Genomic DNA, 72,089 nt, shown 5'->3' on the forward strand with positions numbered 1-72,089 from the left:
AACGTTAAGTTTGGGTTCCATTCGAAGGTGTTTCAAGGTGGAGGTTAGTCGAGCACCAAGGGAGAATGTAAAACTGAGTGAGAAGAAGTTCGACCCCACTTATGCAAAGGTACAACGCAAGGAGTGGAGAGTGTGTCAACAACATGGAAGTAAATGAGCTGAGAGTGATGGTTTCTAGGTAGCGATGGTCAATCAAATCCAAAGGTAAAAGACTTGACGCAGAGGCCTCAAAGGAATCACTCGAGAAGAAGGCGTCGATTGAAGAATCGAAAGTGTCATTCCTCTAACAGTGAAGGCATTGCTAGATCGAGTGGGGGAGAATGTCATGCCTCGCAAGGACTTATCAAACCTGAAACCAACCAAACATGAGCGAATCGAACCACGAGGTTCTCGGAGTACGCTAATAGACTCTAAAAGTCTGAAGAAATGACTAAACCTATGTAGAACCGTACAAAATGTTTCAAAAGTTCTAGAGTACTCCACCATTTTATAGCACTTAATGATTTAGGTGGGAAGGTTCTAGAATTAGATCTTGATCATCCATTAGGATTAATTGTAACTACTAGATTGAAAGAAGCTTGGTTTTTAAATTAGAGGCTCCACTCCCTCTTTTGTATCCAAGCTAACTTATTTGAGTAATAGAGATACTTTCACATTCTCTCAACTTTGGCATTATTCTTTTGTTCTAATCTAAGTATCCAAGCTAGCTTATTTGAGTAATAAAGACACTTCCACATTCTCCTAACTCTTACATTCTTCTCTTGTGCTAATCTAAGTTCCCTTTTCCGTTGCTTGTCTAGGCTAAGTGTGTCAAAGCCTCTCTTGAATGAGGATCGAAGGTTGACTTAGGCTCGTTGGCAAAAAATCGAGTCCAAGGCCACACATCTGCTTGGTTAAAGTTCTAAGCATGTGACATAACTATCTGGTTATTCCGTTTTCCACATTCACTTTTAACATTAGAAATTGACGAAATTTTTCATAGAAAGGACCAATTTGCTCTTTGATCTAGCACAGAGGGGTAAATTTGCCCATTTTTTGAATAAACGAGGCAAAATGCAATTTAACTCATAGTACAGGGGCCTCCATTATACTTTTACCTGATTAACATTGGATTTGGATGAAAAATTAATATTTAATGTTATATATTTATATACTAACAATGAATTATTTGATAGTACCTCTTACAGATAAATATTAAAACCATACATAGATTTTGATTCAATGTACTATTTTACACATGAAACCCTGATGGTGATTCAAATGTATACAATTATACATAAAGTTTTATTTTGATTCAATTGTATATATTTCAATAAATAAATACATCAATCTATTTTTATATTTGGTAAGTATAATTATTTATGTATGCAATATGTAAACATAAAAATGTTGCTATATCATTAATGGTATTGATGGTTTGTGAAAATTGAATCAAATTAAAATTTCATGTGTGAAATTGCACAAAATAAAACGTTGTGTATAATATTGTACATTGAGTGAAAGTTCATGTGCATTTTTTAGATTTATCCCTATCTATTAAAAAATATTAATTTTCTATACTAATTTTTAAGAGTTTTTAATGTAATAACAAGATGTAATTTTTTATCCGTACATAAATTCATTCACTACCTATGCATTGAATACAAACTCTTTAAAAAAAATTATTATACCCCTACTTCGGCAAGGACACATGGCAGAACATGAGGTTACCTGCAAATAATCCTCTATTGGGAATAATAGTTCACGAGCAACCCTCCAATAATGACCCTCTACCCAAAAAGGTTCGTGGATGATCCTCCGTGAATTCTACCTGAACTGTCTTAAAAACAACTTGCTACAAATCTTCTGTAAGGACCATTAAAGCCTAACATCCTCATTCAATTTCAGCAATGAAAATGTTAAAGTTGGATCACATAGTACACTATACGACAGCATACCTATAACAGCCTTGTCACCTGACAGACCATATTGTCACGCCTACTTCTTGTATTGTTAATTAAGCGCTATTACAAGACAAAGAGATAACCCTTATATATACCCAAAACACAAGAGACAAAGAGAATCCATAGTTATATTGCTTCATCGTATATTTTATGATGAGTTGCAGTTATAAATATACCATTGACATGGTGAAACGCTTTGCTTTAATCAACTCATTCAACTTTATATATATAGTTGTGTGTGTGCAGCTCTTAAACTATATGTATAGATATAGCTGTAAGCCAGGATCATCCAGAGCCCTCCATTGCGCACCATGAGAATCGTGTCTTCCATTTTTAGTATATTATTTATCTTTACAGCCATCATATTCATATTGATTCAAACAAAAGCCCCAAGACAAAGCTTAAATTCTTGTTATAAAAATATATATACACACATACATATATGGGGACCAGATCATTCCAAAGTAGTTAAAAAATTGAATGGCCCTTTGGTTTTTGTGTTTGCCAAAGCTTGGCCACCAAACAAGCTCTCTCTCCTCGTTGCATGCATGGCGGCGGACAAGCACGCCATCATTACCTTTTCTTTTTACCCTAACATGATATCTACTTTGTAGCAAAACTAGAAAGAGAGAAAATAATTATAATAATTAGTACCCATTTTTCAACTTTAAGTTTCCCCCAAAGTAAAATATTAGTACTTGGATTTTATCAAAGGGAAAAAAAGTGAGCTTTGGAGATAGAACCCTAGCTTTGACCTGGATATTCAAAACTTTTATAAACACCTTCTTCCCCTTTCAAAGAATTGAATGTTGAATATTGGCAATATCCCACATTAGGAAAAGATAGAAAGGGAGGGGGTTTGGTTTGTTATATATAGAACCCCTCCCCCTTTGGTTGTATCATCCCAAAATCTTCTCCTTTGTAATATTTCTAGAGGAAATATTAATTTGGTAGTGTCCGAGGACGTAAGCTAAATTGGCCGAACCTCGTTAAAACTCTGGTATTTTATTTCTTATTTGTTTGCTTTTATTTAATAGCTTTATGTTGGTTATATTTATTTAGTTATTATTGCTATAAATATCTAAGTGAGTTCTGTCTAGTTGTTGGGTTTTAAGCGGGACCATTGTGACCCCTCCAATTTAACTGGGAATTTTCTTAGTATAATTGTTGGCATAATAATTATCTAAATATTTCTGATAATATTGTTATTAATATTATCGTCGCTTCCGCAACAATTGGTATCAGAGCCAAGGTTTTGTAGTATGCTCTGTGTTTGCAGCTTAGTCTGATCTTACACATCAGAAACATTTCCTAAAGCTTGTGGGTATTCTGCATTTGGTGGCTATTAAGTAGAAGCTATGGCAAAAATGACAGAAGAAAAACCATCCATATCAACAACTTCCACTTCGTACATTTTGCCGAGGATTGGAACTGCAAATACGAGATTTGTAGTGGAAATTTTTGATGGAACAGGTCATTTCGGCATGTGGCAAAGTGAGCTTCTAGATGCCCTCTTTCAACAGGGTCTAGATATTGCCATTGAGGAAGAAAAACCAGAAGGGGTTGATGATAAAGAATGGAAGACCATCAACCGATTGGCATGTGGTACAATTCGATCATGTCTTTCCAGAGAGCAGAAGTATACATTCAGTAAAGAGACTTCTGCAAGTAAATTGTGGAAAGCATTGGAGGAGAAATTTCTGAAGAAGAACAGTCAAAATAAGTTACATATGAAGAAAAGACTGTTTCGTTTCAGTTATGTTCCTGGTACCACGATGAACGAGCACATTACCAATTTTAATCAGCTGGTGGCTGATTTGTTGAATTTGGATGTGACTTTTGAAGACGAAGACTTGGCGTTAATGTTGTTGGGATCGCTTCCTGAGGAGTTTGAGTACCTTGAAACTACTCTACTTCATGGAAAATCGGAAGTAACTTTCAATGAAGTAACTGCTGCATTGTATAGCTATGAACTACGCCGAAAGGATAAGTTGAAAGGTTCAGGTGAAGCAGCAGTGGAAGCATTGGTAACAAGAGGTCGTCAGCAAAGTCAGTCTAAGGGGAAGAGAAGAAAGTCCAAAGGTCGAGCTGTTGCCAAAGATGAATGTTCTTTTTGCAAAGAAAAAGGACATTGGAAGAAAGATTGTCCAAAATTGAAGAAAAAAGGGAAGACTCCGCAAGATGCAAATGTTGCAGAATGCAATAGTGAAGCAGAGTCAGACTTTTCTCTTAGTATGACATCTTCAACATTATATGCAGATGAGTGGATCATGGATTCTGGTTGTTCCTATCATATGTGTCCCATTCGGGAATGGTTCTTTGAATTTCAAAAACTAGATGAAGGGGTTGTTTACATGGGTAATGATAACACATGTAAAATAGCCGGGATAGGTTCAATTAAACTGAGGAGTCATGATGGATCTACTAGAATTTTGCGGGATGTACGATATGTCCCAAAGTTGAAGAAGAATCTCATCTCTTTGGGGTCGTTAGAATCTAAAGGCCTAGTTGTGACAATACGAGATGGAGTTCTTAAAGCAACTTCAGGAGCATTGGTGATGTTGAAAGGCATAAGAAAGAACAATCTGTATTACTACCAAGGTAGTACAGTGGTCGGGACAACAGCAGCAGCAATTACGAGTACCAAGAAGGACGCTGAGGCAACACAGCTGTGGCATATGCGTTTGGGCCATGCTGGTGAAAAATCCTTGCAAACTCTAGCCAAGCAAGGATTATTGAAAGGTACAAAGACTTGCAAACTTGAATTTTGCGAGCATTGTGTTCTGGGAAAACAACGAAGGGTGAAATTTGGCACTGGGATTCACAATACTAAAGGTATTCTGGATTATGTGCATTCTGATGTATGGGGACCGTCCAAGACTCCATCACTTGGAGGAAGACGTTATTTTGTCACCTTTATTGATGATTTTTCCAGACGAGTTTGGGTGTTTCCTATGAAGAACAAAGATGAGGTGCTTGAAGTTTTCCTTAAGTGGAAAACTAAAGTTGAAAATCAGACAGGAAGGAAGATTAAGGTTCTCCGATCAGACAACGGTGGAGAATATAAAAGCGATCCTTTCCTGAAGATATGCCAAGATTGTGGCATAGTAAGGCACTTCACCGTAGGTGGAACACCGCAACAGAATGGGGTGGCAGAGCGTATGAATCGAACGCTTGTGGAGAAAGTTCGATGTATGTTATCTAATGCTGGATTAGATAGAAAGTTTTGGGCTGAGGCTGTGATGTACGCTCAACATCTCATCAATCATTTGCCATCATCTGCTATAAATGGCAAGACTCCTTTGGAGAAATGGTATGGAAAACCTGCTACTGATTATGACACCTTGCGCATTTTTGGTTCTATTGCATATTATCATGTGAAAGAATCAAAGTTAGATCCAAGAGCAAAGAAGGCTCTATTCATGGGCTTCAATGCTGGTGTTAAGGGATATCGTTTGTGGTGTCTAGAGGCAAAGAAGACGATAATCAGTAGGGATGTTACCTTTCATGAATCTGCCATGTTGAATAAGGTAAATCCAGAAGGAGTGAGTAGTACTTCGCAGCAGGTGGAGTGTACTCCGCAGCAGGTGGAGTTTGAGCAGAGTGTGGTAATTCCAGCAGAAGGTACCACTAGTGATTCTTCATTGGCAGATGCAGAGTCAGATGAGGAAGAGGTTTCTACCCAAGAACCTCAACAGCAATCAGAGCCAATTGCAGTCAGAAGGCAGAGACGAGAAATTCAGAAACCAGCTCGTTTCACTGACATGGTAGCTTATGCACTTCCAGTTGTTGATAATATTCCATCCACTTACACCGAAGCCATTCAGAGTTTAGAGAATAATAGATGGTTAGGTGCAATGGAAGAGGAAATGCAATCTCTAGAGAAAAACAAGACGTGGAAGCTGGCACAACTACCAAAAGGGAAGAAGGCGATTGGTTGCAAATTTGAAGACACTATTGAAGTTAGTGTTATGAGAAGATGTTCGAAGATGTGGAATATCGCCAAGGTGGAGATTTGTTGAATATTGGCAATATCCCACATTAGGAAAAGATAGAAAGGGAGGGGGTTTGGTTTGTTATATATAGAACCCCTCCCCTTTGGTTGTATCATCCCAAAATCTTCTCCTTTGTAATATTTCTAGAGGAAATATTAATTTGGTAGTGTCCGAGGACGTAAGCTAAATTGGCCGAACCTCGTTAAAACTCTGGTATTTTATTTCTTATTTGTTTGCTTTTATTTAATAGCTTTATGTTGGTTATATTTATTTAGTTATTATTGCTATAAATATCTAAGTGAGTTCTGTCTAGTTGTTGGGTTTTAAGCGGGACCATTGTGACCCCTCCAATTTAACTGGGAATTTTCTTAGTATAATTGTTGGCATAATAATTATCTAAATATTTCTGATAATATTGTTATTAATATTATCGTCGCTTCCGCAACATTGAAAGCAAAGAAGTAATGGTGTCCGTAAGGGATTTTAGCTTTGCACTTGTGTTCGTTTTGGTTCTTATAGGAAACTCAATTGCACATCCCCATGGTATATACATTCATATTCTTTATTGATCTCTCAAGCTTTTCTTCTTTCTTTTTATTTTTTTGGTAATGTTAGAATATTCATGTTAACTTCTTTTGAATAAGCTATAAGCTTAGTTAATGTTAATTTGTTCAACTTTTTTTTCTCAGACATGGAAACAACAGTGGCGGCAGATCATGGAAGTGGTGTTGAATCGGCAACAGAAAACCTGGCCAACTCAGGCAAGGTAAAGTTAATGAAGTTAAAGAAAGTGAGAGTGGAAGAAGGTGCAAATATTTCAGGTTCAAATCATCACTTTAATAACCATACATCATCAGAGGAAGCAATTTTGAACGTAAATCGTAAATCGAGAAATACAAATCATCATCATCATAATCGTCGTCGTCGTCGTCGCCATGGGAAGACCAAAATGACTGGTTTTACAGCTTTGAATGCTGATTATCATGCCCCAAAATCCCATCCCCCTAAGAATAACTGAGAGTAAACTGAAACTGTTCATTATTTATTTTTGGGGTTAAGCCATCCAATTTTGCTTCTGCTGGGTTTTTATTTTTGTTGTTTATGATAGGGAATTCTAGAAAATACAAACATACTATTTGTATATGTATGCAATAGAAATTGAATATGTTTAAAAGAATTTCATTAGAACCTACTTTGCAATGCAATTGCAACAAAAAAGTTGATATGCATTATTCTTTCATATATATATATCCATTAAGGCTAACTTGAGAATACTGGGTTTGTGTTAGTTGAATTCAATATTTCAATGTTGGTAATGCATGCTTTATTAGTATTTTGTTGGTTGGATGACCAAAAGATTTCTGGTTTTGGATGAGATCGTTAGATAGGGCGGTAGATTATACCTTGGTGAACATTGCAATAATTTTTTTTTCATGTTTTAAATTTATTTAAACAAAAAATGTAAAAATTTTAGCAAATTCGATTAATTACTTGAATTAATCGAAATTATTTTGGTCGGTTAATAGTTTATTTAAAAAATTTCAATTCGGTTAAAAGTTTAAAATTTTGGTATGGTAACTCCTACAATTACATTACAATGGGTAAAAAGAAAATGGTTTTACAACTTTTTTACCAAACTAATCTAAAAAAATTAAATATTTATAAGAATGACCCAACTTAAAAAACAATGACAAGAATGACTTGAAATCTACAATGTTGGGCGGTGCCGGCATCTCGATGGTCGGCACTAAAGTTCATTATCGTGTAATCATTACTTTGTGATCAAGTCAAGGATAAAAAACTAATTTTTTTGGTGTCGGCACTGCCATAGCCGACACCCATATGTATTTTTTCAAGTACTTTTTAAAAAATACGAGTATTTCCTAGTTCAAAAAAAATATTTTTTAATAGGTTCCGGCATGTAGATGGTCGGCACTGGAAAAAAATTCAATTTTTTTTTACAATTTTTTTTGGTGCCAACACAAGTTCATATTTAAAAAAAAAAGTTTGCCAATGTTGGCGTCGGCGTTCTTGTTGCTAGCACTAGTATGATTTTTGAAAAAAAAACTTGTCGGCATGCTCTAATTGTCAAAATTGATGACCATTTTTAAAAAAAAGCCAAAAACACTAGAAAAATGAAGAAAAGAAAAGAGGAAGAGAAGAAAAAATAAGAGGAAACTAAAAGATAAATGTTTATAAAAGAGGAAGTCAAAAACACTTGAGAAAACGTTAGCATTTTATTTTTCAAAAATCACACCAGTGCAGACAACAAGAACGTTAACATCAACACTGACAAACTTTATTTTTAATATATGAACTGGTGCCAGCACCAAAAAACAAGCAAAAAAAATTGATTTTTTTTTGCCACCTACACACCGGCACCTATTAAAAAATATTTTTTTGAACTAGGAATACTTGTATTTTCTAAAAAGTACTTAAAAATACATACGGGTACTGGCCATGGCAGTAATAACACCAAAAAAATAATTTTTTATCCCCGAGTCAATCACAAAGTAATGATTACATGATGATGGACTTTGGTGCTGGCCATCGGGGTGTTGGCACCGCTTGACACTATAGATTTCATGTCATTCTTGTAAATATTTAATTTTTTTAGGTTAGTTTAGTAAAATAGCCGGATTTTACAAACACAAGAATTAAACCCTAGACCTTCTGCCAATTAACTTAAAACTCGCATATATTTGCCAGTGGTGTGATTGAGAAATCATGGGAATTGAACTTCATCGATTCCACCACTTAACTAAATTCAGAATATTTCGATCATCTCATAATCTCACATTCTCAAATAAATTTAAACTATAAGAATATAAAGTATAATCTCAACATCAACATCACATATTGTTATCTAAGATTTTACACCTTATATAAAAATTTAGACAAATTTATCATTTGTTTTTATCATTTTAATCAATTTCCTTTTTTTCCCCAAATTAAAATTCAAGTCTAATTAAAAGTAAAAATAAATCTTATTCTTAATGGTGAAACAATAGATATCTTTATTTAAATTTATAATGATTATATTTATCCAAATAATTTATTTATAAATTTATTCCAACATCATAATTTACTTATCAACACATAAATTAATAAAAAAAATGTCATAATTTAGCACAATTTCCAAATTTGAGACTAAAAAATATTTAAGGAATTAAATTTATTAAAAAAATTCTATAATAAAGACCATTTAATAAGTTGTACTTTTAAGGATCAATTAAGCATATCAAATTTTTACATTTCAACTAAGCAAATCAAACAATGTAATGTAATAATATACCCAATATTCCACCCCGTAATCTTATGTTAACATAATTTTGTTACTAAAATTAATATTACATTTCTTAAACCAATTTTGACTGAAGAGTTATGCCCAACTTTGTTTTTGCCTAAAATATCTATATTCATATTAAATATATATGTTTCTATAACATGTTTATGAATATAACGTGGAAGTCCACGAGTCAAGTGAGTTAAAGCACAATGTATGTATCAACATCATAACATAATTGCTTAAGTCTAATTCGATTTAATTCAAAATATGTACTTTAATTTTTTATTTAAATTCACATTTATTTGTAATTGACTAATTCGGTCCTGTTTAAATTCATTCATATTAATTTTTAATATTTTATATAAATATACTTTATCAAATAAATGTATATGCTATTTCTTTATATAATCCTTAAATTTTTTTTATTTTTATTAATTTTTATATACAAACAACTTAATTTTTTTAATATTTATATTATAATATTATATATTTAATTTTATTATAATATATAAACATCAAACTTAATTATTGGAATCTAAACTCAATTTATTTTTAAATTAATTTAATTTTATTATTCAAATTTAATTTTATTTTGAAAATTAAACAAATTCAAATTAAATAAATATCCGTTAGAAAAACACTAATGACGCAAAATATAAAGGAAAACTAATGGGCTTTGAACGAAAAAGAAAGGTGACCCATTAAGTTTTGGAGGCGAGTGAAAACCCATAGACTCAGTACAGGTAGGATTTCTTTCATTCATGGGTGAACTTGAGGAACCAATGGCTGAGTCAATAAAAAAAATGGCGGGTGACTCAACAACCGAGTTCCCATCTCCTTCCCCAAACAAACGTCTCAAAACCTTATCCAAATCAATCATCGAAGACGAACCCGGTAATCATCAACCAGAACAACAACGACAACAACAAGCAGCGGACGATGATGATTCAGATCCGGAGATATGCGGGATATGCTTATCGGACGGTGGACGAAGAGCAATCAGGGGCAAAATCAACAGCTGCGATCATTTCTTCTGTTTCGTTTGTATCATGGAATGGGCTAAGGTGGAGTCCCGTTGCCCTATGTGCAAACGCAGGTTCACCATCATTCATAGACCGCCCAAGGAAGGTGTCTTTGCTTCCCAACGCCTCGTTAACATCCCTCAACGAGATCAGGTCACGTTTCCTTTGCGTTATCATTATTAATTGCGTCATTTTTTTAGTTTAATTTTGCTTGCTCTGCTAATTTGACCTCCAAGATTAATGTTCTTAGAAATTTAATATTGTGTATGAATTTGGGATCTCAAAGTTTCATAGCCTTATCCTTGGGGTCATGGTGGAATCACCCTGGTACTGATTGGCTTAATTAATTTTGAGATGGTGTAATTACCTATATTACTCAGAACTGGAGTTTCGGTTTTATACGAATTTGTTCAAATTATTCTCAGTTTTTCCATGAATTTGGGGGTCCTCAGAGGTTATGGATACTTTGAACATATATAATTATATCTCTATTTCCACACTGTCTTTTAATCTGTTCTCAACACATCAGCTATATTTTTATTTTTATTTTTATTTTCTAATAACATATGCTGTATTATGTCTACATGTTAAGCAACTTGATACCTGGGAATTGGAATACATTGCTATGTTATTCGGACTTGGATACGAGTGTCCAGCATGAGTATGCTCAAATTTTTTTTTAAGATTTTCATAGAGGGTCCTTGGTGGGTCATATCCCTATATCTATGTCCAGATATACTTCGGACATAGGTGTTTGAAGGAAAATGAAGAGTCGAAGCAAAATAGAATTGTTAGGTGTATCCTCCGGTCAAGTTATGGTTTATTTGCCCTAGCATGAGGTGTGGTGCAAAAAGGTCAGCTCCCAAGCTTAGCCTATTCTTAGTTAGGCATTGGATTTGGGTTTGTTCACTATCTGTCAATTAAAAGAAGGGAATTCATTTAGTCCAAAAATTCTGATATTTGTAACATTTTCAGGTTTACCATCTCTCTGGAAATGCAACATCTGGGCCCTCTGATCCCTATTCAGAAGTTAAATGTAGCGTGTGCCATGGTATGACCGACGAAAGTCTTCTACTGCTTTGTGATCTCTGTGACTCTGCTGCTCATACATACTGTGTTGGCTTGGGTGCGACCGTACCTGATGGTGACTGGTTTTGTCATGATTGTGCTCTTTCTAGGTCTGAACATGGGAAAACTGATGTTGACACTGAAACTGACAATCATATGATCGCTGCTAACTATAATGTACAATTACCATCTGAGGAAGATGTTTCAATTTTCGATATAGTTCGAGATTCAAATATCACACCACTTGAAGGACATAATGCAAGTGTGTCTTCATGTTCTAATCATTCACCACCTAGTATCATCCCTGGATGGGAAAGCAGTGGGGCAGATGAAGTGAGTCGTCCTAGTAGGAATACTGTGGGTAAATTGACTGAATCAGGTGCAAGAACATTGCGTCGTTGTCGCAATGTACAAAGCCGTATACAGGTTCTTCGTGAAAATTGGTGTGCACTGCAAAGTAGATCATTAAGTTTCTCTTCTCGTATGGCTGAATCTGGTGGTGGAAGTCATGGGAAAGGTAAGGTTGCTGCAGTATGTAATCCTGGATCAAGTGAATCACAACCGTCAATTTCAACAAGTCAACATTCAACTTCTCAAGACAGTTCTATTCAGCCTAAGGAAGATTTGTATGATATTGATAAGGCATGGAAAATGATGAGTATTGCAAAGTCAATGCAAAAGAATTGTAAGACAACTAATAGTCTTAACCGGAACTCAACAAAACTCCCCTGCCTCGGAAGTGCTTCAAAAGAGGCAATCAGAAGTTCAAGTCTTCATATATTGAAAATTCAGCAAAATGAAACTAGGAATGAGGAAAGAATGGGAAAACAGAAGCAGTATGGGTATCATTGTCACAAGAGGGAAAAGGAAAAGTGCAAATCTCCTGAGATGGAAAAGCAAAAGAGGGTGGTTATAAATACACAACCCAGTGAGAGAGTTCCTGCTTCTCATTCACTTCATTTTTTTCCACCTTCATCATCTGCAAAGGTCCAAATTGAAAATGGTTGCTCTCGTGTAAATGATCTGGGCCCATTTGTGAAAATTGCACAAAGTAGACGTCGAGAATCATCATCAACGGCAAACACGGAGCGTGGATCTTGTTCAACTAGTTTGTTTGGTTCAGTGCTAAGAGGATCTATGGATTCTTTAGATTCCAACTTGGAGGCAGGTGTAACTAAGTTAGATTTACCGGAGGGGAGAACGAGGTTGGAGAAGAGTTGTTCCAAAAGCAAGGATAGAAAAGATGATAATATCGAAAGTGAGATTCAGGCGCTTGCTAAACTCAATCCAGGGCGTTCTTTGGATTCCAACTTGGAGGCAGGTGTAAATAAGTTAGATATACCGGAGGTGAGAACAAGGTTGGAGAAGAGTTGTTCCAAAAGTAAGGATAGAAAAGATGATAATGCCAAAAGTGAGATCCAGGCCCTTGTTAAACTCAATCTAAAGCTCCTAAGCCAAGACAAACGATTAGGTACTATATTATCTAAATGTTGTCTTCTAACAAACATCTTAAGAACACTTCTTAATTCTTCATCAGAGTCGTTGGTATTTATTGTATTCATGAAATAATATTTTTGATGAAAGCAATGCTGAACTCGGGTGATCCAGAAACATTTTATTATCCACCAAGTTTTCAGCTTTTTTTCTCTGTATTAAAATACCAAAGGGCTTGCACTATTAAGTTTGTATAAAATCCTTTGAGTAGACTAGCATGCCAACAAAACTTGGATGTTATGCGTTAAGGAAAATTATAGCATAATGTTATCACCTCAACAAGATCGAAGCATAAACAAAATGAAAAAGTGAAAGGAGTTTACATAAACAATTTGAAGACTTACCTAAAAAGCCATTTTTCGATTTTTGTTTGGGTTTATGTGTGTGTAGTTGCATTTCAGTTATGCCTTTAAACACTTTATGTGTGTCTTGGCTGTATTTCGATTTATGAAATGTATTTACACCATGTGTCTGCAGGAGTCAATATATTCAAGGAGATTGCTAGGCTTGCCACCCATACAATCTTGGCAGCATATGGTTTCCAGCACTCAAAATCCAGTATCCACTCTTTTCCAAGCCCGGTATGTAGCCATAGCAATGATATTAATCTGCAACAAAAATCTACTTTGATGCCAAATTCTTGTCGAGAATGTTTTTATGTATTTGTAAAGAATGTTGTTAGCTCCATTATGGTTGAGAAAGGTCTGGCTAGGTCATCATAAGGTTATCACTACCTAACCAAAATTTACTTATAAATCAGGAATATGTTGTTTATTCTCTCCCCACATCCAATCAAAAGCCGATTTTTCTCTTGCCAACCCATCAGTTGTTCTTATGTACGACAAATGTGAGTTGTTATTGGAATCTAATTTATGACTAAATTGTTTCAAAGAACACTGTATTTGAAAGTATGTATTCAAAGTACAATAAATTTGTGTTACCATTATGTTTCCCTAGTTTTTACTGTCACTTGACATTGACCATTGATCGCTGAATGTAGTTACTGGTGACATGAATGATTGGCAATGGTTTTGGCTTAACTCGATAAATTTTGGAGCATATTTTGGTTTGAGTCAAATCTTGGCATCGTTGGAGTAGAATGGTTGATGAATTACCATTTAGGCGTTTAGTATTGTCATTTGCTGAGTTCGTACTTTGTCTACATTGCAAGTCAAGTCAAGCAAAACAGAGCTTTTGTCCTATTAATGGTGTACTTATAAATGGGCGAAGTAGCATGTTTTACAACAATCAAACCAACTACTTCAGATTAGCACCTTTGACGTTACCTGAAGGAATGATTTCTTAAGGGTTCAAAAAATGGTTTCTTACTAGGTAATTTTGCACACTTTTTACAAGAGAAGCAACTTGAACTCGATATGAACATGAATTTTTAAATTTTGTTAAGCCTTGCCGAGATTTCTGAGCAGTCAAGATGAAACCCCTTGCATGGATCCCTCATGAAGGCCCTCCCTGGACAGTAACTCGCCTGATAGACAGATCCAATCATTAGTTGTCATAGCAAAGGAATGCAGTGTCAGGCAAGACCACTTAGGACACAGGCAGGACCACAAACACACATCAAAACGCCAACCAGCCTACCTACCTGGCCCTAAAGTGTTTGGCTATTGGCCTCTGACTTCTAACCCCAATATCAACTCATCACGTGACACCTCGGAACATGGGATGACCTGCATATATAAAGCCGGTAGCATGAGGAAAGAACCAAGCACTCTTAAGGATCCCAATTCCATCTGTTAAACCTTCTTCCCTTTTCTCCATTCTCCTCCAGTTTAATATCTCTTGACGGCTCTCCACCCTAAATGGGTAAACCGACCTTATTCCTACTCCATCATCTCCTCATTTTTTATATATACAATAATCTCGTTGTTGGTCCTTGGTATCAAAAAATTTAATTTCACTTACTTGAAGTGTTCCTTCCGGGTTCAAGTTGCTATACACTAGAAGTGTGAAAAATGAGTGCCACTTCTCTTTAACTACCAGTCACGCATGGTACCAATATGTTTCGAGTAGGTAAGGGAACAGCATTTCACAACACGAAAAACTATAACAAAGATATGCAGTCCCTTTCATCAATTGCTGTCATGTTGCTGGCATTGTCTCGGTTTGCTTGGAAATAACAAAGACTGGTCTCCATGAATGTTGAAACCTCACATCAAATGTGGGCAAATGTCAGCATCCCTTGGAACTAGAATTTGTAAGGACAAAGCATGCAAAATTCTAGGAAAATTCGGGCCAAAACAACAGCTATGCAAGTCATCGCATTTGCTACTTAAAGCACTAACCAAGCACATAATGTGTTTTACTCATTTTTCCAAGTCATGTCCAAAATTAACAGATCTTTTAGGATAGTATTATAACCAACTTCACATGTTTATGTAACAAATGCATATGATTTCATTAAGAAAATATGATTGAACAAGCTTTTCTCTTCTTTTTCTCCCAAATATACTACTTTTAGTACCTACTATTTCTTCTTCCATAACACTGTATAATGTGAAAGAAAACTATGTAACAGAAACCCAATTCCCAGCACCAAAAACATTTATTCTTCAGACCCTAAAATCTACACATCCACTTCAGGACATTTAACTAAACTCAAAACTGGCATGATGTCCCAAGTCTCTGTCTCTCTCCAATCGTTCGAGACCTTCGATTGGCGAAAGCAGGGCAAAGGAGCTTTTTGAACTTTACAATGAAGAGATCCATTCCTCTTCATTCATGTCAGCTAACTTCACAAAGCTCGTCGAGGTCAGAAGCTGTTCATTTGCACTTCTTCTCATCCTAGATGAGTAGTCCATTGTGTGAGTCCTTTCAGGTTTTTGACCATGGTAGTGGAAGCCTTTTGGACCCGAGTTGTTAATTCTTTTCAAGGAAAGAGACAACCTTGAAGCAGTATGAAACCAATCTTCTTCATGACTACCAACATTTCTGGCCCTAACCGGCCCTTCGTCCACTTGGATCTCGGAAGCTTCAATATCCTCATCTACTTCAGCTAGAAAGTTCCGGTCGTTCATGGTTTCGGACCAATGCCTAATGAGTGCTTTTGCAGGCAAATCTCTTGTAGTATTCGGGGTGAAATTAACCTCAGCTTCCTTGCAATCGATGTCAAACTGAAACTCGTCATCTCTTTCATCAGCTTCAAAGAATGGCATGTTGATCTCCATTACAAGTTCTTTTGCCTCAATGCATACAAGCTCGAGTTCACTTGGCTCCTCCTCTAGGGCATGGAACTCCCTACTCATCATCTCGCCAATTTCAGCAAGACACAGTCCAAAACCGGCTGCTTCCTTAAGGAATATTGAGCAGAGCACCAAAACACGGAGGCATGCCTCTCGAATCATAGGCAACTCTGCCCGCAGCATATCAGAATCACGTATTGGATTGATATTCTTTATATACTCAAGTTCATCCTCAGAGAAAGGAATAGATGCCTGAGGCCAATGGATCCACTCAAAATATGGGTCCTCCAAGCTCTCAGGCAAGCAAAGACCATGATCTATCGGAATGAGTTCAAATTGACTGAAGCCTCCGACGCCACCAAGCTTCCTGACCAAAAGGTTTCCGGCATGCCTGTCTGTGTTAAAGATCCTAATGTCCAATATTCCTATTCTATGTATAGCATCAACTGGAAAGCTTGAGGTTCCATGGTCACCAGCATCAAAGTCGTGAGGAATGAACTGCTGCAATGATGCAATTTTGCTGACCACCTTCTTGTCTTGAAGCTTGTTTCTATTTACACCATCATTGACATTGAAGATTGAGTGAGTAACTTTTACAAGGACAGTAGGAGGTACATTGGCAAAGTGATCATAATCTAAAAGGTATGCGGCTACTTCCCGGAATCCTGTTTCCCCAACTCTTACCGAACGTTTAAGACCAGGTTGGCCAAGAGCTTTTCCTACAAAGCCTTTCGGATTATTTGGTGCAAAAGGTTCCTCATCAGTCGGCTTCACTATTGCAACATTCTCACCTTTAATATTTCTGCAGAAATAAGCACCACCCAGCCCACTACTTATAGGGATCGGATCAACCCCATTCTTGATCGCATCCATAATGTCCTTCACCAACTCAGTTGTTCCAGAAGAATGAGTTGAGCACCCTAATATCTCAACCAGACCACTCCCATCTCTTGGCTGAAGATTCTTCCAAGCCGGTGAGAGACATGGAGTGGATGAACTCCTATGCATTGTGTTTCGAGTAAGAAGTAGCGGCGAATCATTCCGAATGGAACTGAGATCATTGTTTAAAGTAAGATCACCAAATGTTAGAGAGCTCTCATCTGTAGGTACGTTAAGGGCAATCTGCATTCTAATCCCAATACGCAGCCAGTTTCAGTCTGTACAAAGACACGCCATGTTCTAACAGGTTTCAATATTCCATTCTCATGGTACTGCCCATTGGATATACTGTTAAAAGCAGAAACTGCCATCTGTGTCTGTACTGGACTTTCCAACTTACTAGCCATAAAATGGTACAGAAAACTTGCAGTTTTCAAGGCTGGCAACGGAGATGTCACAAGTTAAAAGATCCTTGTCCCTCACCCAGTGATGCCCGACTTAACTATGGAATGCGGTAATCACATGTGAAACAAGAAACCGGTCGACTTAAACTGCCCCAAACAGATGCTCATATTGAGAACAAAAATCCACAGAGTTTGGCCATGGAATGAAACACAGGAAAACAGCTACATTTGCATAGAAGCCATTGATAAAGCTGCATCATTTATAAGACAAGATATAATTACTTAATATAATTCACAAGAAAATAATGCCCTTCAAGGTAAATTAAAGAGAGCATATAAACAAATCCCAAAAGCCGGACTAATTCTTCAAGAATTTGAGAAGATCAAGGAATAAAACTACCAAAGAATTATATACATATATAGAGTGAAAATAAAGATTTACAAATTTAAGAAAACCCATTATTAACAAGAAATAAGCATAGCCATATGATCATTACGAGGGGAAAACAATCAAAGCAAGATCTCAATAAACTAACAGTGAAGAAATAAATTGAAGAGAAGCCACCTGAATCTGCCACTACATTCAGATTTCCAAAAACTTAAAAAATAAAAGAAGATAGCACTGTTGCTTCTTCAGTATTCAGATAATGAAGAAACAAAACCTGTGGGTCTAAATTTTGATCATCTTTTGAAAGGAAAAAGAATAAGGCAAAAGCTTTGGGGTTTTTTTTCATAAGAAAAGAAAAATTATAAAAAAAAATGGAATGAAAAGGTAAAAGGTCTCATTTTGTTTCCTTTTTATGATATTTTTGAAGGAGGAACAAGAAACGCAGTGGGAATTAAGAAGAGAAAAATCATTGAAAGAAAATCTCACGGAGATTCAGTGAACGGCAATGAATGTCAGGGAGAAGAAATCACGGCCGTTCATGATCCAAAGATCGGAGTCAGAGAGAGTATGCAAGATCAATGGCTGAAATTTGTCCACGATTCCATCACCAGTAACCTCTGAACCTTCTCCGACTCTCTCACTCTTCTCTGTTTGTATTTTGTGACGAGGATCAGGAAATGGCAGTTAAACTTATACACCATTTTTTTTTTACATATTAATAATTCCAAAAAATATGTCACCTTTTTTGTGTTCAAATCTTTTTAATTTTAACATTTTAAATTTTTATTGAATAAAAATTCTAAAAACTATATTTTAAAATTTTGAATGTAGTAATTTTTTATAAATTTTAATATAATTAAAATATTAACTTTTTAAAATTAATTAAAATGTTGTTTTTTTAAATTTTAACTAAAAAATATCTAACACCTTGAAAATAATATTTTCTTACTTTAAAATTTTAAACATAATGATGATGATGATTTTGAAGGATGAAGTTGGTACAATTAGTCAAAATTCAATTAAAAGTTATCAAATAAGCAATTATTTTACAAAATAATAAATAAAATCACATGAATTGGGATTTGAAGATCTGTTCAAAAAATAAGAATTTGGATAAAAATACACTTAAAAAATGAATTTAGACAAAAAATAAAATTTATTTTTTAAATATATAAAGTCTCGAGTAATATTTTTTTGACAACATCTACAAATACAACAAGGTCCCAATCTTAGGGATCCAAACATCATCGCTGGAATGGAGAACATTCTAAAACAATGGAAATTGGACACTCCTCTCTCTTACTGATATGCAATAGCTGCATTTTGAACCTGTCTTACACCTCTCCATGGCCTCAGCTACATTTACATTCACACCATCAATATGCATCACTTCCCTTTTCACTTCTATAAATATTCCCACTACTTTGATGGAGAAATACACCTTACCTCCCATCACTACTAATATTACCTGCTAAAGTGCAGGGCTAATCATTCAGCTGAGGTTTTCGATAAAGTAGATAAAATCGTTTTTATTTTTGGTGATTTTCAATTTTAATATTAAATAAATTAGTTTTTTTTTTAAATTGTAATAATTTAATCTCTGTCAATTTTAAAAGTGAGCTATTAAAGATAATTAATCACGGTATTAATATCAATTGTACATAAATTTAATTAATATAATAACAAATTCAAGCATTTACATATTTACACAAATGGTGCAAGCTAAATTTGTTAAATTAGGATTAAATTAGCATAATGTGTAAACTTTGAGAGTTAAATTTGTTATAGTACTTAAAATTATATATAATAAACAAAAAAAAACATTAATGTTGTAATTAATTTTCTTTAGTTGCTCAATTAACAAGGATTAAATTTTTTTTTTCGGAGAAACGCCAGTTTACTCAAATCAATATTGAAAAAATGGAAAAAAATTTATGTAACATGGATCACTCCAGCCTCACTCAAGTTATTATTTACTTTTTTAATTTGAGATCCATGAAAAAATCAACTGTTTATTATTATTATTATTATTATTATTATTATTATTCAAGATTCAATTATCTAAAGTGGGATGTGCAGCTTATTAGTCAAGAAAATGACTAGCATTTTAGGTGGATTGCTAATTTGTGAAATTATGAGAGTTTATCTAATATTTAAAAGATAGGATTAGGTATAAGCTTTCAAATCTTTCTCATCAACCTCATTATTCTTTTCACACTTCAACTTTTTTATTCTTTTTCTTCTTTTGTGACAAAAGGGTTTTGTTTAGAGTTTATATTTTTTTTTATATATAGCAATAAATTAACAAGTGTTGAATGTATTTTTAAGACATTTTGTGTTCTTAAAAAAAATAATTTAAGTTCAAATTTTAAAGACGATATTATTGAAAAAGATATCTATAAATCTCAAAAAAATTAGTCATTATAAATCATAAAACAAATATAAACCATACGTTAATTATTCAAAAAGAATAATATTTATTGCTTGCTTTTGGATTTCTTTTGATACTTCTTGTTTTTTCTGTATGGATAAGGCAGAGACTCGTGATCATATTTTCTTTTAGTGCAAGTTTTCAAGGATTGTGTGGCAATCGATTTTGTAGCTTTGTTCCATTCATAGGGCTGTGGGAACCTAGAGGCAAGAATTAGTTTGGACGATATTAAAACTTAAAGGAAAGTCATTGCTTATTGTTATACTCAAGCTTGCTTGAAATGTATATTTGTATGTGATATGGAGACAAATGAACAATAGGTATTTTAGTGCATCTTTCTTGATTGAAGATGCTGTGTTGGTATAGATTAAAGAGGTTGAGCATACAAATTTAGGAGGAAGATCAATCCATAGAGTTGGCCCTGTTAATGCTTCACTTTGTGCTTCTTGGGTATCATTGGTTAATTTGTTATATAGCTTAAAGTATAGTTATTGTACAATGTTCTTTTGTAGCATTTTAACTCCTTTCTTAGATTAATGGATTTCATCATTCATCCAAAAAAAATTATTTAAAAAGAATGGTATTATTGTGATAAAGCATCTTATAGTCACGAACGATGTCAAGATTTTTATCTTAAAGGTTTAAAAAATTATAATTTTCTTTTAAAATAAAATTGTACTACTTTTCTTAAATATAAAGAAGCTAACACTTTTAAAAATTTGAAGGCAAATTGAAAGGAAAAAGGGATGGATCGATGCTTAAGCTACCTCTCCGTTGCCTTTGTACCTTTAAATAAAACCCCTACGTCTAATTAGAACCCTAGATTCTCAAATAAACCCCAAGGAGATAATAATTTATAAGACCCTCCAATCTCATTTTTCTTAGAAAGTTTTGTTAGAAAATGTCGTTAGAACCGTAAATCTCTTATACAAAATTTAATAAACCATAAACTAAGATTTGTCATGTCAGATTATAAAAAATAAATAAAAAACAAAACTAAATGTGGAAGCGTACCTTTATCCGTCGATATTTTGAAATCTTCAAGTCTTATGATTTTGATATTCCAAATTAACACACGAGAATTTTAAAGAAATGTGGCGCTCTCTCTCTCTGAAGATGGGATATCAGAAAACTAATAACATGTAATTTTCTTATTTTATATATATGTATATATATATGTGATGTCTATATTATCCAACAATCTCCCTCTTAGGCTATATATATATATACAAATTACCTTATAATTACATATTATAAAACCTTATGAGCTCAAAGTTTTACTATCATATCCAAAAGGTATTCCAAACAATCTTGTCCATAAATTATGTCAACATAGAACCAATGTGACTTTCGTTATATATATCATAACTAAATCCATCATTGATCACGAATATTAATAAAACCAAATGACATAGATTAAGTATGGATGTGTAGCATGGAAATTAAATACAATGTGACCTAAACATGTTTATTTCCAATTGGTCCTCCTTAAACCTTAGTGAGATCAAACTTTACCAAAATCAAAGTGTGAATAAATCATATAAACCTTATTTCTACAGAAAATAATCTTAATATTCGTAAAATGAAACTGTAACACCCTATACTCAACCCAATCATAGGGCTCAAGATACAAGGTGTCATACTCATTGCCTAAGCAATTACGGTCAAATTATATTCAATTAATACCAATTAACATAAAAATGCAAATAATATAAACACAAGATATGACATAATTATCCTCAGGTCTTAAATGAGCTTACGAAAGTTCTAATGCTAACCGAGGTCGAATTAGGACTAAATTGTAAAATTGACAAAACTTCAGCTTGACATTGCGACATGGGGAGTTCCGCATCTTCATCGCGATGTGACATACTGTTTTAACATTGTCATAACAACCAAGTTCGACATTGCACTGCGGCCTAGAGCCTTGATCTCGTCGCGACGACACTCAATTGACATTGCGATGTCACATTCTATTTCTGAAATTTCTAAAGATCCTTAACCTGCAGTTTCTTTCCATCCAATAAATATACACATTCATCTCAATGTCCAACTTACCTATGCCAACTACAACACACAAATCATGAATTACATTACCTTATTTAATAATATGCCAAAGCCTTAACACTTATAAGTTGGTTATCTAATATATTTCACCTATGTCCATTACAACCATACCAAATTCATCAAAATTATTTACATTTACAGCATTTAATACATTTCAAACTATTTTATTAACTCATTTACATATTGCATCCAAGTGACCAATTGGATATCTCAACTTTTACTCAAAATTTCACATTAGTATAGTATGGTGCCAAAAGTGACTCAACTAAGTACATGCTACACTTTAACAAAACAAAGACATACAAACTTCATTGAGTTGGGGATAGATTGTTGGATATTGGATCAACTGCTCGAACTATCGAGATCTACTTTACCTACGCACAGAGAAAAACAAATCGTACGCTGATCAAATACGCTCAGTGGTAAATCTATGATTCAAGACAATATAACAAGCTTATGCAAATGCACATATTTAATTTCTAACCCAAGCTCATACCTTTTTATGTCAAACTCTTTCAATTTCATAGAATCATGCTTATACTAAACTTACATCTACTAATGTCATAGGTACCATTACTACTTAGCTTGATTATGTTCATTACATGCTACAATCATCAAGTAAGTCCCAAAGCAATACTAATTGTGCTATTCAACATTAAAGGTACCATTTTATTTCCTTCTTTAACAACTCACCAATTATTAGAATAACAAAAATATTGCATATACATATTCAAAATCATACATGATTTTTGGCTATTTCTGACTTTGTTGGCCCTCTCAATCGCATTCAATTCATTTTGTACAATGCATTTCAATTTACAAACCACTTCACATATCATTTAAGCAATTTCATTTGTTTATAACCTTATTAGCCAACATGGACTTAGAACAGATAGGCAGATTCGTCACCCCAGTTTGCCCAGCAAAAATGTTTTACTCAACTATAAAATCTGTCACCCCGAATCGCCTAAAAACGATGACTCTAAGAATGATCTACCATCCCGGATTGCCTGGCAGCAATGGTCTTCAATCATTAATCTGACCCCATGGCATGCCAACTATATTTGACTCAGCTCGAACAACTAATCAGGTAACCAAATTTTTAATTCATTATAAACAATTCGAATCATAATTTATCATATCTAAATAATCATAAATTTCATCAATTAATCACATATTCAACATGTTATAACTTAATTTCATACAATTCATCAATTTCGAATTGAATCAAGAAATTTCTATTTTATTCAATTTAGTCCTTGTCTCGATAATCAATCTCAAATATAACAATTCAAATCAAATAACCATAAATGACTTACCTCAACTCCATATAATGCATAAATGACATGAAAAAATAGAAAAATAATGGTTCTTGAATCATATAAATACAAACCAAAAATTTGAGCTATTCGTTGTCGATTTTCAATTTTCCTTTTCCCTCTCAATGGTTTCGTGTCAACATTAGCTAAATAAAATCATAAAAAAATATAATATTATTAAATCCCATTTAAATCATAACTAATCACAAAATCAAGCAGATGTTACAATTTATTCAATTTAGTCCCTAAACCCATGACAAACATAACTTTCAATCCAAAGCTTCATATGAAATCCAATTTCACAATTACTCATTAGGAACCCCCTATTCCATATTCCTATTGGAATTTCATGTCAATTTTATATTTTATTTAGTTTAGTCCCTAATGTACAAAACTATTAATTAACCTTTACAATTTAGTCTTTTTCTTAAACTAAAATTAATTTCTATCAATTTAACATCTAAAATTTCAATCCTCAACAATGACATCTCATCAAAACTTCACTAATTAATCCTTATGTTGGCTTAATCAAGCTTCCAAGATAAAAAAAAAATCTATAAAAATTAAAGAAAAATAACTAGAAATTTACTTGCAATTGGAGTTAAAAGCTTGAAAATTCCTAAAATGGCGTCAACCCTTCTTCTTATATACTTAGATAGTTGGAGAAGATTATATCTCATCTCTCCTTCCACTTACTTTTCTTTTTATAGTTGGATTAATTTGATAATTAACTTAATTTAATCATGGTTTACCTTAATTAATCTTAATTTGTTTAATTAATCAATTAACAACACTGTCATCTACTACTTCATACTTAAGCTCGGTCTAATTATTGTTTCGAGGCTTCAATTAATTGCAATTTTAGTCTTCAATTCATTTTCTAATTAAAAATCTATAACGATTGGACTTTACAAGTTAGTCTATGGGTCTTAATTAACCACAATTTCAGCTGAATTGAGTATCAAATTTTCAATTCATCTATAATATAACTCTGTAAATATATTTATTTAATATTTATGTACTCGGTTTACAGAATTGGGGTCATGAAACCATAATTTTTGCTACCACTGAAATTCAGGTTGTTACAAAAATGACTGAAAATGTGTTTACAACAGGAAAGCATTTAAAATTACGAACTCCCACTAAAACCAAATAGCTTGAAATGACATTACAACCATATAAACAATGTGCTCTTAAAAACCTTGGGTGGTAGTCCCTTAGTAAGCAGATCGCAATCATGGAATTTGTTCTAATATGTTTTATAGACACCTAAACACTCTAAACTCTAACTTTAATAACCAAGAATTTAAAGTCTATGTATTTTGACTTTAATGTACTCTTGTTGTTATTGGAATAAATGATTGCAATTTGTTGTCACAATTTGCACCTTAGTGACAATTTTGCATCCATATTCCATTAAAATTGAAGTCTGTATACTCGACAATCTCTAACTTATTAAACCTTTGATATATGAGCATCTAATGTTTTGTTTTTCTGAAGATAATGTATGAATCATTAAGTTACTTTCCAATTATCCGTACTTGACATCATCATTTTCATCTAATGGCCACCATTCTTTCTCAAATTTCAATCTCATCCAGGGCTCAAATTTCACTGTCAATTTATGAGATGTTTCTCATAAATATTTTTATGAAAATGACCATTTTGCCATTGAATTTTCTCTACAATTTCATTTTTGATTCACTACACACTTTTCGTATAATTACACTTCTAATCCTTCCTCTTTCTCCCTTCAATTCAGTTATTTATACTTTCAATTTTCACACTTTTTCCCAACACTTTTCACTCACGATTTAGTCTATATCCCAGATTTATTTTTCTCAATACATGAGTCTTTTCAATTCCCTCTAGTGTACATCTACCTTCTTTACTAACATTATTAAATTTTATTTTATTTACTTCCAAAATTGATCATATATATTCTTGAAATAACACTAGTCTCGATTCAAGTGGTTTTAAGGACGTTACAGTATCCTTCAAATATAACATGATGATTTTGATAAAATATACCTTAACTTAGAATCTTTGTTAAATATCTCATCACATGATTAATTGCGTCCTATTGCTCTAAGTGTGGATTACTTGTAAATCTAGCTAGCACCTTTATATCATAAGCAGTGTCAGATTGGAAGCAATCAATTGCATACCTCAAGCTCCCAATAATATTCTCATACTCTTTTTGTTTACATACAACTTGATCATTCTACGTGAAAAATAAATGTAAATTTGGATCAATAAGAGAGCACAAGAATTTACAATAAAAAATTTATATTTTTTCAAAAAAAAGAACAAAATATTTAGTAAATGATTATTATATTAACACATAATTAGAAAGAATGCAATTACATGTTGATAATATTTTGGTAAATAATGAATAACATAGTAGTTAGCAATTCATAACAAAGTAATACATTATGATAGATAAGACCATAATTATAAGTTTCCATCATTAAAATGTTAAAATATATATAAACTATTAATAAGTTTTTAAAAAATTTACTAATTTCATCATTTTTATGTTTAAAATTATATCAATTTTTGCAAGTCAACTCACAAATATTAAATCATTATATTGCATGTTGTTAAAATAGAAAATATTTTATAATGAAATCATTAGTTCAATTCTTTGTAACCAAATTCTTTTCAAGTTAATATCAAATTTAATAATCAAGTTCAAACTTCTCAAATAATTAATTCTATAAAGTTTATTAATAACATATGATACTCTTTATACTTAAAAATATAATTATAAAATAGTAATATAAGATAAATGATATAATAATAAATTATTTATGAATAGTAGTAAATTAGTAACAACAACAAACAAAATTTTGGTAAAGCTGCTATAACAGTACTTGATTGATAACATAGGAATGAATTATTGATTAAGTACCATAATTTTTATAATACCAAAATAGATTTATACTTTACAATATAATATTTACTAGGTTAATTGATTAAGTTACATTTTTTAAATAAAAAATTTATTCATATGTTAAGTCATAGATAAAAGCAACAATGAATAATTTATAAAATAAAAAAATCTTAACCTAATGGTAAAAGTATTAAATTGTGAGGTATGAGAGCTTAAATTTAATCCCAAACAACCCTATATCTCACCCCATTTATAATATAAAATTAAATAATTAATATCTAAATTTATAATTACTATTGAAAATTTCTATATAATTTGTTAAGTCAAAAATATTATATTTTTATAAATATCATCTTTATAATACCTAACTAGAAATATATATTTATATTAAAAATTATATTTTGAAAATTCAATTTACAATTAAATAATCAATTATATGCTTTTAAAAATATTACAAATTTTTTTTATGAAATATTATAATATTCATGACTTCAACAATTGTAGATTCACAAACAATCTCAAACTTCAATTTTTTTTTCATTTTAACGAAAATATCTTTTTTTATATAAATAATTTTTGTCACATAATTTTTTAACAAAATCGGCCTCATATTACCATCAAAACTAAGACTGCAAAAACAGAACAAAAACCAAAGAGTTTTAAGGTAAGAAAGGCAGTCGCAATTTGCTGTCATATGACAACAATATCCTATATCAATGGTTACACTTAAAAACAATTAACACAACATGCTTAACACACAACTCTCATACTCGTTTTTCCCATTTTAACACAATAATTTCTGCCATGTTCTCCATTAATCAAATAAAACACGATACAAATACACAAACTGCAGAACTTATACGGAATGGACCACTGATCATTGACACAAATGGAACATAGTAAATCAAAAGAACCAAAACTCCCCCAATAATGCAAAAGGGACATGTTCAACTATCTTTTGATTGGTTAGACTTTCACTTTCTAACATGACATTTAACTAAGGAACACCCACACAAACAAACAAACAAACAAACAAACAAACAAAGTCCAGCAACCTCAATAATGTGGAAAAGCTAAATTGACAAATAGCCTCATTGATGAGAAAGAGGTCCATACTTTTTCCCAAATGAAAGGCAAAACCAGGTTACTTGACCCAAAACTTCAAGTGCCAATCATTTTAATTTACATGATAAAAGTGTATTCAAGTTGATATTCGATGCTTTCAACCATTCCCTCCTGCATTGATGTGGCCATACTAGAAAAGAAATACAACGGTGTCCATGTAGGGTGTGACATGACGAATTCTAGAATGTATATGTGCTAGAATACTAACTAGATTGTAAAGCAATCTAAAATGGGTAAGGGATTAACCTTCCAATCGAGTCTCGAAATTTATACTTGCATCCCTCGTGTACAACACATTTTGATCTGATATTGCCCTATAATGACAGGGCAGCTCTCCTATACATGCTTCTTGTTATTTGCATATATTAAAAATTGTGTCCTCTAGCCACTTCACCAGATCCTCTCAGGCTTTCTTCAAGTTCTACCCTAATCATCTCTGGATTTGTATCTTTGGAAGAAAAACCTTCATTGTAGTCATACTTGTGCAGGGAAACTACCTTAAGGTTTTAGGTATGATGCCTAGCACGCTAGAAAAAGGAAAAACACCAATAATCGTGACAATCCCCAGATAGAAAGATCACGTGCTACTCACTTGACCATATGATGATGGTTTCAAGCATTCTTCTGGGTTGGCATAGAAGTAATCCTCTTCTTTAGGCCTGTCGGGAAGCACCGATCTTTGTGTTGGTTGCCCCTTCCGATATTTGTGAGATTCTTTCACGGCATTTGAGAACTCATTCCAACTTAGGGATCCACTATTGTACTGGTCTATCAGATCAACCAAAAGCCTTCGGTCCAATAATATTGTCTGCTTGTACCCCAGAAATCTGAATGACCATTCAAAACTACAGCGGTTACATTTATGAAGAATAGTTATAACCATACAAAAAAGAAAAAAAAAAGAAAAAAGAAAAGCACTTGGAAAGAAACATTATGAGAAGCACTTTCGGAAACGGGTAGTTGTAAAATTCCTAGGTTCATGGTGCAACCATTGAAATACAAATAATATCTGATCTCTAAATCTATAGAAAAATGGGTGGAGAAAGAAGGAAGTCTTCTGAACATATTAAGAGACAATCTACCAGTATAACAGTACCTGCGATGGCCTTCAACAACCTTAGCCATGTTTCCGTCATATGTAGGAATAAAAATATCACTCTCCAACGAAACAAGATAATCTAGTGCTGCCATCTGGGATGAATGATTTTGAAAAAACCCGAGGTCTGATGGCTCCAATAAAGTCTCCTTTCTAACCTTTTTTAATAAACAAAAGGCCAATCATTGATACGGGATAAACAATTGTAAACATTACTATTACATCTAGTTTGCAGAACTTCTACCTACTTACCAATTTTGGATAAGCTGAGGCAAGACTTGCCATTCTCCGATTTCCACTATATATTTCACCGGCTGCAATATAGATTTGATAACTATTATCGATGTCCAGCGCCCTCAATATAAGCGCAGTTTCCTCAGGCGTCAAAGGGCACAAACCATCTTTCCTTTTCAAGTCTGAATTTATTATTTTTTCTTTCCACCAGGGATAAGCATATCTGCCAAATTGATTGTGTGATGAGACAGAGATTAAAATTTCAAAATTCAGCTCATGGATCATTTATTTGTTAAAGAATTAAATAAAGCTCACCTCATTCTTGTCAACTCCTCCACCTCCTCATTGTTGCAACCTTGGGTACAGCCCGAAAATGCTAACATGTCCATTTCATATCTAAGATGAAGGACGATAAAAGGGCCATTTTGCCTCAGAAGCTTAATAACTCGTTTACCTAAGTCCTCTATCTGAGAAGTGAATCTCAAAGCACTAAAATTTACACGACATCGCAACTTCTGAATATCTAAAGGCTGCCCATTGTTGGCAAGTCGAGTATCAGTTCTATTCAAATGTACAACTTTATATTTCCATATCAGAGGAAGAATCTGCATGAAATAGAGAACAAAACATGCTAATTTAAAAGGAGTCCCTCGAAGAAAGGAGAACTGAGAAAGCAAAGAAACTAAGTTAAATTCTTAGTAGTCTATAAAAGCTCTAGGTGCATAAAGGACCTGGTAATGACAAAGAATTAACCTGGTTACGGTAGTACGATATATCGGACCAGCTAATTGGAGGCATGGAATACACCGTTCCCGTTTCAACTCTCCTCTTAAGCCTAGGAGGCAACTCCTTCAATATACGAACCTCATCTCTCAGTGATGTAATGAAATGATCCACATCAAATATATCTTGAAATTCACTGAAATATTGATTAAAACTATATTTAGAGATATGTAGGAAAAATAATCCCAGTTCAAAAAAAAACCAGAACTTATTTTAGACTACCCTTTCCATATCTATAGATGTGAGCAAAGCTTAGTTAATGCACCTGGGATCTGCCCAGAAGGACGTTTTATCCAGTTCTGGAACTATAAGTGTGACATTCAAATATCTTGCAATGGTAACCATATCACAAATCTGTCAAGCAAACCCAAAAATGAATTAACATAGCATCATTTTCCATATGGATTATACAACAAATAACTCATGAACTTCCATAATCTAGTAAGAGCTTAAAAAAAATTGCTAAAGCACTCACTGCTGCTCGCATTTGATTGAGACCTCCATTACATGAAACCATCAAGTAACCATTGTTCTTATATACCCCTATCGTCAACAAAGAAAAGATCATGTCAATTTCGTATCCAAATTCTATAACGAAAAGATAATTGGGGAGCATCAATTTCATATATAGAGAGAGAGAGAAAAAGAAATGCACTTCAATCTGACATTTATAATTGCTCTTTTTCTCCTCAAATAAGAATTTAGACAAAAATTAACAGGTTTTGCCAAGTTTCCCAAGAAAATAGAATATTACGAGAGGTAAAGCTTTACTTTTGGGAGGAAGAACACGAGCGGGAACGGAGAGGACTTTGTCTTCAATGACGGAGAAGGAAGAATCCTGGTGAGTGAAACAGGAAGGCCAGCCTTTAAGGACGCGTGGTCCCCACGTCTGACCTACCGCCGTTAATTGTACAACGCAAGTCCAAAGCAACACCGATGTGGTGGCGCGTATCATCCACAGCTTCATTCTGGAGTACTTCAACTTTTCAACTCTTTCCCCTCCTCCACCTTTCATTACCCCCATTCTTATCCCTCCTTTTCTCCCTTTCCCTTCAACACTGCATATTTCCAGCTTCAATCTCCACCCTCCCACATCCCCCACCCCCCACAGAAATACGGCACCGTTTTCTTCCTTTCAAGTACGATCAATGTAGCTCGATTTTCAGAAAAATTTACAACCAATTAACCACCTCCAAAAAAATATTTAAAAAAAAAACAAAATTCTCTTTCTTTTCTTCTTATTTTCCGAAAATAAAACACAGCAGAATCTTCGAGATCCGATTAACTTCCGGAGATACAAAAAAAGAATCCAAAAAAAATACAATCGAAAAGATCCGATTTCCTCCTCTATCAACTCAACGAATTAACAAATTCCAATCTAAAAATAAACAAATTTTTCAAATAGATTTTTTTTTAAATTAAAAAGGAAAAAAAATCCTTTAGCCGATTCAATGACTTTTCCAGCGAGGAATTGTCGTGGAGTGGCCGTTCAAACCCGTGCCTGCCTTCAAACGTAAGCCAATCAAAGAGAATATGAGAGAGAATAATTTAAAAAAAAAAAAGAAAAAAAAAAGAAAGGAAATATACATTCACAAACAGATTTAGAACCGAGAATATAACGCCAAGTAGTTGGCTAAACGGTTCGGGGTATTAATTCTTTTAATTTTAGAAAAATAATTTAAAAAATATTCATTTTTATATTACAAACTCTTTTTTTTTTACTTTATATTACAACAACTTATAATATGTATATTATAATAAAATTGGAGATCTAATTCTTATATTTTAAAAATTAAAAATTCAATCCTCTTATTTTTTTTAATTTTAAAATCTTAAACTAATAATTATTATTGTTATTAATAGATCATTTTAAAATTTGTTAAATTAACATATTTATTTTTTATTAATCAAATCTGAGGAGAATAACTAATTACCATGTCTAGTTAACCAATTTTAATAAAAAAAATACTAATGATTTCACTGAAAGCTTTTAAATATAACTCTTTTTAAAGGTATTTAAAAAAACTGTGAAAAGCGTTACTCCACCAACAATTTTGCTTTTTGTTGAAGATTAAAAAAAAGTACTGGGCATGATTGTTACAAGTTTATTATGTTGTATATTATAAATTTATCAAATTTAATAAAAATTTATGTTATAAAATTATTGTAAATAATATAAGTATTTATTAAGTTTTTTACTGAGCTGGTATCACCTATTAACTGAGTCCTAATTCAGTTAGAGAATTATTAACAAATTATTGTATTTACAAAATAAGTTATATGATTGTGTGAGTGTTTTCGTCTTTTTATGTTTTTATAACTCAATAAAAATTTATCTATAATGAGATTTGAAGGTTAAATTATATATATGCCGAGGTTTTTTAGAAAGAGAGAACTAAAACGTGTCGTTTTTACTGAAAATTGATAACTTAGTTTTTTTGGTCGAATGATTAAATGTTAGTGCTTTTGTCCTTAAATTTCGGGTTCGATTTCTCTCCTACTTATATTTATATTTTTTATTTCAAATTTTTTCAAGCTTTTTTTTTATTTTTAATTAATATGTTTAATACATTGTCTCTTTTGGTTAGATAGTTAGATAATTGTGATTTCAATTAAGCCCTAGGTTCAATTCTTCTTATAAGTATTTTAATATGTATTTTTTATTTCAAGCTTTTTTTATTTTTAATTAATGTTTATAATTAATAAATAAATTATTTTCAAGTTTTTTTTTTTAATTAATAATTATTTTATTTATAAGATCAAATAATTATTGCAAATATTATTATTTTTAGTAAATATAATTTTTATATGTGTAATATTTATTTTTCAATCCATATCATGAGTGGAGTAAATTTTAATATTATATATTTTTCATGTGTATTCGAAATAATTATTTGAAATATTTCACATATAAAAATATTTGAAATATCATACCTACAATTTAGATGAAAAGATAATAATTTTTGAAATATTTTACATATTTGAAATAATAATGATATTTGAAATAATTATTTATTTTATAATTTTAGAAATAACCATATCCACAATATAGGTAGAGAAAATAAATATTTGACACAAATATTATATATAAAGAAAAATATATCAAAAGAATTAGTTGATGTTTTTAAAATATAAGGGATAAATCTCAAAATTATACATGAACTTTAATTTAATGTGCAATTGTATATATAAACTTTAATTTGGTGCAATTATACACGTGAAAGTCTAATTGTGGTTTAAATATATACTTGAAATTTAATTTTGATTTAATCACACACATTTAGAGAAATAAATACATCAATTTATTTTTATATTGGATAAATATAATTATTTATGTATGCAATATATAAACATATAATGATGTTATATCAATAATGGTGTTAATAATATACAAAAATTCATGTATAAAATTGCACAAAATCAAAATTCATATATACAATTGCACATTAAACCATAGTTCATGTATAGTTTTGAGATTTATCCTAAAAAAAATAATTACATATTTATTATTTAATTTTATAAATAAAAGAGTTATTAATTAAAAATAAAAAACTATATTTATTAATTATAAACATTAATTAAAAAAAGCTTTAAATAACATGAAATAAAAATACATATTAAAATGATTATAAAAAGAAACAAACCTAAGACTCAATGATGAGTAAAAAAAGGAATTGAACTCAAGACTTAAGGACAAAAGTAATAATTTAATATTTAATTATCTAACCAAAACAATTAAATTGTCAATTTTTAGTGAAAATACGTCTTGTAGAATACATTTTCAGTTTTCTCTCCCAAAAAACGGTCTATTCTCATAAATATAAAAAATGACCTAAAATCATAAATATTAAAAAAAAGACATATATGTATATATATAATTTTACTAAGATTTGAACCAAGGACACCATGTATATAAAACTTTTTTATTTACTATTTAAACTAAAACAATTTTTTATTTATTTTTGAAACTTTAATAACTTGTATATGTGTTCTAATTTTTTTATATAATTTATGTTTTATACTATTCACTAAACTCCTAATTAAGTTAGTGTTACAAGTCAAACAAGCACCAACTCAGTTAAGAAATTACGAAAATGCTTTTTGATAATTAAAATATGTAATATTACTTGAGGTTAGTTTAGTTTTTTTTATTTAAAAAAACAAATAAAAAATTACATATTATGGGATTTAAATCCGTGTCAACTCGCTAATAAAACTTTTAATTTATCATTCAACTAAAGTTTTATTTTTATATTTTTATACATTTTAATTTTATTATGAAAATTTTTTCATCTCCATCAATTGTATATATAATATCATATTTACATTTTAATTGTATTATGCATACTTCATGTACATCAATTGCATATATATATAAATATATATATACTATTATTTAAGCTTCTGTTTGAGTTAGTGTCACCAGTCAACTAGGCACCAACTTGATTAAGAGAATTACGAAAATGTCTTTCCGTAATTAAAATAAGTTATATTGTGAGATTTGAACTCATGCCAATTAAATTGCTAAAATCATAAATTTATCACCCAACAAAGCTTCAATTTGATGTATTACACATGTAACATCCCTAACCCGACATCGTTACCAGATTAGGGTTACAAAGAGTTACTAAGCAAAACAAGTCATGTCACGACATTTCGGCACAAATATTCAAATAATGTATAAACATACAATAAATAATTCAATTCATGGTAAAAATACTTTTATGGACCTTAAATCGAGCTTACGAGACCCTAAAAAGTAGTTTAGGAACAATCCAGGATTAAATCGAAACAAAACAGAAAATTTCAAACAAATTTGAAAATTTGAAAAGCAGGGATCACACTGCCGTGTGGGTCAAGCCGTGTGACATAGCTCAGACTGTGTAAGCATTCGAAGTAGGGAAACATGGCCATGTCCCAGCCTGTGTGTCTAACTGTATAACTCACTGACTTGGCTCACACGATCGTGTCGTTAGCCGTGTGCTAGCCGTGTAACCCATTGACTCAAGACACACGGCTGTGTCTCAAACTGTGTCTTAGACCATGTAAAACATACACCTAAAATAATAAAAGCATACACGGTTGTGTGGGGTGACTATGTGTGGTACACAGTTGTATGACAACCTGTGTACTAACCATTTAACCCCTAATACAAGCCAATTCAATACCAAATCTTGCCCAACAAGGTACACCAATAACACATACATTCCTATGATCAAAACACTCCTAATACACTCTTAAAACATGTCAAAACAATTAACCTAAAGCTTCTAACCAATGTACCATTTATAGGCACCTCAATTCATAACTAAATATTCAAATAGCCTAACAAGACTTTGTCTAATATCAATCTCCAATTTAAACTCCCAAAACTAACCATTTTATTATTGCATTTTGAACATGCTACAAAGTTTACCAAATAAACATCAAGACTACCATTTATACATAAAATTTCATATTCCAACATTACAAAACATACTAAAAAAAGCTAACCAATCTTCTTAATCATCCATTATCATTAACATTAACAATTTATAAACAAAACCTATATATACATGCCACAACCCAAAAAGAGATGCAAAAGCTACCAAAATGACTAGATAGTGTGAGCTTTTCGATCTATCCGTCCAATCAGTTCGCTATTGATAACTACAAAATAATATGAAAGAAACAAATAAGCTTAAATAGCTTAGTAAGATCATAGTATAACATCTACTTGACTTAACTTAATTAAACTAAAAAATTAAAGTTATAACATGCTCATTCTAATCTTCAAATACATGGTACGTTTGTTTTCCCAATCAACCAAATCGAAATAGGCATCTTCTCTGGAAATTTATCATAATAGGATTATACTTGTTATAGGCCAATTTTGGGTCGTTTTTAAAATGACTCGGGCCCTAATATATTGCATAAACCCAAATACCTTACAACATAAACCCACTAATCCCCTAATACCTAAAACCCGAATGGCCCACAATAACCCATTAGCTAAACCATCAAACCCATACCCGGAGCCCAATAATTAAACCCAAATTTTTACCTAGCCCAAATACTATTAGCCCAAATCCTAAACTAACCTAAAACCAAACCCACACTTCTAACCCTTGTCCCATCCGGCCACTTGCATCTGCCCTTGTCCCATCCACCACCGACCTCTGCCACCACCACATTCACCACCTGCTCCACCTGTAAAACAAGAGGGACACGCAACAGCAACAAAGATAGAATAAACAGATTTGTACAAAGGCTATATAAGCCGATTTGAAGCTTTGTAAAGGGGGTTTTTTTTCGACAGTTCAAACACAAAAAAATAAGAAGACATTCGATTCCAGATTGAAAACAGCAATTCAATCAACATTTAAATACGAGAATAAGCATCCAAGCAAACAAAAAAATACCAAAGACCGAAGAATCAGAAGCTAAAAAAGCCTAAAGGTGATTTCTTTTTTTTTCTATTTTTATTTCGTTTTAAAGCCTATTTTATCACCCTTCATATATTAAAATATAATAAAATAATAAAATAAATAATTTAAAAAAAGGGGGAAAATCTTACCTTTTCGGCCACCGTGTACGGCGCCGGCGACGTTCTGGCGATCTGTTCGGTGACCGGTCGCTGGCCAGAATCCTTCCCCTCTCCCTCCTCTCTCTTCCTCTCCCTTCTTTTTTTTTCTTTTCTCCCTTCACAAATGAATTTTTTTTTTCTGAAAATAGGCCTATTTATAGCCCTCCGAAACGACGTCGTTTTGGGGATGTACTTAAGCCCCAAAACGACGTCGTTTTGAGCCTACCCGACCCGACCCGATCCAAACCCGCCTAGGATCCTCATGTTTTTAATTAAAGGGGAAATTGCGTGGGCGGTCCTTCCGCATTTTTGGTGTTTTAAATCAAGTTTATATTTATTTATAAATTGGCCCTGAAATTCGTTATGGTTCTCAAATTGATCCCCCATGATGCGCACCGTTTTAAATGCGTTGGAAAATTGCTCTTTTGGCCCCCACTGCTTTCATGCGTGTTCTAATAAGCCCTTTCCTCTTTTTTTTATTTGCAAGTCCGCCCCAGAATTCTGTTGTTAATTTTTTTAATCCTTTTTTTGTTTATTCTCACTTCTTTTATATTAGATTAAGTTTTTATTATATATTGCTATTTTTTCATATTATTACTATTATCATTATTATTATTTTATATTATTATTATGTTATATTTAGTATTATTTTTTTATATTACATTTTTTACTATCATATTCTATTATCTTTGTTACTTTCTCTACTAATATTTATTACTCTATTTTTAACATTATTATTATATTATATTTGTTTTTTTATCTTATTATTATTGCTGTTATTATTATTATTATTATTAGTAGTAATAGTATTATTATTATTATATACAATATTAGTGTATGTTATATTATATATATACTTATACATGGTATTATTTTTAATCACTTTATTTTATTTATTATATTATATTTGTTTTTTTTGTTATTATTACTATATTTATTATTAGTATTAATGATAGTGTATATTTTATATGTATATGTATATATTATGTTTTTTAATACTATATTTTTTTTAATACCCTATGTATTGTGTATATTCTTAATACTATATCGTGTAAGTATTTTCTTAATAACTATATTATATGTATATATATACTATGTACGTATTTTTAATATTGTTATGTATTTTTTAATACATATATATAGGTACATATTTATGTGACCTTATTAATAGATGTTTTCAACATTATTATTATGTATGTATATATTATGTAACTATTTTAACATTATATTATATATGCATTTTTATATATTATGTATATATATACCTTTTTAGTGTTGTATTTTTATCGTGTATATATTTCTAAAACTATGCTATTTTTACATATTATCTTATGTATATATTATATATATATATTATGTACTTATTTTTAGTGTTTTCATGTATATATTGTGTTTATATTTTAATACTATGTCATATATGTATTTTTACATTATGTATATATTTTTTAGATATTATATATTAAGTATTTCTAATATCTTTATTATTTATACCCATGTACATACATATCTATGTAGTGTATTAGTAAGTTCAGTTTATATTGTTGTCATTTCTAATGTATATGTATATATCATCTATGTGTTATATATATTATGTATATATTTTCAATATTCTTAGCTATATTTTATATACTATTCCCATGTATATAGTATTATTACATTTATTTTACTCCTATTATATTTATTATCAGTACATATATTTTATTATACGTGTATATATATTTTTATATATTGTATTATTTTCATATGTTATTACACTCATTAATATACTTATTATTATCCATATTGCCACTTATGATCTTAATATTATTATGTTATTTGGTGTACATATATCTTTTATTATTACTATTTTTACTATTATTATTAGTATATGTCTGTTATATATGTATATTGTATATGTTCATTTTAAATATGTTATATATATATTACGTACCCATATTAGTATTATTATGTAAACCTTTTTCATCCTATTTTACGTACATATTCTTAATGTCATTATTACGTATATACATTCATTGTTTCCATTTCATATTTAATTCTAGAATTACATTATATCTTTATTGTCTATAATATTATTGTCACACTTATATTTGCTTCAATATACTTCTAGATCTGTCTTCTATTTATTTTTATTTTGCTTTGCATTATTTCGAAAATCTTATTCTTTTTTTTAAAATAAGGCAACGTATCGGTTTAATACTAAGTCGCTGATTTCATCGCTATGTTGGGTGAACATCAATCGACTCATGTTAAAACGGGATGCCCTTCTAAAAAAAAACTGAAAAACCAAAATTTCTTATATTTCAATCGGATTACGACTAAATCTTACATTGAACTCGTATTTTTGAAGATCAAGACAACACGTGTTTATAAGATACCAATTTTGGGCATCGCGATGGTGCTAATACCTTCCTCGTGCATAACCGACTCCCGAACCCTATTTTTCTCTGGCTTATGACGTAGACCTAAACTCGGCCTCCTTTTATTTTAAAAAATAAATTTATTAGGTGTCCGATCACACCTATAAAAAGGATCGGTGGCGACTTCCCCTTTTTTATTTCAAAATCAAACTTCAGTTTTCAAGTTTCCACTAAATCGCCACAATTAGCAACCCGAGCGAAATTTTTACGTTGCTACAATACCTATTCCATGTAACAATCCATAAATATACCTTCCATACAAGTATGTAACTAGTTCGTAGGACTCCATAATATTTAGTCTAAATCATTATACTCGATTCACATACTCAATAATTACTCCATTTTCAGGGGCATCATAGATGCAAAACAGGGGCACAGATGTGCAAACAGGGATACCGAAGTATATACATAAATACTTGCAATTCACATGGTTATATAAATAACCAAAATAACTATATATAAAAAAATTAGTTAACTAGAAATCAGTAATCTAAAACACAAATAAATTACAATTCTAAAACAAAACATTATGATCTTACCTACGATCCACTCCCGATTCAAACGCAGGGACTATTTCATAATTAAATACATTCTATTAAATTCACATACATTTCATACTCAATCTAATGCATAAGACCCTTAATTTTTCATTAATTATAAGTTTTCACTAAAATTTTACATTTATCACAATTTAGCCCTACCCTCAAAATACCAAAATTATCAAAACTTTATAACATAACATGCTAGTCGAATTTTTACCCTACCATATTCAACCAACATTTATTCTAAATTCACTAAAATTCCCTATCACTTCTAACATTTCATCAATTTAATCCTTTGCTCAAAAACTTACAAAAATCATTTTATAATTTACTCATAACCACCAACTAATAACTCTAATTCATCATCTAATCTCATAATACTAAGAATTCATCCATGGTACATTTCAAAAGTCTTAACAGTTTCAAAAAAGAAGCTATGGGTTAGTTTGACCTAGTTGCAACATTCCCAAAAACATAAAAATTACAAGAGGTGAGCTTAAATTGAACTCACATGCAAAAGGGAACTTTAACCGAACCTTGCTAGCACAAAAATGACGTGTTTTTATATATTAATTATGTGTTTATTTTGAGCTTGAGCCTACTAATTTGAGCTATTTATGTCTTTTTATCTTTTAGGGACTAAATTGGAGGCAAAAAGTAAATTCAAGGGAAAAAGCGTCAATTTGGAGATTAAATGGGCCAATATGCAACGTGGGACAAATATGGTGCCAAAAGTACGAACATGGAAGGCACAAGGACTTAAAAGCAAATAGAAGAGATTTTATTTTGGAAGACTCTATTTTATTTTATTCTATTAGGATAATTAATATTAAGATAATTATTAGGATTATTCAAATTTAGGATTTTATTTTAATTATCTTTGTTTATCTTTAATTAAATGTATTTAGCTTTTTAGAATTTAAGTTCAATTAGACTATCTCCCTAGCACTATAAATAGGGGGTGAAGTGACTCTATTTGGGGGCATCTTTTTCTGTAAACACTCTCCCCCAAAAGTCTTTTGTTCTTTCATATTTCTTTTCAATAAAATTTCTTTTTCTATATTTTTATTTATTTGCTTTCCCTCCATTATCATGAGCCACTAAAAAATCCTTCTAGCCAAAAGTTGTCAATATTTCCCCAAAAAGGATTCTTGAGGCCTAGAATCCGTACTTAGCCTTCTCGCCAAATATTCATCGTTTCTCCGCACTACGGGCTGACGCTTCCGTCCATGGCCCTTAAGAAGTAAGCTTTTCAGCATATGCAAAGGCGGCCGCTTTGTATGTTTTGGAAGGACTGCATAGTCAGTTCGTTAACTTACTGCGTCAGAGGTTGGCGAGCCAAAGAGACAAAATGGCGTGGGATTCGCCATTGAGAAACGTTGATCTAGCATAGATTACTGGCTAGAGTCAGGTTCCCTAAAAATCGTAAATCTAATCTTTGGAGCTGGTGGTCGTAGGCGTCCTCTTCCACTATAACTGGCTTACTTGAGTCGAGAAGGATCATCCAAAAGCCAAGGATTGAGCCCAAGGCGGAATGAGACAACCGGAGGCTGGAACTTTCCCATAAGAATTTCTTTTCTCTTAAAACTCTCTTTATTATTTTTATTATTTTCGTAATCATAATTTCAGTAAACTTTAAATTCTGTTTTTATTTTATTTTCTCTTCCAAAATCAATTCTTAAATTCTGTTTTTTATTTTTTTTCCAGGAACGCAGGTTTTCTTGAGCACGATTCTGCCCAGGATTTCGAGAGACAAGCATTCGTATAATCCGGTCCCTGAGGATTCGACCCTACTTCCCCTTTAGTATTTCTTTTTCATTATTTTACAGGGAATAGGATATTTTTGGTGCTCTCAACAACCGCATCAAAATGGTAGATTTCTTTTCTATTTTTGGTGGAAGAACCCTTAAGGGAAGATGATACTCAATTTTGTTTTAATTATTAAACTATATTAACTCTGTTACAAAATTGCCCTTAAAATTAAACATGCATTTTAACATATTTTCTAGCCTTAAACCGTCCATCAATAAAATTTATGGACAAAATACTTTATAAGTCCCCTCCACATCATTAATTAAACTATCAAGTCAATATAATTCATTAATTATTAAGTTTTGCATCTTTTACAATTTAATAATTTTTATTCAATTAACTAATTAAACCTCAAAATTTATTTACCAAAATTTAGTATAACCCTAATACAATTCCATAAACATTAACTAAATATTAAAACATGATCACACATCGAAATTGCAGTCCCGAAATCACTGTTTCCAACACCACTGAAAAACTAGATATTACAACATACATTTTGTAACATCTTGATTTTCAGTGGTGCCGAAAAACGTGATTTCGAAACACCATTCTGTAAACCGAGTCGGTAAATATTAAATATAAATATTTATGGAGTTGGTATAAAAGAATATTGATGTCTGGCCCATCAATTTTGTCTATTAATTACTTAATTAGGGTACAAGGACTAAATTATAAAAGTCCAATTGCTATAGATTTTTAATTGACCAAAAGTTTAGGGACTTAAATTGCAATTATAAAAAAAGTTTAAAATGGTAAATAAACCATTTTTCATTAGGAGATAATTCATGATGATGGTTTTCTCTATTGTTGAAATTTAAATGCTTATTATGTTAATTAAGTTAGATTAACTTAATTAATTTAGGTTAATTAAAGATTATTAAGTATATATAAGACATGTGAAAGTGGGACATTCCTTCTTCATTTTCTCTTAACCGTCCATACATAAAAACCTTAGAAAAGTCATTTTTGAAACTCAAACATTCAGCCATCTAATAGGTAAGCAAATTTACGTCTTTTTCTTGTATTTTTTTTATATATTTTTGAGGTCATGGGAGCTTGATTTAGCTAGCTCATATACCAATTTGTAAAATTATTAAAGTTTTTGAAAGTTGCCATTGTTGAATTTTTGAATAATTAGGCTTGAAATTGATAGATTTTAAGCTTAGGGTGGTGAAAATGACTAGATTGTAATGTTTAATTGTTAGTTTTGCACATAGAATTAAAGTGAATAATATATAAAATTGTTTTGAAAATTCGATAGAAATAGAAAGTAGAGGATCCCTCATGAATCTATGTGAAGTTGGATTTTAAATCGAGGTTAAAAATGGAAAGTTATGGCTATTTTTAATTTAAGGACTAAATTGAATAAAATATAAAATTTAGGGGTATCAAAAAATGAGAGATTATATAAGTTCATTCATGTCATGACATAATATGCAAATTTTTTGGTAGATGGATTGTATAAAATAATTGTTTAGATAAAGAACCAGATCAAAGCGGAGTTAATCAAGGAAAAGATAAATTTGTTGATTAGTCCTTGAAAAATCAACTTGTTTGGTGTTTTGCTCACATAAGTTCATATGATATTTATTTACTTAGGTTGGTATGTATTTGATTTATATATGTATGCTTGATTGTGGATTACTTAGTTATAAATTGGTATGAAAGGCTAGAATTGGACTACTGGTTTAGAAACGTTACGAATTTAATTCGACTTAAATTGTGTCTTCCATTTTGGCCAATCTATTTCATGTCTATAATTCTCAACAAATTTTTTCAAGATCCTCATTTTTTTTCTTTATTTCAATATTAAAATTATATGTAAAACCGTTGTCGACAACTTTCTATTTTCATAGTTCTATATTTTCTCGTATTGACATAACTTATTGAGTTCTATTTATTTTTATCATTTCCATATTTAGGTATTTGAATCCCTTTTGAAGTTTTAATAAGTAGTTATGTTGTAGGTCTTTTTAGGAGCATTCGCCTCCATTACATAACCATTTATATTTATTATATTATTGTACGAGATTTTTCATATTTGAAATCGATCAACCTATCATGCTTCAAACATGCATTACTTTCATTTATTTTAACAAATTGTCCTACTGGGACTTCAATTCAAATAAAAAAACATTAATTGATATATAGAACTATTCTCGTTAGAGTCTTCAATCCATGGCTTTTGCTCGAGATTTGGGACTTGATAAGGTGGTTGTGGAAGGGGATTCTCTTACCGTGATTAAAAATACATCGTCTAGCTATCTTGATCTCTCTCCTATTGGTCCCATTATTCAAAGTATTAGACACATGAGAATTTTTTTTTCAATGTTGTGATTTTGTGTTTACTCGAAGACAAGGGAATATTGTCGCTAATCTATTGGCAAGGTTATGTAAGGATTATGGAGAAAATACCTTATGGATGGAGGACGGGCCGGAGTAGATCTATTGGCTTCTAGAAGAAGCTCAAGATTTTCTCCACTTAGAATAGTTTTTTTAGCTTTTTCTTTTGCTTCCTTGGTCTGGTTTTGTTTCTAGCCTGTGGGGAGTGGGATTGCTGTTGCACAACAACTTGATTGCATGTTTTGGCATTGTTCTCCCTTTTGGCGTCCCTGATTTGAGGTTTTTAGTGTTCTATCATTTCTTCAAGATAGGGATTTTCTGGTTTGGCTCTTCAACTTCTATAGGCTTTGAGAGTTTTTTTTTTTTAAAATGTGAGGAGATTGGTTTTTCTTTTTCTACTCTCTTTCTAAACTTTATTTAATGTTTTTTTAGTTTTAGAATTGATTTTGTTAGGTGATTGGAGAACACTTGATTTTTGCTCTATATTTCACTTTTGTCCTTTTTTTTTATGAATGCCAATTGAAAATACTTTCAATAAAAAAAAAAGCTATTCTCATTAGATCAATAAATATATATGGCAGTTAACTTGCAATAGAGGGAGATATCTTTTTGAATTTCTAGTTCAAATTACTTTCTACAAGAATCTAGATGGTAATAATTCATTCCAAGTTATTCTACCCTTCTATTATTTCTCTCCCTCTAATGTTGAAAAACTTATCAAATCAAAGTTGTAATCACCAAATCATGCTACAATCAAATCTCTAATTTATTTGACACATTTAATAATACAAGGAGACTCATAACTAATATATATTCTCAACTTTCTTTGAATACTCATTTTGTGCATTATGGTGGAGCAATTTAAACATATATCACACATTTAAAACTTCTAGATTGAGTTGTATTTGTTTCTTGACCAAAAGTAAATTGTAATAGGGAATATTTATTACAACTTATTGACATGATGCATACAAGTGTTGATTCATATAAATTATCATATCTTTATATACAAAATTTTTTTTTATCAAAAGTGATGATTTAGCCACTAATTGAAGATATTTAATCATTAATTTTGCTAAACTATTTATGTATAAACAACACGCTTTTGCGATCATTACTCACATCTATAATCCAACTTATAATAATTATTGAAAGCTTGAGTAATGAACTCACCAGCATTAGAGGATGTACGAATTTTATTGATCAATAGGGATATTTTCATACTTCTCCAAAGTTTATATTTAGACATAAAAAATATACGTGATATAAAACTCTACTTCTAATAAACATTAAAATCCTACTGTATATTAAGCTTATCATATATTCATAATATGACATTTAATATGAAGGTGAATTTAAAAAAAGAAAATCAAAAAAAGATGAAGGTATTCTGGGGAGAACATTGTTCTTTGGAGTCTTTGATTATATATTTTGGCGTCAAAGTGTCTATTGCTCCGTTATGACGGTATTTGTATATCAGAACGGTTCGCTCCATCGGAATAGACACGCGTCAATATCCTAATAATTGTCTGTGCCATCAAATCGTTTGCGGTCTGGCTCCATCCACAATGTGATTTAAGGTCCCTCTCCACACACAAAAAATAGATATGCATTGTTACACACGCTTGAGGCATGGGGCGGTGATCTAAACGTAAAGAGTAGATGCAATTGGAACGTGAAACTCATGCAGTTGAATGGTGATGGCTCTTTCTCAATTTGGGGTGGCATCAGTGGCGATAGACTTACTAGGTTGCACAAATAGTCAGTTCAGTTATTAACCAAACCGAATTATTTAAAATGTAAAAATTTTTAACAGTTAATTAAATTGAATTTTTTTCAAATATAGTAATCAAACCGAAATATTTCGGTTAATTCTGTCGATTAACCGAATTAACCAAAATTTATATATATTTAATTAAAATAAGTAAAAAAACATATAAAAAAATAAATTGCTAATGTTCATTTTCTTTTTTTTTAATAGTTCAAAAGATACATTGCTAATATAAAAACATATTATATATAATATATATTATTTATTTCTGTTAATTACCTGATTTCGAACCAAATTAACTGATAACCAAAATTTTAGAAAATTATTAACCGATATTCGACCGAACTAAATTCTACTACCGACCGATTAATTGAATTAGATCGGTTCGTCTGGTTAATTTGGTTTTAACTGAACTATGAACATCCCTAGTTGCAAAATTGAGTCCTACGGTACCTATGTCATGCGATCACTATTTTTTTTAATTAAATTATGGTATTAGTCATTCTACTTTGCAAAAAATATAAATTTAATCATTGTACTTTTATTTGGTTGTTTGTAGTCCCTATACCTTTTAAAATTTAAAATTTCAATCCTCACCAGCTATTAACTTCATTAAATTCTGTTATTCCCAAAATTTTATATGCCAAACATTTTATCATAAGTGTAATGTTATATTAGCTTATTATTTCCACATATTACTCACTAAAAATTCAGTTGGATTAATGATTGTTATTTGTGTCAAAACTAAAATTTCAAAATTCGAAAAGTATAAGGATTTAAAATAATACAAATGGAGAATATGAACCAAATCTAGAATTGCATGCATGTATAGTACTAGACTAGTAATTGAATCTAATAAAACTAATTTAACAATAACTATCTACGTCATGACTAAAATTCCAAAATTTTAAAAAATATAAAGACTAAAATTAAAATGTTTAAAAAATAAAAAACTAAAATTGATCAAATAAAAGAACATGAATTAAATCCACAACTTCTACAAAATATAAATACCAATAGCAGAATTTAACAATTTTTTAGAGATAAAAGTCGCTGCCTATCACGGATTTAGTTAATTAAAGAAGGTGAAATTTTTTTTATAGTACGTGTTTGAAAATGACCAGCATTAATGGTCATTTTGATGCCTGAGGCTAAGGAGATGGTTACCGACAGTGGGAGACTAATAAGTTGGAGACTAGAGGCAAAGATATTTTAATGATTGACCCAAGGGGACGAGGAAATACCACTCAACCCCAAAACATATAGCACACACAAAACCTTAAGGGAATTGCAGGTATTTAAAATGGATACCCTACTTATGCTTTCCCAACATGGCCCATGATCAATGGGTTGAGCCGAGTGGTGACCTTGGTACTAAGGGAATGCAATTGTGTTTGTTTTTATAACTGGACGACTAGATCAATCAATCAAATTTATTGAATTAAGAATTGATCAAAATATTAAATCAAAGTAAGGAATTAAACTAGTTAGCTCATAAACTGATACGATTCGATTGAATTAATAATTAAATCAATTATTTTATTTTTAATTTTTAATTTTTTAAAAGTAATTTACTTAATTAAATCAAACAAATCAATGATTTAATCAATTGAATGGTGGATTTAGTTTTGAAACCCTTACCATGTCTAAAAACCTCTCCTGCTGATGTTTTTGGAGGGGCTCCATGATCATAGGTATTACTATTTCCGATGAATGAATTTTAACTTTGCACAGAAAGGAGAACAGCCAGCTGCTTCCTTAATTTTTTTCATGTACATATAATATCAAAATCTATATAACCTAAATTATTAGCTCTTTAACAATCATATAAATAAAATTATGATACTAAAAATATTACACGAATTGCTAAGTATTAAATTATGCAATTGACTGAGTTTTAGCTCAGTTGATATTAGTATTATTATTAATATAAGAAAAAGTGAATTCCTACCAAACACATTTATTGGGTTTAAATATATCCTATAAAAAAATTATGAAATCATGCAAACTCTTTACAAAAGGATGTTCGGCTCTCAGCTCACCAAACCACATAATTTTGGACATAATATTTACATAAATAAGAAAAATAATCAAATGAATGTTCTAAAATCTATATAACATGAGTTATTAATCTGTCAAAACTTATGTAAAATAATCAATTAAAATATACCAACATAATACGGATGCACAAATTACCATGTCTTGACCTCTTTCCTAAATGAGAATAAACAAATAATAATAATGGCAAAGAAAAAGAAACACCAATGGTTTTCTTATATTGATAGAGAACTATATGAATCACCTGCCCAGTTTTATTCTACTGAAAATGTTTTAGCCAGCAATATCCAGACATCTTCTTTCAGATGTAATGGCAAACGATTTACCATGGACCGGTTTCGCCATCGTCTATGATTTCACCTTCTCATCATCCTGCATGTTTCAGGTCCAGCTAGTTTTAGAACAAATATGATTACAATCATTCAATAAGATTGCGAAACTTGCATCGATATAAGCAGGAGCTTTTGGCTTTTTGATGGTAAAAGTATCATGGAGACCCTTGTACCATGAGTTAAATTGTATTTTACCACCTTCAGTAAAACAAAATGAGCAAATTAGTTACCATACATTAAATTAAAGAGCAAATTAGTCTTTTTTATTAAAAATTTTATCCATTTCTACTGTTAAAAACTGGCGTGACAGCACGTAGTGTGTCACGTGTACCTCATTTTGACATATAAAAACCAGTTTTAACAGAAAAAGTAAATGAAATTTTTAACAGAAAGAGCCAGTTTGCTCTTTGATTTAATGTACAAGGACTAATTTGTTCTTTTTTTTTTTACTAAAAGGGTAAAATGCAATCTGACTCATAATACAAATACCTCCATGGTGCATTTTGACACATCAAAACTGTATCACAAGGAAGCCAAATATGTGCAAGCATAAACCATAATACGCATTCATTCGAAATATTGCAGAATATATCAAAATCGGAGTTAGTTCGAACGAAACTCTAATGCAAGGAAACTCAAATATCTACTACTATATGCACGCAAGAGTACACTCATAAACCATCACTTATGTACTTTATAAAACCACATAAAGTAAAGTCATAAATTTGGTCATATGAATCATTAGAAGCTTGCATTATCCCCTTTATTTGCTTATGTATTTTTCATTTTCAACTGGTAAAATGATTCTGTAAAAAGTAAAAACAGGTAAAACCTCATAAAACCAAGAAGCTACAGGAATGTAGAGATCATATTGCAGTCCATCGGATTTGGTACGAAGTCACTTGTATCGAATAACTTTTATTTTCAGTAAGTCCAATCTACACAAGCAATCCAATGAAGAAATGAAACAAGACCGAGTCCATAAACAGAACTGTGCTTACCGAGCCAAAATCATCGAAGCCCTCATCTCCATCATCTGATGCACCAAACAGATGATTAGCAAAATAAAAGTAGTTCAAATGAAAAAACAGTGATGATGACGCTAATATAGGAAAAAGCATAATCTATTTCAAGTGAATAACGACAATCAACAAACCACCTTAATGTTTCAAGAAAGAATTATTCATACCAGGGCATTCATCGCTGTCACCACCCAAAAGAAATACATCCAGGTCTTGCTCAACAAATGAGGCCGAAGTTTTATTATGTTGCTTGCTTTCCTTTGCCTGTTGTTGAGTAGTCATTTCAATGTTCGAAGATTCCTTTATTTTTTTGTCCCGGATTTTTTCTGCTGTTTTTCGCTCAATCTCTTCCATGTACCACTTCTCATACCTATATGGAAGCATATATTAGCAGGGTCTACTGCTGGTAACAAAAATAATGTTATCTAAAACACAAGTAAAAGTGCACAGTAGAGCAAGAAAATATCTAAAATGCACCTTCAGATCCAGATGACATGCACAATTACACAAGAATTGATTCTGAGAAAGATGTGTTTTAAAGAATTTCAAGTCAAATGAAAAGAAATCAATACTATTAAACGTGTGCTGAAGGCCAAACTATTTCTTCTGCAATCATAAATTCAGTGGAACATTCTATTTTTGGTTTAAAAGTTTGTGAATTCATAAAATACATAAATTAAAGGAGAAGTGCAAGGATGCAATAATCATCTGAACTACCTATATTCTGGGAGAAGCTCATTTTAAATGAAGTGGTGAATAGCAAGTGTAAATTCAGCAAAAGACAAATTGAAGGCTTAACATCGAGATGGATTACTTACGGTGCAACGTGACTGTTTACTAGTAGAAAGTATATTCTCCAGAATTTCCTCTCTCTCATAACACGCGGGCACAACTCAAACCTTAACTTTGAAATTTCCTGGAATATAGAGTAAAAGAAGTAAAACCATATTCTTCAGAAACACAAGACTCAATTACTCCAACTATCAATTGATATGAATATGCTCATGCACTATGATTACACTTACCGTGCTAATAATAAAAAGTTAACTTTGTAGTATATACAAAATAAATACACATTAGGCTGGTCAATTTACCCCCATGAAGACTCAAGAATTTGGGAAAATATCAGAGAAAAAAAGAGAGCATCACAGTTTGGTGCTTACTATTCAAACAACATTGAATGTTTTAATCCCAGCAAAAGACCATAAATTCAACAAAGATGGAAATAAATTACCATAATCTGGCAGTAGTCCCCAAAAAGGAGGAAAATTGCTATTACTATTTCATCAAATTGGAAAATAAGTATGGGACAGTTTACACCCTTTTCTGGTTCCAATGGATAGAATATCATAGTTAAACATATGATTGAGTGGAATAACAGTAATGCAAGTGCAATTATATGCAGATTATGTAGCTATTGACTATATGTTATTTGCATACAATTAACATTATAATCATTTGAAATACAATTTAATATTTTAAAACCTTTAAAATGAATTTAGATACATACTGTAGGAATAGGACAACATGTTTACTCAAGAAGATTAAAATGTCATAGGAATTAAGCATATCATAAACACACACACACACACACACACACGCTCTTATATGCACCTTAACCGTAGAAAGTACAAGCTTGGCATGTTTTTCTTGCCACTCTGTAAGATCTTGCCTTACATTTGAGATTGTGGGAACATCAGACATAGGAGAATCATCTGCCAATGAAAAGATTCATGAAATCAACTTAAGCCAGAAGATAGTTACATTGCATTTATGATATAATGAAAATTTAGAATTTCTTTCTTAGTTCCTAAATTTTCACACCAAACAACCAGAGCATCGACTTTTCAAACACTCAAATTTCGTTTTCTAGTTTTCCACTACATACCTTTTTTTCTCAGCATCCAAACAAAGCTTAAGGAAGTAATTATTTTACCAGGTAAAGGAAAATCCTGAAAGGTGCTTAATGTAATCCCCTTAACAAAATCTCTCAACTCTTCATTAATACCAAAACTCTCCAGTTCCTTCTCTTGCTCCACCATCCTCTCCGTGTTTTGTGGAGGCGCGACCCCCTCGGCGATCGACGACTTGATGAGCTCGGCTTGCTTCGCGGCTTCCGCTTTGATTTCTTCGGCTCGTTTGGAAGCCTCGGCCGCGATCTCCTTGGACCGTTTCATAGCCTCCGTTACTATATCGCCGAGCTTAGCGGAGCCTATACTGAGCTCCGACGACCGGCGAGCAGCATCCTCAGCGAAGTTCCGAGCCTTGTTCCAAATATCCATTTCGGACCAAGCCAAATGCTCAATCTTAAATTCTCTTCGTCTTTCTCCTTCCTTTGGTTTCTTCGTTGGGATTATTGTTAGAAATGTAGAAAGAAGTGAAGAATTTGATATGCTAAGGCTATGGTTGAGGTATCCACGTTTGCCATGACAGTTATTAGATTTTCGAGAATAATATATATATTTATAATTTTTTTATATTTTCGTATTTATTTTATAAATTTCTTTTCTGTCGAAACCAGAGTCTGTAGAATGACTGACTATTCACCCCATTTTATAAATTTTTAACAATATGCAATCTATTTTATAAATAAATAAATATTTATTGTATTAATCTACTTATACGGTATAAATATTCATTTGTATTCACATATTTTTTTTATCTTATAATTGCATTTAATATATTATATTTATATAAAATTTTATTATATTCATAATTTATATCTAAGTCCAAACAAAATTATATATATATAAATTAAATTTAGATATTTTCTTATTCTATTTCCAATATCATATCATGTTTTATTTTAATTCCTACTTTTATATTTGATTTTTAAAATTATAAAATTTCTGTAAGTTAAAAGCACTCTATTGAACCCACAAATTATTAGTTGAGAAAACAAGCTCAAATTTTAAAAAGGGTAATTGTTTGAATGGCTTTAGCTGTAAACAATGTGGGTTCAATAAAAACTAATCTCCGGTTTAATTTAACTTCAAAATATTTAATTTAAAAAAAATAATATAAAATTTGATTACTGAATTTTACAATTAAGTTAACATTAGTGTATATATATATTCAGTTCATTTTGACATTTAAATTTAATAATTAGATCCATTTTATTACATTTGAAAATATAAAAACTTGATAATGTAATGGAAAAGAATGATATAAAATAGTAATGTCACGTCATCTATATTTCTTTCTCAATAGTTTAATCACACATAAACATTTTCATCTTGAAAAAATAAATTATTGAAAAAGGATAATATCTTTATTTCATACAATTCTTTTTCTAATACGATACTCTAAAATTATGCTACATCATCACTTGAAAGTTTTAAGTGGTGTGTAGTATAATTTTAGATTGTCACCTTTAATGTTTTAATAATCGAACCAGTGATTAAACATGTTAGACTATTAGTTCTCCAATTCAATCAGTTTGATCAATTCAATTACTGAATCAATAATAATTAAATAAATAATTAAAAATTCATAAAAATCTAAAAAGAATAAAAAATTAACATTAAACTAATTCATCTATTAATTTTTATCTCGATTTTTAATTTTTACCAATTTAAAGCTATTTCAAAATGAATCGATACAATTTATTTTCTCAGACAGCTATATCTCATTTGGTTCCATTCATCAATTCGTCTGGTTTAGTCTTATTATAGTAAAATTAATCACATCTTCAAATATTAACAAAATTTAAATTCAAGAATCTAATTATCAACTTTAAAAACTACAACAAAAAATACAAAAATCAAAATAGATGTTAGCCAAAATTTATAATTATATTCTAAAAAGCACTCTACTGAAAGCAGTAGGCTAAAGGTCAATGTCTATCCTCAGCACCTTGGACTCATTATGCTCAAATAAAAAACCTAGTTTTTTCGAGAATCTTCTTCAACTTTTTAGATTTTTCTTTTACCCCAAAATTTAATTCCAGCCCTCAGTTTTGAATAATAAAAAAACGAAGAAGGGTACACAGAGACTAGAGAATAAACATATTTAAATTGAGTATGAAATTTCAAGGCTTCAAGATTCTCACTTCATTCTCTTCCACATATCTAATGACATGTAGGGTTATATCAACCACGTGTAAAAGATAAAGACAAGCTCTAAAAACGAAGAAAAAGTTTTACTTCATAAATCAGTCTTCTTCTTTTCTTTCTTTGCCTTATCCTTTGTTTGTTTTAGAAAGGATGTTTCTTAATTTTGACTTTCCCTTTTATTACATGTCTTCCATGTCTCTATCTATGTCTGAAAATCTTTAAAAGTTTAACAAGAACCTCCACTAGTTTATCCTTTTTTGTTGCTCTTTGGGTTTGCTTTGCTTCTTCGTAAAAATATCACTTTCCTTTTCAATATATATATATATATATAAACTAATAAGCATACTTCAGCAATCCAGCAACTGCTCCAGTTCTGGGAACATGCAAAAGTTCGAACTTTTCAGCCACTGTTACTCTCTTACCAGGTTCACTTTTAATTTACATTGTTTTGTGGTGATTTAATGGTTTTAGGATGATATTTGACTTGGGTTTTGTTTGTTTGTTGCAAATTTTTTGGTTCCCATGTTTGTGCTGATTTTTGTGGTTTCATTTTTGTGTTGATAGGGTTTGATTAATAAGAAGTTAGGGTTTGGTGTAAAATGTTGGTTTTAAGCATGAATTCCAAAAGGCAAAGGCGGCCTAATGTTAGGTTAGGGGAAATAGGGGATGCGTCTGCTGCTTTTGCATGTGGATTTTCTCAAAAAACTAAGGAAAATTTAGTACATAAAAGATGGAAACCTGATTTTCTCAACTCTCAAGTGAATGAACCTGTTACTGTTGATGAGTTTTCTAAAGGGAAATCACCAGATTTCTTGAATTTGGACCCCGGTTTTTTGCCGGCCGATTTGCAACAGAACAGAGAGAATAAGAACCCCAATTCTTCAAAATTGGGTTTTGATTTGGTTACTGCTGACGAAATTGACATGATGAAGTCTAGTATAAATTTTGGTACCATAACAAGAAAGAGTAGGGTCATGAATCGGCGAGGGCGGGTTCGAGAAGGCAACAATTCCGCGTTTCTTTGCAGTGCTTGGACACAGAGTCCTAAATTTAGCCCTGAATTTAGTGGTGAGGATAGAAAGGAGCACGACGATGAGGAGAAAGAGTTTATGGGGATCGAATCGAATGCTTGCATAGATTCGCAGGACATATCAGACCATGATGCGGATGAACCTGATAGTTGGCAACAAGGAAATGCTGATGATTGTTATGAAGGAGATAATGCGTTGCTTAGATCCGGTGATGAATGGGACCAAACGAGATATGCGTGTAATGATGTTACCGGTGTCCGAACGTGGTTGGAGGACTTGGGATTCGGTAGGTATGCTGGTATTTTCGAAATGCATGAGGTTGATCAAGAAACTCTGCCTTTGCTTACGCTGGATGATCTCAAGGAGATGGGTGTATTTGCTGTTGGACATAGACGGAAGTTGTATACCGCAATACAACAATTAAGAGGGGGCAACGCTTCTTCGTGAAAACTCTTCGAATAAATTGTGGGTAGTCCTTTTCTTTTTTTGTACTTCCCTTCCCTTATGTGCAGGAAAAAAAATATCACAGACGTGTAACTTTTTCCAGTTTCTGACATGGTTTTTTTCCTTTATGTTCCTTTGCTGGCTTTTGTTAATGAGATGAACTTCACCAGTTCTTACTTTTATGCGTCTTTCATGTTTATTATCTCTGCCCCCCTCGAATTATAAAATCTTAACATTATGTGAACTAAAATGGTAACTTGCTTCGAATTTAGGCACATGATTCAGTTTAAATAATCTTCATATCGTGATCGACTTATAAGCTGGTGATACAAGTCAACGTTACTTGGCAGTTGGCATCGAGTCATGCAAAGCTTAGGTATGAACTTTTTGTTTAATGCTAGTGAACGTTTTTCATGAGCTTTACATCTGAGATTGAACGGCTGATCGTATTTATTTCTTACTCTTTAACTTAGAAGTACTTGAGAAATCCCGTTTACTTAGAAATAAGGATAAAAACCGTGTCTGAACGGCTTTTTGCTGTTTTTCCTTTCTTTTAAGTGTTGAAAAACATGTTATATCCTGATGAAAATAAGTCATAGAATGATTTAAGTATACTTAGAAATTGTCTTAATAGGTTTCCATGTTGTTTTAGCATGAAACAAGCTCTTTTATATACTATATTGTGATGTCGATATGGGAGTACGTGATCCGAAATGTTAATGTATATTGAAAAATGTACATGAAAATGTGATATGTCATGTTGGTGGTGCCTCAAATTTAACTAATGCATGCTTCTCCGTGGTTTTTCTTTGTTCAATAGAGCTGATTCGGAGAAATGCTCCACTTTCAGTAGGTATTGCCTTGCTTCATTTTTCTTTAAGTACACTTCAGTACTTGTATCTGATGCATGTCTAAATGTGGGTTATGACCTCCGCTCACCGATGCCTCCAAATGAATGGGATAAACTTGAATATAATCGTGTTGGACACATGCCCGGATCCAACACAAGTACGTTCGAGTAACATAGGTATTGCAAATTTATTGCTTCACAAGTAAGATTTCCTTGCTTGAAGTTTTTGCACTTGTATTTATGGTTGATCAACATTGAAACTTAGGTGATGTTTCTCTTGATCTGCAATGGAAATGAAATGGCCATATTTCTTCTGCAGATTGTTCTGTGTTAGTTTCTTGTAATATTCAGTAGTTGAACTTATAAACTTTTTTCCATTTTGGTCTCTAAGCTTTTCTTTTTTGCCCATATTAGTCTCTGGATTCCGTTAGGGTATGGTGGGTGAAATTGTATCATGTTATCATTTGAATTTTTTTTATTTATACTTTTTAGATTTTATGTATATATATTTTAAAATTTTTAAAGAATGACGTGATACAATCTTTTAGCCTCACATTATCAGGTTCAAGATCAGTCAAACCCTCACATTATCGGTTTCTAAATCGGTCAAGATCAAAATAAATTATTAAAAATTTATAAAATAAAAATTATGAAATTACAAAATTTGATTTAATTTATTATTAGATTGTTTTAATCGATCTGTATTGACTTATAAGTCATTTTTTAGATCGATTGGTTGTCATTTCTAACTTGGAGAAGATTATCGAATTTTTACCAAATTAAATATAGCATTTTCTTTACTGTAATGATTCATATTTCACAAATTTGGTTTTAGCGCTGGTGAGTCTTCTTGCTGCTTAGCTGCTGTTGTCCGAAATGGACGCAGGGGGTTAAGTCTGCGCTGTTAATTATCGTATTCGCCCTTTCATATTTATATCAAATTATACCAAATTAAATGGGTTGGTATTACAGTTAAAGTTAAAATATGTCATAATTACTCGTGCTTGTAATTCTATTTGGGTAAATTATAAAATAGTTATTTTTTTTATTGTAAGTTATATTTTAGTCACTTAGGTGTTATAACATTTTAGCCGCTGAACTATTAATTGTTATTAGTTGATATGAGACGTTAAATTATTATTTTAAATAAAATTTTTAAGTTAAATTATATAGTTTGTTCCTATATTTTCTTGTTTTGAGTAACTTAATTTTTTCTTTATTTTTCATTCTTTTCTGCTTTTCTTTCTGTTTTTTCTCAAACCTCTATTATTTTTAATATAGTTTTTTAATGTTTTTTATTTGTTAAAAAATTGCTTCAACGCTAGTTCTCGTGCCCTCTTTCACGTAACTGCAATTCTGATAAAAAAATTTAATTACTAATTTAAGCTTAAATAAATGAGAGTTTTAACCCAACTTCAAATTAGCTCAGGGTTTTTAAAAATCCTGAAAAAAAGGAAATTATATAAGGAATAAAATGAAGAAAGCAAGAAATTCTTTTTCCAAAAAGAAAACAAGCACGAATTACTTAAACAAATAGTCATGAATGGTATAAGATTACTTACATATTGGCATGTTGAAACTTTCTTTACAGCGTCCCTTTCTTCAACATCTCTCTTGACAAGTAGAGGTTAGCTTGTTACAACAATACGTCGGGCTTTTTTATGAATAACTTTGATAAAAACTTTCATTTTAATTTTTTAATATGTATAATTAGATCCATCAAGAAGTCCTTCCTTCAAAAAGCCCATAACTACTAACTACATAATCAAGTTATCTGTTAGTACTAATCACATAATCAAGATCACACCAAAAGGTGATCGATGACCTACTATAATATCAATTGACAGTTATGATTAAATGCGTGTTTAATAGTATTGTGACTTTAATTATAACACCTCAAATTAATGCATAAAACAATTAATAGAAAGTGCATAAAACAATTAATCACACGGTTTAGTAGTTACCACCTACATTTGCAAAGTCATGCCTAGATAACAATTCATTATCCGAATCACCACCTCAAGAAAACTAGTAAAAAAAACATGCATATTCTAATTTGGTAATATTGAAAATATGATGCCTATGAAAACCCTATTTTCCTAACCCACTTTTGAATCTCAATTAAAAATAAAAAGGATTGGAATGCCTATTTTTCATATAATAAATGCTACTAAACTTGTTTGTAAGCTTTCAAAATTGAAACTCGAAAGAAAACGAGAGGTTGATGTGAACAAGTACCAGAAGAGCCCTCCCTTCCCCACACTGTCCCATTTGCATGTGATCATGTTTTCCCTTAAATTACCCATATATATGAAATTGTATAATTGAATTTTTTTTTATTTTTAAATATATAAATTTAAATTCTTTGATTCCATTCAAGAATATTCTTATTTTAAGATTATAAAATACAAAAAAACAATGTTATCTGAATATATGATACTAGAGTTATGGTATAGGAAATTTGATTTTACGATAAAATATGTTTTAATTAAAATTAATTAAGTACTGGTGTCACGGAGTTATGATATTAATAAAATTCTTTTTTATATACAAATTAAGTTATTTATTTACATACTAATTTTAAGTGTTTTACTGAATTGGTGTTACGAATCAATCGAACATCAACTCAGTTATGAAATTATTTAAATTTTAACCGCATGCATAATAAACAAATTAATTTTTAGGTAAAATATTAATAAATATATTTGTTACATAAATATTTTCATTTTGCAGCTGTAAATAGTGTATATATATGATAAAATTTACATAATGGCATGTTGTTGGATGGATGGAAATTAGGGTTTGTCTCCATAGTGGGCCAGAAACACAGTCCCCATTGCTGAATGAAGACCAATTATTATGCTTTTATTATTGAAATGGTTGAAGAAGATGGTGATTGCAGTTAGATATTTGGGGATAACATACATACGTAGCCAAACACTATCCTCGCATTTTTCCATGGATCATACCTATTTAAATATGATTTTTTTAGGGTATATTGCAAATGGACAAAGGTGGATTAGGTTTCAACTTTGGTCATTTGGAATGTCAAACGAAGGCTTGAATTACTGTTCCCTTGGCAAATATGACTTCCTTTTTTTTTATCTATTTATTAATTTCATCCTATTTATAAAAAAATAAAATTTAGTTTTTTAATTTAATTTATTAAAATTTGGTCAGGAAAACAATTTTTGAAGTGGTAAATGGTTGTCTATGAAATATTAATCATTCCCATAGATAGGGACCGAACACCCAGCCTTATAGTTAAGAGATAATATGAGTAACCACCACAACACATCACACCACACTACACTTCATCTCGTTATTGAAATTATTTCATATTTTTCAAAGGTACAAATTTATAGTACAAATTCTATTCAAGTAAGATTGTATTTAATTTTATCGTTTGAATTAATCTCTAAAATGAATTTACCAGTATTAGGAGATTTTAATAAGAGTTAGTATTTGATACACTAACAATATACTATTTTTTTCCACAATCATCTTTAAAATATCGTCAGGAACATCGTACCAAATATTTTTCCTTTTAATAAAAACATATAAATTGTTAATGATTACATGAGGATATTTATATTATTTTAAGTTTTGGTAATTTGGAAAAAAAATAATAGTTTAGTTTCAACCAATAATTACTTTTTTGTGCTAAATTGTAAAGTAAATATTAAAATATACTTTAAATCTCTACACACTTCATATATTTAGAATTTAGTCTTTTTATTTTTATTTTTGGCAATTTAGTCCCTCTCCTTTTTGGATTAAAAAATTTAAGCCTAATTGCTATCACTATTAATATTATTATATTAAATTCCTTGATTTGATATTTTGAAATTTAAAAATATATATTCACTTGGTAGTCATGTAATAAAAAATAACGTTAAAATGTTTATATGAATTTTTTTCTTAAAAATACCTATACGAACTTGTCATGATAAAATATTTTTTTGTTAGAATAGTGTCTAAAGAAAAACTGGCATCGAAATTTTAATTGAAATAGTTAATAATATTAACTATTTGGATTAACTAATGATGTTATAAAAGTATAGAGATTAAATTATGTTAAAAAATGAAGTATACGAAATAAATCTCAAGTTTCAACATAGTATAGGGGCCAAAGCTAAAATTTGACAAATTCCTTATAATGTAAAAAAAAAAGCAAAGCAAATTATATATAACTACAAAATATTTTAACTAAAAAATTAACGATACAACTATTTGGACTAATAAATAACATTGTAAATGTATATGAACAAAATTATATTAGAAGTTAAAGTATAATTTTTAAATCTCAAATTTAATCATAGTAGAATGACCAAAACTTGTAATACCCCTAACCCGTATCTGTCGCTGGAACAGAGTGATGGGGCATTACCGGAACTTTTAGAACATTTACAGATAAATCAAGTCAATCACTGTTCATTTCCCGAGATTATTCAAAACGTCCTTTAAATGGACCCTCGAGGCCCAATATGAGCATTAAAATCGAATCAGGACTTAATCGGAAACTCTAAGAATTTTTCGCGACATTTCCAAAATTTTCCAAGGTGCAGGGCTCACACGCCCATGTGGTCCAAGGAACACGCCTGTGTGACCCTGGGACACACCCGTCCTGCAGATCGTGTTTGACTCTGTGTAGCTTCTGACTTGTACACACGGTCATGCCATACGCCCATGTGCTAGGCCGTGTGGTTAATTTTATTTTTCAAATTTAGGTGCAGGTTTCACATGGCCAAGACACACGCCCGTGTTCTAAGCCGTGTAGTACACATGGATGAGACACATGCCTGTGTCTCTGCCCGTGTGCTTAATTTTGAGCATTCTGTTTCTCAAATTTAAGGTGCAGAAGACACACAGCCTAGCTACACACCTATGTACCAGGCTGTATGTCACACACAGTCTAGACACATGCCCATGTATCTGCCCATGTGGACTAAATGAAGCCATTTCTAGCTTCATTTCTCACCCAAAATAACACCAATGACTTACACTTAAACTCACATCCAAATACCAACCATCTCAAGCATTCAAATTAAGCAAACTCTATCATTCAACATGGCATATCATTACATGCATACATGTTCATAATCTTACCTCGGTACATTCCATATGTTAGGCATAATTTGAATAACCATTTAACATGTTTGTAGCTACCATAGTATGACATTACAAGTATATCAAAAACAACCATTACTAGCCATTCTAATGGTTAGATTACAAACCACATAGTTAAGCCATCTATGGCCAAGTTAGCTTATACATGCCATTATACCAAATTGATTTTACTATATATACCCAAAATAAGCTAGTGGATAGTGTGATGATGCTCCAATGATCTCCAACCTTTGCGAGCTTCCGAGCACTATAAAACAGGGAAAAAATAACACAGAGTAAGCATTACATGCTTAGTAAGTTCGTATAATGGAAACTAAACTTACCAATCCCATTTATTAATCTAAGTATACCATATCATGTTTTCCATCCATTTGGAAAAATTTCCTAAACTCATGCATTCAATCAAACATGTTAGTCACAAAATTTTCATATACACCAAGTAAACATAGATGAGCTCATCATACAATTTTCCTTCAAGACATTATTTATTTCATTCCATTATTCTCTTATCATGCCAAGAGTTGTGTCCTTGAATCATTAAAATTCCGATGGATACTCAAGTAGTACACTCAAGGTGTACAATTCAATAACCAGTCAATTTTTATTCAAGAGTACCCATTACATCAATAAATCAAAGAACATACTCTCGAGCCACATATCGTATTACAGGATTACCAGTCCAGGCTAAATCCATTACGAAATGTATGCTCAAAAGAGCTCAATTAGGATTACAGTCTAGACTAAATCCTAATTGTAATGACCCAAAATTTACGGGTATCGAAAAAGTGTGTTATCGGGCCTCCATTTTAGTGAAATGAGTAATAAACATTTACGAAGTTAGTTGTGTGATCAATTAGGTTTTGGTTAGGTGGATTTGACTTAATTAGGAGTAATTGTAAAAAAAGACTAAATTGAAATAAGAGTGAAAGTTGAATAATAAATTAAAGAAAAGTTAAAAGGACTAAATAGGCAAATATGCCAAGTCCCATAAAAGAGGCGGCATAAGTATGATAAAAGTATAAGATTTTTATGTTTTAAATATATTAATATATTATTTAATTATAAAATATATTATATTATATTATATTATTATATTATGTAAAATAAACCAAAATTATGACAAGTGTGTGGTAGAAATAAATCTAAGTGTGTAAATAAAATACATATATTTGTGATTATTATGTATTTACTTATTATTTAAGTAAAACTATTATATTATTATTATGTTATTATTATTATTATAATATAAAACATGATAGAAATAAAAGAATAGAAAAGGGAAAGACGTTGAACGAAACAAAGAAAGGAAAGAAGGAAAAAGAAAGAAAGAAAAGAAAAAGGGAGAATTAGGGTTTCAAGGTTTGAAGTTTAATTGGTAAGTCAATTTAAGTCATTTTCTTGTAATTTTTTAGTTTTTATGATCCTAGAACAAAATACTACTAAGTATATGCTGAAATTTTGGAAGTTATTAGATTTTTAAATACTAATTTTGTTGAGTAAAAGTGTGAATTAGAGATTGAATTAATAGAATTTCTAATTAGAATTGGGAGAATGATTAAATTGTAGAATAGGCTATAAATTTTGTGAAATAGGGACTAAATTGAAAGAAATTTGAAATTAGGTATTTATGATGAAAGTTAGAGAGTTAAGTTTAAGTTTGGTTGAAAATTGAATATTAGTAAGGTATGAATTGGAATGAAAAAATAGATGATTTTGGTTAAGGATTAAATTGGAATTAAGGTAGAAGTTAAATAGAAAATTCATGTATTTGATGTGAATAATTGTTGTATTAATAATTGTAAATTATTTTAATTTTAATTTTCGTAGCTAACATCAAACCGGAGACATCAGCTCAGAAGGGAAAGGAAAAGATTACCGGAGAGTAACTCAAGAGAAATTCTGGTTTGTATTACTATAATTCGAATTTATTTATTATTAATTGTGAATAGTGATTAATATGCATGGTAAGAGAAATTAAGGTGAGTATTGATATTGAATTGAATGAAAATGTATTGAATTGTGAAAATCTGTGAATATATGGATTGAATATTGATTGAAAGGTGGAAAAATGATTGAATTGAAAATGTGAGAAATTGTGATTGAATTGAGGTTATATGTGATTTAAATACCCTATTAACTAGTCGAGCTGAGTCGGATATAGTTGGTATGCCATAAGATTGGAAGTGTTCAGGATACTTCGACCTCGAGTTGATGAGACACTGGGTGTCACTATATTTCTTCGGATAGATTCGATGAGGTACTGGGTACCAACTTACTTCGGCTTGGCCGATAAGACACTGGTTGTCAATTATTTGCTTCGAACTATCGATGAGGCACTGGGTGCCATACTGGATTGTTTGGTTGGATTCGTGTATCCGCCAAAGTCTGAGTTTTGTTAATAGGGGTAATGAATGAAATGGTAAAATTGAATGAAAGTAAATGATCTTGATTGAGGAATGAAATAATAAATTGAAATTGAGAAATGAGAATGAATGAATGAACCAAAGGTTCAGGGAATGATTGATGAATCAATGAAATGAGATTATGAAAATGCATAGTATGAATCATTGTTCACGAATAGACAATTGTGTATTGATGACTGAAATGAGTAAAGAAAAGCTATTTAGAATGGCTATGGTTGTTCTGTAATGAATAAGTATATTTTGTTAATTTGTAAATTTTAATAAGTATGATTTGTATGTTATATCAAGTAATCTGAATTATAGTAATACCATTGAGTATATCCATACTTAGCTTACGATTGTTTTTCGTGCGCAGATTAGTTGGAGTCAAACGTTCCGGTCCAGCATCCAAAGCCAATCCCGATCTCAGAAAACTTTGGTGATGTATATTGCTTTTGGTAAAAGTGGCATGTACCTAGGTTATGTATATGTTTCATGGTGGATTTTGGTTGTAATAGATGACATATGTTATTTGAATAGTGATGCGGTCGTTGAAAGCACCAAAAATATCCTATTCCCTGTAAAATAGTAAAAATAACAGTAAAGGGGAAGTAGGGTTGAATCTTTAGGGACCGGATTGTACGAATTCTCGTTTCTTGAAATCCTGGATAATTTCTTAGCCAAGAAAACCTGCATTCCTGAAAAATAAAAAAATAAAATTAAGAATCTGGAAAAATAAAAAAACAGAATTTAAAGTGAATTGGAATTGTGAAATTAAATAAATTGCAGAAATTAAAATGAGGAAAAATAAATAGAGTTGGGAAAAGAGAAAGTTTATTATGTGGTGAGATTCCAGCCTTCGGTTGTCTCGTTCCGCCTTGGGTTCAATATTTGGCTTTTAAGTAACCCTTCTCGAGCAGGATAAGCCAGTTATAGTGGAAGAGGATGCCTACGACCACCAACTCCAAAGATTGAGACTTAAGATTTGGCGGAACCTGACTCTAGCCAATAATCAGTTTTGTGAGACTATCTTCTACTAGATCACCACTTCCCAACGGCGAATACCACACAGTTTTGTCTCTTGGATAAGCTAACCTCTGACGCAGAAAGCCAACGAACCGACTGTGTAATCTTCCCAAAATGTACAAAGCGGTTGTTCCTTGCACGAGTTGAAAAGATCACCTATTAAGGGACATGGACGGAAGCGTCAGCCCCGTAATGCAGAGAAGTGATGAATACCTTGTTGAGAAGGCTAAGCGCGGGTTCTAAGACTCATGAACCTTTTTGGGGAATTTTGACAACCTTCGGCTAGATTGGTTTAGTGGCTCATGATTTTTTGGAAAGAAATAAATTAAATAGATATGGGATTTTTATTGAAGAAAATATGAAGAGAACAAAAGACAGAGTTTTTGGGAGAGGGAGTGATTACAGAAAAAAGATATGTCAAATATGTGCCACTCCATCCCCTATTTATAGTACTAGAAAACCTAGTCTATTCTTAATGAAATTCTAAACGATAAATACAAATAAATAAAGATAAATAAATATAAATAAAGATAAATGAAAATAAATCCTAGAATTAAATCTAAATAAAAATCCTTAATAATTATCCTAATATAATTAAAATAGAGTCTTGTGTTATAAAATCTCTTCTTTTGCATTTTAGTCATTGGGTCTTCCATGTTTGCATTTTTGGCACCACTTCTCTCTTTCTTTGCATGTTGGCCCATTATATCTTCAAATTTGTACTTTTTGCCCTTGAATTTCCTCTTGCCTCCAATTTAATCCTTAAAAGATTAAAAACCACAAAATAATCCAAACTAGTAGGATCATACTCAAAATAATCATGCAATTAGCACATAAAATATGTCGTTCGAGAGTATTATCAAATAGACATATGAAAGAATAAGAAGATAAAATGGAACATATGATTTTAAACTTTGAAATAGAAATAGAATGAAATTTCTAAACTAATCTTAATGTTGCTTGTGAATGTTTAGTGAATAGATTATCAGGTTGGTGTCTTGATATGTTTTAAATGTAATTGTATATAAAATTGTAATGGTTGTGATATTAGTTTGAATTGAGTATGTTTTAAGTTTGCAGGGTTGGTTAGATGATTATAAAGGGGTTATCTTGAGCTTACACGGTCCTGTCTACACAGTCTGAGCCCTGTATTTGTTAAAAGTTTTTTTAGAATTTCATGAAAAATTTCTCGAGCATTCGAATTAGTTCCAATTCACTTCTGACACGTATTTTGGGCTTCGAGGGTCCATAAAAGGGACATTATGAATGTTTTATAATATGTATGTTATTTATTTGTGTAAGGTTCGTAATATGTCTGAAAGGTCTGGTAATGCTCTGTAACCCTGTTTCGATAAAGGTTTAGGGTTAGGGGGTGTTACACTAATTGTAACATATGCTCGAGAGAGATTATATCAGGATTACCCGTCCGGGCTAAATCCTTTCAATAATGAGATCAATAGGATTACTCGTCCAAGTTAAATCCCATCAGAAACAAATGCAGGACCTCATTCATTTCGGGAAAGCACATTTATGCATTGAAATTCAATATTCAAAAGCACATTTATGCATTGAAATTCAATATTCAAACGAGACTTTACCCTTTTCCCAACATTTTCGAACATGTAATTATTTCACACATTTATAACATTCACATAAATATGATTCATATTACATATAATCATAACATTCAAGTTAACATATTTACATGCTTGATTAAGTTACACGAACTTACCTCGACACTTGTTCGTCTATAAAATCTATTAATCCAAAACCTTTTCTTTTCCTCGATCTAACCTTAAATTTGTGTTGTCCGGATCTATATAAATAACTTTAATCATCAATTTCACACATTTCATATTCATTTGGACTCAATTTACGTCCTAGGAAAAATTATCATTTTGCCCCTAACTTTTCCATAAATTTTAATTTCGTCCCTAGGCTTGGAAAATGAAATTTATGCAAATTTACTCCCTATTCCAAGCCTAACTGAAATTTCAACATAAAATTTACAACACATAATTCCTTGCCCTTTTTCTAAATTTCCATGGATGAGTCACCAAAATATCTACGTACTTTTCTTTAATGATCTAATTACTATATAAGGACCTGAAGTTTTGAATTCCATAGTTATTTAATCCTTCTAGCTACTAGAATTCAACTTTTGCATTTTATGCGATGTAGTCCATCCTATAATTAAGTACTAAATTGATAAAATCTTATTATCAAAAATTTCACATGACATTTCTAGCATACTACGGACCATGTAATAAAATAAAAATAAATTTTATTTTCGGACCAGATTTGTGGTCTCGAGATCACTATTTTGATTTCACTGAAAAATGGGCTGTTACAAAACTAAAATTAAACAATTTCCTATAACATAAAAGAAAAAAAAAGCCAAAAGTAATACATATGTCAACCTTTTCTATTAAATTTTCTGGTGTGTCAGGTTTTTGAGATTTTAAGAGTATGCCTTTGAAACGACGTCATTTCACAACAAAACCTAATTGTATAATGGTAAAAACAATAATTACAATAAAAATAATGGAAAAATATATGAAATATTAAATATATTATAAATAAAATATATGTATTTTTTTAATATTTGGACAAAATTGTAAAGATTATAATATTAGGGTTTAAATTTTTATTATTGTTAATACATAGTATCAACAATGGTGGAGAAAGAGGAAAATGGGTGGTGCCTAGGAAGGGTGGTTCACCCATGGAGTCAAGAGTCGCAAAAGCAAGAGAATAGAAAGGAGAAGGGTGAGGGCTTAGCATCTTAGGATTTGTTGAGAGAGAATGAGAGAGTTCCCTTTCTATGTGGTAACTTGGGATTAAGGAAATGTGACGATTCTTGAATGTTCCCTTTTAGGAGAATGCACTCGTTAATAGCGGATAGATTGAAAAAGGATCCGACTAAGTTGTTAAAGATGGATGACCTGTCCTGTGAGGTTATGGGACACACAAGTAATCGATCATTAAATAATCATCCAGACGATATGAAATAAAAGATCACTTGTGAGTCTCTGTAATTGATTCTCATGTTGCCTTATCTCCGAAATAGAAATATAAAAATTACTATTGATAAAAAAGATAAAATTGAGGTTGACCTCGACTACTATAAAGATGAGATTAGTGTAATGTTTCATCATTGTAGCCAAATGATGATAATTAGATTTTATCAAGAATCTCTTGCAAGTAAGGCCAAAATATATCCACACATAATTCCACATTCACATTAAACTAAAAAAGAAAAAATACATTTCAAGAATCAGCTCATCCTTGTTTTAAAAAATAAATAAACTCATTTTCAAGCAACCTTGATGATAATTAGGTATGTTATTTTCCAACAATAGAAACGAATAAATTTTTTAATAAAAATAATCAATTTATTTTTTTAATTTAATATATATGGATTAATTTACTTTTTTTTAAGTAAAAAGAGTAAAATGTAACTTGACTCATAGTATAAAGGGCTTTCATGATATTTTTACTATTGATTTGATTTTTTTTTTACTTTTACATGTAAATATTATTTTAACATGAATAAATATTAAATGTAGTTTATATTTAAAAAAATGACTCATGTATTTTTGTAATATAAGATAATGGTTTAAGGATTAATATATAAAATATCAATGCTGAAATCTATTTATTATATCAATTAAAAATATGTGTAATTAGCATAAAACATTAACATTGTTATTAATTGTTTTTATTGTTCAATTTAAAATTTAACAGATTAAATTGCTCTGATATTTTTTAAAGGGATCAATTTGATCACTATCAAAATTGAGAGGGACCAAAGAGATCATTTTACCTTGAATTGTTGTTATGAATCAATCCAGCATTAAATTAATTAAAAATAAAACTTTTTTTTAACAAAATAACAAATATTATTATAAGATAGTTTATCTTTTTATATTTTAAATATATATATAAAATAAATAAATCATTTAAATAATAACATATGAGATATAAATAATGTTGTTTAAAATGGATTGAAAACCAGTTAAAATATTAAGTTGAAGAGAAACTTTTGAATAGATTTACTCGAAAATCAGTACAGACTAATTAAATGGAGCGGTTAAACTAATTTAAAAAAATATATAAATAAATATATACCGATTGGAGTGATATTTTATCAATTAAATTATACATTGAACCGTAAATAAAATATAAAAATAATATGTTTTTGGAAATATGTTTTATAAAAAAGGATGGAGCAGCATATATTTCAAAAGGTACGGAGACGTTATCTTAATTTCCAGCCCAATTTCGTACTTTTGCAACTTTCACGTAATTCCATATTGGAAAAGGGTTAAATTGGTAATTGGAATATAATTTTGTTAGAAGAAGGATATGTAAAGGGATATTTGGAAGACCAAAGCTCATACAAACTCTTCTTCACTGATGTGATTCTTTTCTTGCAAAAATCTTTGTGTTTCTATAAACTATTATAAAATATTTCATTCCATTTTGCATTTTGGAGCGAAAATTGTTGCGAGTAATGCAAGACATCCACTCGATCAAAGGTGGCTGCATATTCGGCGGCGGTGGCGGTGGCGGTGGAGGTGGAGGAGGAGGAGACAAAAGGTTACGATCGCACCACCATCACAACCATCAAGCTCTCAAGTGTCCACGTTGCGATTCTCTCAACACGAAATTCTGTTACTACAACAACTACAACCTCTCTCAGCCACGTCATTTCTGCAAGAGCTGCCGTCGTTACTGGACAAAAGGCGGCATCCTCCGTAACGTTCCCGTCGGCGGTGGCTGCCGCAAAGCCAAGCGCACCAAAACCAAAGCTTCGTCCGAAACCACCGCAGTCGCCGCCTCCGCACTGCCGCCTCCGGAGCAACAACACTGTGATCAACGTAAAGCGAATTCTCATTCTAGTAGCGAGAGTTCGAGTCTTACTGCGACTAACTCTAACGTTGCAGTGCCAAATCAAAACAACAACTACAGTTCTGCCGCTGGCACGGCGGAGGCGGTAACCTCTCATTCTAACTTGATTGATGTGAGTGAACCGAAGTTTTACGGAAACCCTAATAATTTAGGGTTAGAGCCAGGATTGCTAGAACAAGGATCAGACTGCGGGATATTTCCGGAGATTGGGAGTTTTACGAGCTTGATTACATCATCAAACAACGAAACGATGTCGTTTGGTTTCGATAAGGTATTAAACGGGCAAGCACTTGAGCAAGGACAGTGGCAGCAACAGCATCAAAAGATGATGAGGATGGGAGGGGATGAAATCAACGGGGGATTGCTTGATCAAACGGTGCAGGTTGAGTTATCAAATATGCATAGTAGATCAGATAATGGTTTTGGAGCGTTGGATTGGCAAGGGAACGAAGATCAAGGGTTGTTTGATCTTCCGAACGATGTTGATAAGACATATTGGAGTCAAACTCAGTGGACTGATCAAGATCACCATGGCCTCTATCTCCCGTAAATTACCTCTGACCCTTTTTTATCCCACTTAAATTATTTATTAACTACAAAATTGAAATAGAGATTAAAAAAATCTCATAAAATCAAAGCTTAAGGCAGGATTTAACTGTTATTTTCGTTATTAATTATGATAATTTCGTCCAAGTGTGTACTTTATACAGTTATATGGGTATATGAATATAACTGTTCCCCCTTTTGTAATTTAAAAAAAAAAATGTTTTCTTTCATTTTTATAGTATTGAAGTTTTATTTGGGTGATTTTTCGAACCAGTTTCATCTTCTAGCTTAATGGCGGTCATCGTCATCGTCATGATCATCATCACTAATAATTTAATTATATTAATTAAGGTGAAAACGTTGCCGTTTTGTGGTTTTAATAGAAATTGGTTAGGCAGTAGTTGTTTTCGGTAGGTCCAGGGAGAGTTAGTGACTACTGACTGACCAGACCCATGCGCGATTATGACTCCACCGGGGCGGTGATGAGACACCGGGAAACGGTCTTAATGCGTAGGCCCACCCTAAGTGTTAGGTTGACTCTTTCGAACCCCCCGGTGGAGCGGATGGATGGTCGGTTTTAAGTGAAAATAATTTTAGTATTTGCTATTCTATAATTCAATACGTGTATGATGGCAACTTAAGTGATGATCATGATGGTGGTTAATGGGTGGATTGGCGATGGATAAACGGGGCCAACGCATGTGCAGAAGCAATAGTGGTGTTTTAAGTCTTACTACCCCACCACCATTTGAGCCCTTTGATTTTGAGTACATAGGGAAGTGAGTGTACCAGATCACATTTGCTACATTGTAGTTTAGTTATAATTCAATGCCCTTTTGATGAAAAGATGATGATTGATGATGGAATGGAAGGAATTGGAATTCAGTTGTTTTTTTTGCATCATTTGTGTGCATTAAATGTATGGTTTTGGACCATTGGACTTTAGAGTAGGCAGGGTGATAAATTAGGTGAGGGTGTTTTTTGATGTGGTCCTTTGGGGTTGGGGGGATATTGACATCTTTTGCAATATTTGGACTTAGGGATTGAGTTCTGGGCTGCTATCTCTTAGCCGAAACAATGATAAGGAGATTGCCCTTGCTACAAAGCCTAGATGCGGGGTTTATGTTTTGGGGGGGGGGGGGGGGGCTGATCATTATTCATCAACTTGGCTAGAAGGAGTTAGGCTGGACCACCACTGGTCCAGGTTCTCTGCTGTCCTGGTTTGGCCAAATGTTTGCTGCTCATGGGTCCGGTGGTCAGTCAGATTTTACAGCTGAAAACCACGTATGCCTCCAAGCCAGATTATCTCGAAATTTAGTAAGGTTTTAACAAAATCTTATACTCGCTGTTTCTGGAATCAGATTGATTAGATTGAAAATCGATTAGAGTATCAATTTGGTGAAAAAAATTGGATCAATTGACCCATAAATCGATAAGGATTGGTTGAATTGGTTGAGCTAATTTTTTTTTATTTTTTAATGAATTTTTAATATTTTATTTGATTGAAATGAATTAATTGGATCGAATCAATAAAAAACTAGTAGATTAATTGGTTCGACTATCGGTCCAATTTTAAAAACTTTAGTTATGGTTAAATGAACTAGAATATAAAACGGAAATACACATTCGATTTAAGTCTAACATTCGATTCAATTTTTAAGTTGATATGATTTTAATTCAAAACATACTAATTTTTTTTTCTTAAATTTCGATCAATTGTACTCTTAACTATACAGTCTCTCATTATAGATTTATAGTTGTGGTTTGATGGAATAGAACATTAAGGTACCATCGGATTCTGTAAATTTCTTTTAAGCAAAAGGACAAACAAACAAAAAACATTGGCCACTGCTGAGAAACATCCTGATAGAGAAACCTAGCCGGCAATGGCTGGACAGGTTATAGTCATGTGAGCTGCCTTTTTTGTTTTTAACCAGATGCCCCATCCAGCAGGTTATATACTATTTTCATGAGCAGCAAAACCCTCTGCTAGTGACAAAAAATTCGATATCTATTAAACAAGATCTCCATATCTTAACTTCAAGTACTATGAATGAAAAAAAGAAGAAGCAGCAAGTGTCCACAGAGAAGAGGTTTCCCTTCCTAACCGACTCGGAACTCAACCGGAGTCTTTCTCTCTCTCATTTATCTAGATTTTATTCACAAGGTCAAAGAGCCAACTTCTCCATTTTTCTTCTTTGAGTTGGCTAGTATATTGGTGCTGTACTGAAGGTGAAATATCTCAAAAACCAGTTCAATTCAAGACCAACAAAGATGGTTGGCCGGTGGTCATAGAATGGCCCAATACACCAAGCATGAGGCATTTGCCTTGATAACCAAATGGGAAGGATCATTTAACGATTTAACTAGCAAGGGACCATGTTGTCTCCAATAGCCATGGACGGCGACTGAAAACTAGCACCTCAAAAAAAGTTAGGCACATGGAGGTGGTCCTTCTCTCAAATGACTCCTTGCTTCTCTCTGTGGCCCTTTACTTTGTAGCCATGATTTTGATGTGCCAGAAATTAGTAAACATCTACTACATTGTTCCTAATGACTTTACTCTGAGGCTCATGCAAATGACGCTCATGTCTCCGGTTTGAATTTCATACACATATGACCTAAACTCGAAATGGTTTGATTTCTTGCCAGGGAAAATGACCTCAAACGTGTTTAAAGGTCTGAAAGTGAAGAGCCGGCTTTGATTTGCTTGTCAAAGGTGACAAAGTTACAATATCTTAGCTGGACACATGAGAGGAAACTATAATTATGCCGTAAACAGCCAGCAAGGAACTTTCAGCCATGGCTACGCATGTCTCTATCCATGTTCATTTCCGACAAACTTAAGCCAACTCCTGATTCTGGACCAGCATTGATGAAAACCTGATTATCCTGCGTATATTCAGAAATGAGTATGGAGTATGATCCTCCAAATACCTACATTTCCAGGAAACATCTCAAGGACATTATTGAATCTCAGGTAAAACTAGTATAAAACCTTGCAAATCTGGAACAGCAGATAAGAAATGAAAACTAATGAAAATGACAAAAAACAGAACTGACTTGTATAAATATTAACTTTTTTTTGTATCAGTCATTGACAGTATAAAGAAAGAAAAAGGGACAAGCTTTGTCTTATTTGTTTTTGCACCCAACAGACTTCACAACTTGTTGAATGATAATGTTGGAAGGT

The 72,089-nt window shown here is 31.6% G+C and overlaps 6 protein-coding genes and 1 pseudogene across 8 annotated transcripts in view; 3 read left to right on the top strand and 4 right to left on the bottom strand.

Moving 5' to 3' along the window:
- Positions 1-9,912: 9,912 nt before the first annotated feature.
- Positions 9,913-13,751, top strand: LOC107926677 (uncharacterized). Its single transcript, XM_016857566.2, has 3 exons — positions 9,913-10,402; positions 11,225-12,788; positions 13,289-13,751. The coding sequence occupies exons 1-3, from the start codon at positions 9,989-9,991 to the stop codon at positions 13,531-13,533; spliced, it is 2,223 nt and encodes a 740-aa protein (XP_016713055.2). The 5' UTR covers positions 9,913-9,988; the 3' UTR covers positions 13,534-13,751.
- Positions 13,752-15,153: 1,402 nt separating this feature from the next.
- LOC107926678 (phosphatidylinositol 4-kinase gamma 7-like) lies at positions 15,154-18,368 on the bottom strand (annotated as a pseudogene).
- A 9,121-nt stretch (positions 18,369-27,489) lies between these two features.
- LOC107926649 (rhamnogalacturonan I rhamnosyltransferase 1) lies at positions 27,490-31,259 on the bottom strand. Its single transcript, XM_016857545.2, has 8 exons — positions 30,405-31,259; positions 30,109-30,176; positions 29,899-29,987; positions 29,604-29,769; positions 29,166-29,455; positions 28,869-29,073; positions 28,617-28,774; positions 27,490-28,347 (listed from the first exon to the last, which is right to left on the bottom strand). Exons 1-8 carry the CDS (start codon positions 30,655-30,657, stop codon positions 28,098-28,100), a joined length of 1,479 nt encoding a protein of 492 aa, XP_016713034.2. The 5' UTR covers positions 30,658-31,259; the 3' UTR covers positions 27,490-28,097.
- A 15,926-nt stretch (positions 31,260-47,185) lies between these two features.
- On the bottom strand, positions 47,186-51,026 carry LOC107926614 (uncharacterized). Its single transcript, XM_016857509.2, has 6 exons — positions 50,435-51,026; positions 50,113-50,213; positions 49,317-49,414; positions 48,666-48,868; positions 48,478-48,512; positions 47,186-47,516 (listed from the first exon to the last, which is right to left on the bottom strand). Exons 1-6 carry the CDS (start codon positions 50,778-50,780, stop codon positions 47,493-47,495), a joined length of 807 nt encoding a protein of 268 aa, XP_016712998.1. The 5' UTR covers positions 50,781-51,026; the 3' UTR covers positions 47,186-47,492.
- A 1,517-nt stretch (positions 51,027-52,543) lies between these two features.
- Positions 52,544-55,253, top strand: LOC107926729 (uncharacterized). 2 transcript variants are annotated; one of them, XR_001692249.2, is made up of 4 exons: positions 52,544-52,978; positions 53,118-54,049; positions 54,301-54,404; positions 54,849-55,253. XR_001692249.2 is itself a non-coding variant. In XM_016857644.2 (3 exons), exon 2 carries the CDS (start codon positions 53,153-53,155, stop codon positions 54,029-54,031), a length of 879 nt encoding a protein of 292 aa, XP_016713133.1. In that variant the 5' UTR covers positions 52,544-52,978; positions 53,118-53,152; the 3' UTR covers positions 54,032-54,049; positions 54,301-55,253. The 2 variants fall into 2 exon arrangements, 1 of the variants encoding a protein (XP_016713133.1); XM_016857644.2 differs by having other exon boundaries at positions 54,301-55,253.
- Positions 55,254-67,686: 12,433 nt separating this feature from the next.
- Positions 67,687-69,126, top strand: LOC107926584 (dof zinc finger protein DOF5.4). The gene has a single exon (XM_016857468.2). It carries the CDS (start codon positions 67,953-67,955, stop codon positions 68,898-68,900), a length of 948 nt encoding a protein of 315 aa, XP_016712957.2. The 5' UTR covers positions 67,687-67,952; the 3' UTR covers positions 68,901-69,126.
- Positions 69,127-71,939: 2,813 nt separating this feature from the next.
- The window catches only part of LOC107926594 (uncharacterized), a 2,431-nt gene continuing 2,281 nt past the window's right edge, over positions 71,940-72,089 (bottom strand). For both annotated transcript variants that reach the window (XM_016857487.2, XM_016857489.2), the window contains exon 6: positions 71,940-72,089. This exon is cut by the window's right edge and continues 95 nt beyond it. The gene's annotated coding sequence lies outside the window, so the exon portion shown is untranslated.

This window comes from Gossypium hirsutum, chromosome A07 (genome assembly GCF_007990345.1).
Source record: "Gossypium hirsutum isolate 1008001.06 chromosome A07, Gossypium_hirsutum_v2.1, whole genome shotgun sequence".
NCBI classification, from domain to species: domain Eukaryota; kingdom Viridiplantae; phylum Streptophyta; class Magnoliopsida; order Malvales; family Malvaceae; genus Gossypium; species Gossypium hirsutum.

What these genes read in the sequence shown, in the direction of transcription:
- LOC107926677 (XM_016857566.2), top strand. Translation starts at nt 9,989, where the DNA reads ATGGGTGAACTTGAGGAACCAATGGCTGAGTCAATAAAAAAAATGGCG. An exon ending in ACATCCCTCAACGAGATCAG is followed by an intron (nt 10,403 to 11,224) that starts GTCACGTTTCCT and finishes TAACATTTTCAG; the next exon opens with GTTTACCATCTCTCTGGAAA. An exon ending in AAGCCAAGACAAACGATTAG is followed by an intron (nt 12,789 to 13,288) that starts GTACTATATTAT and finishes ATGTGTCTGCAG; the next exon opens with GAGTCAATATATTCAAGGAG.
- LOC107926649 (XM_016857545.2), bottom strand. Translation starts at nt 30,657, where the DNA reads ATGGGGGTAATGAAAGGTGGAGGAGGGGAAAGAGTTGAAAAGTTGAAG. An exon ending in TCAATCAAATGCGAGCAGCA is followed by an intron (nt 29,988 to 30,108) that starts GTGAGTGCTTTA and finishes TTTGCTTGACAG; the next exon opens with ATTTGTGATATGGTTACCAT. An exon ending in GAGGAGTTGACAAGAATGAG is followed by an intron (nt 29,074 to 29,165) that starts GTGAGCTTTATT and finishes TCAATTTGGCAG; the next exon opens with ATATGCTTATCCCTGGTGGA.
- LOC107926614 (XM_016857509.2), bottom strand. Translation starts at nt 50,780, where the DNA reads ATGGATATTTGGAACAAGGCTCGGAACTTCGCTGAGGATGCTGCTCGC. An exon ending in TTGTACTTTCTACGGTTAAG is followed by an intron (nt 49,415 to 50,112) that starts GTGCATATAAGA and finishes TCTATATTCCAG; the next exon opens with GAAATTTCAAAGTTAAGGTT. An exon ending in GTAAACAGTCACGTTGCACC is followed by an intron (nt 48,869 to 49,316) that starts GTAAGTAATCCA and finishes GCTTCCATATAG; the next exon opens with GTATGAGAAGTGGTACATGG.
- LOC107926729 (XM_016857644.2), top strand. Translation starts at nt 53,153, where the DNA reads ATGTTGGTTTTAAGCATGAATTCCAAAAGGCAAAGGCGGCCTAATGTT.
- LOC107926584 (XM_016857468.2), top strand. Translation starts at nt 67,953, where the DNA reads ATGCAAGACATCCACTCGATCAAAGGTGGCTGCATATTCGGCGGCGGT.